The 72,089-nt window shown below is 39.8% G+C and overlaps 1 protein-coding gene across 1 annotated transcript; it reads right to left on the reverse strand.

Annotated features, from left to right (window-relative positions):
• Positions 1-15,136: 15,136 nt before the first annotated feature.
• On the reverse strand, positions 15,137-43,259 carry GEMIN8 (gem nuclear organelle associated protein 8). The gene is made up of 5 exons (XM_085323099.1): positions 43,174-43,259; positions 42,240-42,291; positions 37,568-37,606; positions 34,456-34,897; positions 15,137-17,207 (listed from the first exon to the last, which is right to left on the reverse strand). The coding sequence occupies exons 3-5, from the start codon at positions 37,568-37,570 to the stop codon at positions 16,951-16,953; spliced, it is 702 nt and encodes a 233-aa protein (XP_085179225.1). The 5' UTR covers positions 37,571-37,606; positions 42,240-42,291; positions 43,174-43,259; the 3' UTR covers positions 15,137-16,950.
• Between the last annotated feature and the right edge of the window lie 28,830 nt (positions 43,260-72,089).

Raw genomic sequence — 72,089 nt, forward strand, 5'->3', positions numbered from 1 at the left:
ATTGGGTACTTGGCATGTAGTTCCTTTGTCATAGTGACAGCATCTTCATTTTTTGTTATTTACGTATACTATAAAGATATATTTCATTTTTCTTCTATGATTAATAGTAAATTAGTTTATTAAATCATGTAACCAATTATTCCCTTCTAAATGAGACAGATTGCTTAGGAACATATATTAATATAACATGAAGGCAACGGGAAGGCAAAAATGTGAACACTTCTTTTCGGGGAATTTACTCATATTTTGTAACTTTAGCCTCCTGCTACTGGAGAAGTTTGTTTGTGCACACTTAGAAAGTTGCAATGTTAAAGCTATTGTTTTTTTTCTATTAAAAAAAAAAAAAAGTCCTACCCTATGATCCTTTTGCATTCATTAGGAGGTGTATTTGTTTTACCAGCAAGAACAACAGGCCCAACACCATGTAAGTATTTCAGGATCAAGGAGTATATAGTTTTTCTCTAAGAGATAGTAAGTGGATTGATTGAGTATGCCATGTGGTAAAGATAGAAAAATTTACACCAACTCTGATCACTAGCAAGCTGCTGCCAGTCCCCACTGGGAATTAAAGTAGCTGAGCACTACATCTTTGAAAAATAAGATTAATTATGGAAATAGCACATGAACCTTAACTAGAGTKGCACTAAATAGCATTTAATATGGAGGAAGCTGAAGGCAAATGGTAAAAGCATCCTGGTGTGTTTTTACTATATATTGGTGAGAGTATGTTCACTTTAGATTTTATTTTAAAAATAAATTCTTTAGTTAATTTTTCATTCTGTGGARCATTTGCAACATACTATTTGATTAATGTTAGGAAAAGCAGAAGAATAAGGCTCAGATTCTGACCATGCTTATGTCTCTGTACAACTTTGTTTTGTTAAAAACAGTGGAACTAGTGGTGCAAGAAAGTTTAAGCAGCACAGTCAGCATTGCCTGGATTGGGTTCACATACTTGCATCACGCTATGGGGTAGACCTTCCTATGACAGGGCACGGGGAATTGTGCATATGCAATAAGATGACTCTTTTGCATTAGCTTTTTGTCGTCCTCAGAAATGCTGGACTCTTTTTTTTCTCTTCAAAGAGTAAAGTGAAGAACAGCTGTCCAAATATTGGTTATGGCTCAGCAGTCAATGAGGATTTCCAGTCACAGACATACTGAGTGTCCAACAAGTAAAGAGAGGAGTTAACGATGCTGATGTTAATTTTCGATTGCTTGAGCAAAAATAAATTACATTACTCAAATAAGGTCAAGAAGGCAGGAATTTGGCTGGAATTTCTATGAGGAATAAAAACTTACGGATCTTACTTCAGAACTAAAGTATTTGTAGGAACAGGTACTTTCCTTGTTGTGCTGACAGATGAAGACTTAGCACTGGATTCTGGCCGCCTGTGCTCTTTCTCTTTTACCTTGTGCATTATGGAGAGGAAAGAAGGTCTGGTATATGCAGCATTTCGAAAGWTTCAGAGGTCAAATAACACCCTGGATGCTATAGCTGGTAGCAATAAAGTGCTAAAGTAAATAAAATAAAATAAAGTCATAAAGTAAATAAAGTGCTAAAGGCTGCTATAAATTACACTAGAGGCCAGATTGGTCCRGACAATCTTGACATTAAGGGATTATAAAAATGACCTGGTGTGACTGCAGATTTGATCTATAAAAGAGAAAGCGAAGATCAGGAATCTGTATCGATTGATGTAATTTGTTATCTGCTCTGGGTTCTTAAACTCTTTTTCCATAGCTTGACTAACAACCTCTAAACAATTCTGTGTAAGTAGTGTTACTAGTGGGGTGATACCAGGCATYTAAAGAAACACTTCCACTCCTGTAGAAAAATGTTTAGTGTATCTCCTGACCTAGTCTGCAGCAGCATGTTCTTCCTTTGAGATGTTTTGAAGAGGCCATTTGATTTCCAGAAGAAAATTGAAGCTCAAGTTCAGTATCAAGCTCAGTCTGGAAGAGGTAAGATGGAAAGGGAGTATCTCAGCAGTTGTAACTGAGGGCAGAGTATCAGTCTGAAGCTCCAAATTTCTCCATATTTGACTGTATCCAGCAGTCAGTAGTAAAACAGGTTTTCAGAGCAAATGTAAATAACTCTTCTTTTTTTTTTTGTTTTTGTTTTAAGATACCAAGCTCCACCTGTGTCTGCACTTCACAGGAGACTATCCTAGCTCTAAAATTAATCTCTGTTTTCTTTTGTGGTGTCATTTGTTCAGAGCTAGAAGGAACTGTGTGGTATCTGCAGCTACCTGTTTTCTTGTCTCCATTTTCCACTCCTACTTTCTTTCTCAGGCTGTGTAACTACACAAATTGTCCTGGATACAGAAACTTTTCCAGTTAAGAACAGAATCAGTCAGTATGTTTCCACGGAATATTTTAGCTTTGACTAAGCATTTTGTTACAATAAAGACAGTGATTTCACATGAAAGTATGCTAGTGGGGTGTCTGCGTTTGAGTTCACGATGTCCTACTGTTGATTGCATATGAGCCCTGTTCCCATGGCTCCCTGTGCTAATAGTGAAGTTATGGTTAATGCTGAGTATTAYTTCTTCTAAGTAATATACAAGCAGTGCCAATGGGTAGCAGTCATTTTCAATTTCTAGAGGATTAGAGTGAGTGTGTAGGTTTCCAGTCCTGCACTGGATTTTACAAAAATCCTGTGAATCTCCAAAACCTAATAAATCAAGGCCTCATAAAACAGCCTCCCTTTCAGTGTTAAACACAAGCGTATTTTAGATTTAAGGCAATCAGAAGCGATAAAATCTGGTTTTAGTTGTAGCGAGTGTTCTTTGCGACCTTTCTCGACAGGGTATCTCAGTCCTCTCYGTCTTGAACTTCTAGGATTCTGCATACAGTCAAGGACGTGCTGGGGTTTTTCTCTCCCATGTGATCTTCTGTTCAAAGTGGCGTTACAGAGACCACGGATGTTGAAAGGAAGTAAGGCGACAGTCGGATCGCTTTGTACTGTCATCCGTGTGCGAAGCAGCAGTGACCTTTCTCGTGTTTTGAACTCAGCGTCTCGGTGTGGATTAAGAAGAGTGACTCACGCTCTCCTATGTCATTTGTACCTTTTGTGTGGAGCTGCTCTGCTTTAGACTCCAACTGCTACTACCGAAAAACCCATCTTTGTGCTCGGTGCATAGAGCTGTTTGGAAAGGTTGTCTAGCAAAATGCTGAACTAAATTGTTAATATCATCACAATTTCGTAGTCCATAGAAAAACGGAGAAAAGGATCAGGCAAAAAATGAAAAGTAATTTAATAATTTAACCAGCATGTAGACTCTGGTATCTAACATTCAGGTACAATAGCATATAGAATAAATACTCTTTTGAGTATTTGAAAATAGAAACTGTGTCTTATTACCAAGTAGGTCGTATTTCCAGCAACCATTTCTCAATATGTAAATATGAGCAGTGATTGCTTTAGAATAGATATAATTATATATTCAGCAGAATGCATAATTCTACCCAATGAACCGTAGTTAATTTTATCTGAAAATTGGTGATTATCATTTTGGTGTTAATTACGGAGTACTAAATACATCTTCAGTGTTAAAAGACAGACTCATCTCTCTTTCATATACCCAAGTCACTTGTGGAATAACCAATATCACTTTGTGATTTTTAAATACATACAAAAAATACCTCYGAAGATAGTACTGAAAATAAAGGATTCGTGTTCGGATGAGGACCTCTAGCACCTGAAGAATAACCTTTTACTCAGCTCCGCATGATGTATCTCGCCCACCCAATGTTTTGCCCTATGTACATGGCTATTCTGTGAGCATCTGTGAGAAACATGGGTCTGGAGGGAGACCAGAGGGAAGAAAACAGTAATATTAACCACATTTCTTTCCATTCTGGATTCCTATTTTTGATCCTGTGCCTTTAAACTCTCTGCAGGGCATGTAGAAAACCTAAGAGGTGATGTGAGGTCTGAAAGAGGACTGATGGTTTCAGTAAAACGTTGTACAAAGAGTAGAAAGCTTGTAAGTGAAAAAGAGTCAGCTCACATCTCTGAAGGCTGGTGTCTGTTATATAGAAAAAATATTTTTTGTTATGAACTTTCCCTCAGTATCAAGCCCACATAGTTTTGCCCTCCCCTGAYGTACCTGGGAAATGTCAAAGGGAAGCTCCCTGACAACCCTTCCTCTAGGTGAGGGAGAGAAAAATCTTACTTCCTGCTAGGATTGTAACAAAATGATCCTGGGGAAGGCATTTTTCTGCACATGTCATTCTAACACATTTGGGCTCAAAAACGCACTTCAGTCTGATCAAAGATGATAGGATCAGTCTAGCAGGCTTGGCTATGTAAACAATTACCAAAGTGCTTTGCTAAATTACTGTTATGTTGCAGGGTAGGATGATGTGGGCTGGAGAGCAGCTGACTTAAATACGTGAATTATCTAACATTTTCCTTAGTACCAGTGGGAGGATTTGAATGTGGAATAGTTTACAAGTGAAGAAACCAGATGGGGGCAACATACATACCCAAGGCACATTAGCATTCAACTTCAGAGCAATTTCTGTGTGACTATGTATCTATTCATTGGAATATCCTGAAAATAATTGCATACATATGTAGGTTAGCCCCACCCTCCAGTAATATCAATAGACTTAAGTTTTATGTTGAGTTGCAAATTAAGGAAATAGATTTTATTTTAAGAGTGTTGAACATATGGCTGCTGTCCAACGACTTCAGTATGGCATCCACCCAAGAAATTGCTCCAAGGCAGCCTAATCAAGACAAAATTTCTGGCAAAAATACATTCTGAGACAAGGCTCTCACTCTTTTTCCAAAGTAGAAAACTCCTTTGATGGCAGTCACAGAGAGCATTTAAGAACATTCATTCTCAGGTGCTTTTTTTTTGCAAACTGAAAACCAAACTCAAAGAGCTGGGGAAGAAAATCACAGGACTCATTTTAACACTTTTCCCTAATCCAGTTGGACAATGGTGATTGAATAACAGCCAGCTGATTTCATTTTAATTCTCATGTTTTTTCACTTCTGAGGGAGAAAAAGCTCTTAATCTACTACAGAAGGTTTTAATTCTGCTCTGTAAACATGAATGGTGTCTAAGATTTAAACTGTAGCATAAAGTTGAGTTAAATTGTCTCATAATGGCCTACTCAGCTTTAGTTTTTTTGCTGACATACTTTTCAAATGCTGTTTTGGATTCTTTTTCTTCCTGTTTCCCTATTACGTATTATTGCTCCTGTAGAGCTTTTCATGCTTTGCGCAGTCCAGTTCTAGTAAACGGCTGTAGTCAGAGCTGTGGTTTGTGGCAAAAATGTAATGCGTTGGAGAAAAGATAGGAATGRCTCAGTACCTCAGCAGCAATGTAACCCGCTCTGCGTGCCCAGCAGTGCGGCAGGATAGTTAACACAGGCTGCACAGGACAGATGTTTTGGGCTGACGTGTGAGATACGATGGCTGTTACCATCTAGCAGGTTCTTCACAGGTAAGTAATTGAAATGGAAATAAAATGTGAAGTTCTCCGCCAACTCTGTGAAGCGTGGCTTTGAGAAAGGAGGTGTGGGTGCCTTCAGGTTGGCTAATACAACGGAATCGCTTCGCCTCCATCTGACTTCACGGAAAGCCAAACACCAGACCTGCCAGGAATGTGCCATTCTGAAAACAAGAAAGGCACAAGCCTTTCTGGTCAGATGAGGCCCTGACAGGCCTCCAGGAAAGCCAAATCAATATGAGAATGCAACAGAAGTACTCGAAAAATAACAGTGAGATCAAATATGATATTAAATCTTGGTTTTGGAAAATTCATTTACTATCTCATCCCTTAGACTAATAAACTTGTTTGCATATTTAAAAATGAACCCAAATACCTATTTTAAACCTTAGCATTTATCTCTTATTGTTGGTCCAGGCACTGAATGACTTTTGCAAATGCATGAGAATATGATTAAAGTAGTAGAACAGACTAGTCACCTACATATATGTCCATTCTCCAACTTAAGTAAGTGGAAGTGACAAATATTTTACACTAGTAAGTATTTTCTTTCCTTTACGGCATACATAATAAAGATTGGAGAGCCTGTACTAAAGATCTCTGCTTTTTAGGACTCTTATCTGATTCTTATCTTAGATATCATATTCAGTAAGTACAAAACCAATACCATTCCAAGAGAGGAACATAACAAAACTTTTTGTTAATGCYATTTTAAACATGGGCTACTATAATAGGCAGATTTGGATTCTTACTTTTTGTGAATATTTTAAAATTAAGTTCAGATCACTCTGAAGTGTTTCTTAGCTGTCAGAGAGCCCAGAACATTAACTCTGACTTCCCACCTTTGAAGGAAATTACTTTTTCATGTTTGAAAGATGAAAGGGCCAAAGGCAAACCAAACATCACACGAACCTAGCAGATAGAATGACCCAGTACTGTTAAACAAGGTACTCAAACTGTAGCTTAGGAAATTATTCCTAGATGGCAACAGCACTTCTAACAGCCCTTGGGCCTTTGTTTTTGGAGTCCWCATTGAAAGGACATTGAAGCACGTGCCCTGACCTTGAAATARTATGCAATGGATTGCGGGAATGTGAAAGTGGCAATATGAGATGACTGTGTGATGAGCTGAGAGCTGCCCATCTAGAGTCCTGGTGGTAGAAAAAGRTTCTGCATTACCTTTATTAAAAATCACTGATGTTCAGGAGGAAAAACGGGAATCATCCTGGGACATAACACTTTGCACTGGTTTTTAGAGCTGCTGATTTTTTCCAGTAGAGTGGCTGAAGCATAGGTAAATGAGCCAGAGCCAGGCAAGGTGGCAATTACAACAACAAAACAAGTGAGAGACCAGGAAAACAGGTAGAGAGGTAAGCAAGGCTTTGGAGGCAGGCACATTAGGAAAAATATGGAGAGAAAGTGATCAAAACAAGAAAAAATGGTCATTTTTCAGAAAGAAAAAAAATCTTATTCTAGCAGTTTCTTCAGGCACYAGCCGCTGCTTCACTTGCAGCTACATGTAGCCACATCTTTGTAGTGACTGGGTATACGTCCTGGGCTTGAGTCCTACTTCCTCTCCTGTGATTCCCACAGTTTTTGGGCACTACCTTCACAGATTCTCAAGCTTCAGAATTCCAGCAGTTAGAAAGTTAGAAACCCGTAGCCATCAGAATAACGGGAGCTCCCTAGGGAGCGCAAACATGCTYTGCAGAGAATTTATTATCAACAGGAATAGAAGCCTGTATCAGCACTTTACTGGGGGATAAATCAGTGAGTTTGCTAATGATGTTTCAGTTCTCTTGATTGAATTGGATTCGTAAGACAGAAATGCAGCTGCAAACTGAATTGCGTATATGACAAGAGAATAATGACAAGCCAGTCCTGACCACCCAGTTTCTGCATAGATGGGATAATTTAGCTCCCGTTACTGTTGTTGTTATTTTGTATGCAAATGAATTATCAATGCCTTTATATAATCACTTCCTGGACCACTTGCAAAAGAAATATCTTCCCCTTATTCTAGCCACAGTTTAACTCTAAATCCCAGTCCTGCCAGAGTCTATGGGAGTTTTATTATAATATAGATATGATCCTTTCAGAGGACCCTAGAAGCGAGTACAAAATACTGTAATTGCCTGTAGTTATGAGACTGTTAYTATTTTGAGTTAGTTAGCCTATTACTTCATACTATTATCTGCATGTTACATGCACTGGGCTTTATATATTTGATATTTCTTTAACATGTGTAGCTGGTTCTTTCAATAGTAGTGCTTTGGAGATGATCTGGCTAAGTGCCACCATCAGCCTCTTGCTAAGTTGTTCTCTGGGGTTCCAGCCATTAAATCTGTAAATGTTTTAAATTCTAAATAGGCTGCTGCTCTCCCCCATAGGGATCAAGCTGAGCTGAAGCAATGCCTACTGGAAGAGTAGAAAAARGAATGCCAGCTGGCAAAGGGGTCTGAAGAAAGAGAAACAGATATAAAATGATTATGAAATGGAGAAACTGCCCTAGCAACATCCTCATCTGCCGGACAGGAATAGATCCTGATTGCCTGGTCTTCAAATGACTGAACTCCTAAATTACAAACTTATGCTTTTCCATTGGAGAACTAGAATTGATAGGGGTGTGCTTTTGAGACACAGTAGGACTTTTAAACATACRGATTTTGAAGTTCAGACTCTGTATCCAATAACTGTTCCTCCTGCTAAGGGGAAGGTCTTACAAAAGCTTCCCTTGGTGCTTAGCCTTGGTGGTTTAATTCCACTCTGACTTTAGAGGTTTTAACCAGTAGTTTAGACACGTAGAGATATTTACTCTTGGGGACTGAGTTGAGCTTGCCTGGAGTGGTTTCACAGGARTGAGGAAGTCTAGGAAAAGAGGAGAGAGTGCTCCCTCTCAACCACCTACAGATCAGGGATGGAGCTAGCAAGCAAGTACTGAAGACACTGCTATGATAAGGGTCTCAGCACCTTCTGCTTTCAGCATCTCTGGTGCCAGAGGCACTGAATTTTTTTCTGGTCCATCTAGATTAGTCCCTTTAATTTGCTCTGTTGGCTACTGAGTGTCTGAGCAGCATTTCATACCCTACTTGGGGGGAGAGAAACAGGAGTGYTGGAGCACAGAGCAATAAGAGAGCAGAATCAGATCCCTGAAAAAGACTGTTGGGGGGCAGGGATACGAACTACGTAGGAGCTGGGAAAGAAACTTCTGTGAAAAAGAAGATGACAGGGCCGGACCATAGGTGAACTAAAAACGACTGAAGTCAGAGAAATGCGGGGAAGTGTTTAGCTAGATCCTCAGAGATCCAAAGTATGAGTGACACTGAGAAAAATGCATTGCTATGCATATCCATTTAATTCCATGCAGCTTTAAGCTGATGGTAACAGTGGGAGAGGCAATGTAGGCGTTTTTCCTATGTTAAGTATACATTCAGATGTTATTTCAAGCCCGTAAAGTGTGACTAATAAGGCATTTGATATTTTAAAGGTTTCTCAGCTAAGAAGTGTAATTTTTTCCCTCCAATTTTATTTCTGAAAACAAATAAAAATAAGTCTGAAAAATCAACAAACGCAAGACTTTTTTCTTCACTCTGATTACTAAAATTTTGGGCACATTGTCAGAAAAAAAATCCACAATTGTGCTCCAGACTCTCTTGTACATTTTTTAGCAATAAAAAGTGAAGCTTTATGTCATTCCTATTATTATGTCATTTGTGCCAAGCCTAGCAGGAAGTAAGTTAAACTAGCAAAATAAAACTTTTCAACTGGTACCTTAAAGTTTCAGCAATCTAAATTATTATGTTTTATTCCAGTAGGATGTGGTATCATCTTGTACTGAAGTGAATATTCTGTGAAACTGAAAGGCTTTTCACAGACTATCATCTATGCCAGGAATGACAGTTTCTGCAACATAACACAATATATTAGTGTGGTTAATTACTATCAGTGTATTTACCATGAAAGARCTTTAGCTGTGGCCATGCTGTAGAAAAAGATTTCATTTTGCTAACTTGAATAACACAAGTAATAAAAGCAATACAGATAGACTAAAAGAGCTATTGRATGGAAGAGACTACAGTATGGTGGCTCTTTTTCTTCTTTTAACAAGATTTAACTGCTGTTGACAGGGGAAGTATAGGACMTCTTTCTAGAGCAGGTCAGCGTGGTAAAACACACTTGTGAAGGGCAAATAACTAATCTCTATAAAGTGCTCTATAAAGGCACTTCTACACTCCAGAGATTCATGTTTATGCTGTAATACTGGAGCTGYAGATGACCTGAAGAAGGATATTCTCAGTGGAACAAGGGAACACCGATGTATTTATTTTGTCAGTGATTTTCTGTATTTTCTTTGCTGGAAGTAGAGAGCAATCCCTGAATAAGAGCCTTCTCTATTACAATGCAGCTGTTCTTCTGGTGGGTTCCTGCAATGAATCCATAATCTGCTGTTTATGGTATCACAGCCTGTGACCCAGTCACGTCACATGCTCTACRATACGGCTTTCGGAGCAAGAGCAAGCCTCAAAATGAGTGGTATGGTTTCCGTGTTCATGTTCAACAGTTGGTGAAAAAGCTGAAGTAATGAAGACCAAGGTACTGACGTATAATGACAAAACCCAACAGCCACGGCAGCTGTGCAGATGTGAGGGTTCTCAGTGGAGGTGCCAAGGAAGAACTCCATTTTTACCCCGGAATGTCTAGACGGGCCACTGGAATCAAAACAGGACCAAAAGCTGGCTGTGGCATTGCTGCGACTTAGCTTTGAGGAACAGCAGTGCAAAYGGAAATGTGGTGTGATGCTCAGGACGATAGGGTGTAACAAAAATTTCTGTCTTGTTCCTAGGGCAGGGTGATCTGACATCACTGAAAATCCYAAATTCCTTAACAGATGTATAGAAATTTGAGAGTAAATCACAAATAGTAATATTTTCCCTCTGGTAGTAATTGGGTAACGTCCATTACTTATTTTTGTTTCTGTTTTGCAGTCCATTTCAGATTTATACTATACAGTCTTGTAGGAAGGACTATTCTGTTTAGAGCAACTCATTAAACTTCTGTGTTAGGAGCTCATCTCAGCCATTGCAGCCTACCTCACTGAGGCTTTAGTTCAGCCTCACCATTTTGCATGAAAGAAGCAYAGTGAGATGGGAGCCTTCAGTCATTACTTGCCAGTTCGTTTAATGTGCTGCGGTCCAGAAGTGTAGCCTCTGGTGTGTTATTAAGTAAAAATATTCTTTAACTATTTACTTCTGTCACAACAGAAACTCATTTCCTGCTGCTCAGAGGAAGGATATTACAGTATCATAAACAATAAAAAAACCCCAAATACRTTAATCTATATTTGTGCTCGCATTTAGACTTTTGGAGCTGTCTCACAAAGGATGACTTAGAATAAAATCATGGCACGCTTGGTATTTTATCAAGTATTGTAAGAAAGCAGCAGGCCATACAGCCTCAACTAGTGTGAGCAGGGCTGGCAGCAAACAGAATTTGTTTTAAAATGGAGCCTAATTAATTTCTGAAATGGATTAGACAACGTGACTGCCTGAGGTAGCAAAAACTAGATGTGATGACCCATGAGACCTTTTCCTCTCCAGTACAAAGAAGGGGAATAAGACTTAGCCATGTGAGAGTCAAAATTAATGAAACCCAGGGTATRGACATTCTCTTGCTGGATGTTTGTACATGTCTAGACTAACAGGAGTGATTGATTTTTGGTCCTTCAACTCCTGCTATAGTTCACACCACAGCAAACGGCATGAACCAGAATCTTTTAAGTATATTCCTTCAGCACAATGTCTGCAAACTCAGGACAGTAATTTTTACAGAGAAAATAGTAATAAATAAAATCATTAGAAACCCTGGAATAAACCCTTCTGTGGATTTGTCTAAAAAGAACCTTTCCTTTTACATTCGACATGGAAAACAAGCACACGTATTTTTAGGTGTTTTGTAATAGAGCAAGCTAGCTAAAAAGCCTGAGGAAATAAATGCAAAAGCTTATTTTTATACAAAAGCAGGGGAAAAATCTTGAAGGCTCCGAGTACTACAAAATAACGTTCATGCATTCTCTTCTGGTTGTGGCAACATGGCCTTACGAATGTTTAGGCCTGTGGAGTTTACCACCTCCATAGATCTGCTCATCTGATTGCACAAGCGAATGCTTCCCTTAATCCTTTTCACTACAAATAAGCTGGGTTCCTTTAAACAGCTTAGTATTAAGGCTCTACCAAATCAACTCATTTTGACTTAACAGCTAGGGAGCAACCACACAATTAAGAGCTGCTGGCAGACTGAGAGGGCAATATACTTTGGCAGAGTTGAGCCATTGGGGTGACTTGTCGCTAAGAAAAAGGACGTGTGGGGCAGTTGAAAAGGGAACCTTGGGCCAGTATTTCACTCTTGATTTCAGTATAAGCACGTGGACAGCTTCTAAAAACTGCTATAAACAGACAAAAAGTCTGTTTAGCTTCCTATGCCGTCACCCAATGACAGCTGTATAGAGAAAAGTGTAAGAACAGTCCACAAATAAAGCACTATTTTGTTCTCTGTTCCCAGCTTCTAGTAAGGTGCAGCTTATGCACTTCCTGAGACAGGAGTTGTAGCTTCATGTTTAATAACCTTTGATAGAGTTGCCTCACTGCTTTATTGAACCCATGTTTTTGTACACTGTTGCTTTATTTAGAACAGTTAAAAAAAGTAGGAGGACCACTCTGATCTCTGCTTGGAGTTTACCTTTCCTTTCCTACCTGTCCTTTCCACTGTTCTCTTCCCTTCCTCCCCACAAATGTTTTTTTTTTGTTTGTTTGTTTGTTTTGGGGGGTGGGTGTAAGCAACAGTCACAGAACAGCAGTTTTGTGTATTTTGGCCTTTCAGAAGGCTTTGGAGGAAAAAAATTCCTCTCRGTGTAGTTTAGGAAACAGTGGGACTGGCATCATTAAGTTGAGAAGTATTTTCTTTTCAAGGACCAGGTGCGTTCTTACTCCTTCTGTTCACTTACTTTCTTAGAATAAAATGATTCATGATTAAATGGAAAATAAAATCCTTCTTTGACTTCATAATTAATAGAGTCTATTTACAGAGAATCCTGACTATAAACTCAAAGCTCAGGATGAGCAAGTTTTTCTGCACCTTTGGTCAAGCAAGACTTCTGAGCTGGTCCTGCTCTGTCTGAATTAGTATTTGATGTGCGTGCACTCAGCTGCTTCAAGGAATGGATCGAGTCCAGACAACTCGTGCTGTAATAGCCCAAGTCTCAAAAGAATACCTGAATAGGAATGAATGTCGTGCTCTGTCACCTACCTAGAACTCCATTACATATGCCACTGCGCAGCAGCTCAGCAGTTGCAGCTATGTAAGAGTATATGAACGGAAGCAAGGTCTTGCACTTTGTACTTGAGGTATAGTCTCCCTTCAACAGTGGTTGAAACTGCCTTACAGGCTGCTACTGTATGCAGGAGGAAGACCACAAGAATTTTCCTTTAGACTATCCAGGCATGATCACAGATGACAACAGAGTAGGTTTGACAGGGTAGATGGCTGATATATTAGGACACAAACACGAAGACAAACTTTATGGCATGAACATATGATGTAGCAGACAGTATTTTATCTAGTAACTTATGCTTTTAAGAAACTATAAGGAAAACAAAGTGTTTTCCTGTCTAGATGTTTCCTTTTGAGAGACTGTATTTCACACTTGCCCCTCTTTTTTCCACAAAAATATTCAGACTACGGTGCCAAAAATTATACTTATCTAAACTTAAGCAGCTGAATCAAGGTGTCTGCCTTTTGTAATCCCTATTCAAAGAACTGGACTCTGATTAACACAAACATGCTGAAGATGATGATGATATTTTAAATATACCACTTTTTAAGACTAAGTCAGAAATTTYTGCAAGTAGAAAAAGACATGTAAGAGTGAACAGCATTTGTGTTACTTATGTATTTATCCTTCACAAAGGCTGTTACAGACATTTAAGCTGCTTTGTAATATTTAGCTTCTTATGAGTATGTGATATTTGTAGCCAGTCATTATACAAGACCAGCATCAAAGARGAAGAATACTTATCAATAAGGATGCAGAAAGGGTAAAATAAAAGTTATGCTAGTCAAAATTTAATTTCCTCAGTTGGCCTGTATATACAGACATATCTAACTGTCAGCTGCTTTACAGGRAWATAATTCTACAAGGACAAAGATTCTTGCCAATGTCACCAACGTGTAAGTGTAAGCAGTTTTTCTTTTGGTATGAAATGTAGAGGACATTGCTTCATTTGTATGTTAAACATACACTTGCCTGTTCTGAAAGGCTTTTTTTCCCCAAGATACTTACAGTARGAAAGACCTATTATCATTTTTCTCCCATCTTCAAAAGTGTCTTTCAACCAGTCATAAACTCCTCTTCCAAATATGAGGCTGGTCTGCATATTTCCAYGTAGCAGATAGGGAAACTGAGTTTCTGAAATTAAGACTAGTTGTTTGTATGACAATGTATGTTTGTGACTTTAAAGTGCACCTTCTGCTGGAGCTGTGAAAAACTTGTGAGAAATATCACCATTAGCAAGTAAAGACTTCCAATGGGGCAGCACTGCAGAAGCAGCTGACATAACTGAAAACAAGGGCATAACGTTCTGGACAAGGAAGAATCAAGTCCACAACACTGCATTTGTCTTCTATTCAAGAGGCTTACCTAACATCRTATTTGGATGAAAAAAATGTATTCCCATGATTGAGGATTGCAGCATAATACATATGTGCAAGACAGGAGAATGTTCTGGCATCATAACTGAATGAGCATTTTTTGAGTTGTAATTGTATTGCTTCCATGATCAGATATTTTCGTATATATCTTAGAATTGTAAAATGACAGGGGACATGRAATAAGAACAACTGTATCAGAAAATCTCCATGCTCCGTTAAACTACCAGCAAAATGGGATTCCTGGCCAACCACCACCAGCAGCCTGTCCCCTGAGATATGGGAGCAGTAAAGAGATTCTTTGAAAGTAACTTAAATCTGCAACAGTGTATTCTTTTCTGTCAGGCSTTAGGATGTACTTGATTCATTAGGAACATTACATCCAGGTCTCTCTACTTTCAGTCTCATGAAGTAGATTAAAACCTCTTACAAATAATTACACTAAGGGCAAGGACATTTTTTGTGTATTCTATCTGAAGTGGGAAAGGAATGCAAAGTTTGCCTTGTATGGAGTCTCTACAAATACTCTGGGATATCAGAATTTTCGCTTCTGCTAGCAGAACAAGTTGTAGAAACATCCAAGGCAAGAACTGAAAACTGGGCAGAAGGTAAGATAGCCCAGTCCTCATTGCTTCTTTCCTCTGTACTGAACTGCACTGGGGAAAAATGACCACCACAGTGGAAGCACATTTCAAAGAGAAACTCAGAGATCTATGCACATAATTTGGGACAGCGCTTTCCCCCAGCAAAAGCTTTCATACACTTTGTGCCATACCACATATGCATGGCATTGATCAGCATTCCTGTGAAAGTCCTGTCAACACTCTTTGTGCTTCTCACTGTGTTAAAACTGTGTTTGCTCACACTGCAACCTTCCTTAAACACAACAGTGAAGAGAAAGCTTCAGCGTTTGAYAACTGGCATGTTAGAGAAGTATGGAAGTTTGCTAAAAAAAAATTACAAGATGTTACAAAAAGAATTTATTTGGTCAACAACGAGAAATCCAAACAAAACACTGAATTTCTGACAAACCCATCCAAAAACAAGAGTGAAGACAAACACAGGACTATCACCCACAACTCTATTCCCTCCCTTCCCACACATGAGTTTTACAGATTAGTCACATCAGTAACAAGTCTTGAAGGCTGGGGACTTTTAATGTCAGTATTCTATTTAAYTCCATCTCATCACACTAAAATGAAGGAGGTGGAACTGAAATAAAAGTGGTGCTTCTAAAAACACAGTAATCCTAATAAGAACAAGGAGATTGCAAACTAGACTTCAGATTTGCTTTGGTGCAACYGGCTGCTGCAGAAGGCACAACAACTACAGTTGTGTGTTACAAACTACATGTGCTACAGAGACACAGAAGACCCCATGGGCATGAATTACAGTAAGAATTTCAGTTGCGGCTTTCTCTGTTCCCAAAAGGATACATGAATGTTCACGAGAATTAAAACAGCATATTTTTCCTTTTGTGGAAAAGCTGCATAACACAAATTACAGATCTTCAGCACACAATTTTACGTAGTAGCAGTGCTTTGCAGAACGTTTTGAAAAGGAGTGTCCAGGGTACCATTTTCTAAGGAGTCACCAATACTAAGGGGCTAATTCTRCTTCTCTTTAACAGAACAGTTGTGGTTCACTCCACCACACCAACTATTAGTGGGGCAAGCACAAATGACCAGAAGTAAAGGATGAGAGAACTGGAGCCAAACAGCCTGTGCAGATGGATGAGCTCTCACAGAGGCACATCTAATCTGCCTATGTTTAAGTTGTGTGCATACAACACAAAGATTGCTCCTGAAGCTGCACCTGAAATGAACGTAGCTCTCACAGCTACATAGCTTCCAACTTGCACATACAGTGTATGGATGCAACTTTAGGCTATCAGGCTAGTTCTTCTTTTTCCTTAAAGCATCACAGCAATCAGACGCTTTTTATTAAAATGGCAAAAATCACTGTTGGCATTGGCCCCAGTAGTGCTTTTTCTTCTCAGAGGTCTCTTCTGCTAAACAGACCTCTAACAGAGGGTGCCATGTCAGGCATTTTTTGTTGTTCTCTTTCATTAGAACATTTTTTCTATATAATTTTGCTTTAGGGTTGAATTTCTGCCAGCTAAGTATCAGTCTGGAAGAAAAACTTCCTGACTTACTATAAACCTTTTAAAAATAATTCAAATGGCTGGGCTATAGTAATTTGATATGTTGTATCTAGGCCAGTGGGCTCCTGGTTTCCAAAAATCAAAGATTAGCAGACACAACATTTCAAGCTGTGCTGTGTTAGACCGGATCCAAAAGCTACTATTTTAAATAATAATAAAAAATTGGGACTACTCACTTTTCTAAATGGAAAGGGTAGACAATTTGTATTGTCTTTTTATGGCATTGCTCTAACTTTTCCCAGTGAAAATTTTACTGAATGTAAATGAATAGTGCTACATTTCTTGCAAGCACAGTCAAGGCAGACTGGCATCAAATGAGAGAAACTATGGCTTTAGACAGGTAAAATGTTACYGTCTCTCCTTTTACAACCTGACAAGTATAGACACGTAGAATGGACTGTGACCATTGCTGACAGACAGTATAAAGAAAAACAGGGCAGAGAATCACTCCTCCTCCTTCCCTTTCCTACCCTCACCACAGGAAAAAAAGAACAACCAAAAAACCCCAATTACCCAAGCAAAAGCAAACATTGCAATTTACTCTTTTAGCTTCACAGACTGACTGAGGCACACATCACCACAGCTCTGTGCCAAGTCAGAGCACAGTTCAGGTACTCACAATTTGAGAGGAATAACAGGCCAGTATTTGGGCTGTTTTTTGTCACAGTTCCTATCAAAGGTAAGCTGCATGGCAGTCTCCATTGCTTGGATTTTGGCAGCTCCAGTGCCATAGAGTTTCTTCATTTCTGCCATTCGCCTCTCCCCRGGTCTTTCTGCAGGTGGCTGCACAGAACGCCCTGTCTTCATGTGAAGGTCATGATCAGCCTCCACATATACTTCTTGGTGCTCAGCTTCCAGCTGCTGCTGTTTCCCTAGATAAATAAACCACAGGAGACATAAATTAATCATCTATCAACCAGTAATAATTTGGTTGAACTTTTTAAATATTACAGGTTCAAATTTGTGCTGGGTCTAGAGAGTGCAGAGCCACGTGTTCCAGAATGCAGCTTACTTCCCCAATTTACAAAACACATCACGTTATTTTTTATGCTGTGTTCATCATTAGGCATAATGACAAATTCCTACTAAACAGTGTAACAAAATTAGATTGGAAGCAGTGAGGAGAAAGAAAGACGATCCTGGAATTGACTCCTGAAATTGCAAAAAACCTCTGAATTAATAATAAGAAATAAAAATCAGCATTGTTTCATTTCTCCCGCTCATACATGTTTCTTGGGGAAAAAAATGCGAGAGAATTCATTTCCAAAGTAATTATTTAGCAGCTGAGACAATGAAACAATGCACAGGAAAAGGTAACTTTAGCAGAGCCATGGCCAACAGAAATTGTAATCAGCTACTACCCCATGAAAATGAACAAAACACTGTCATACAAGTGCCAGCCATCAAGTATATCCAAYGAAATACAACTGTAAACATTGTGTTTAGACACAGTAGCCAACCTCAATCATTCCTCAAGACTTCCAAAGTCCTCCTCAACACAGCATTATTGCTATTGCTTTAAGACAAAACAAAACAAAGCCCAACATAAATCCCTGCAGCACATCTTTTAAAGAGGATTTGAAGAGTTCAAAGGGGTGAAAGACTTGGACCAATCTGCCCCCCAAAATCCTCTTTCGCAAGCCCAGTCTGGAAGCAAGAACTCAACGATTTTGCATGCCCAAAGTTAGCTCCACTTGGTGGGAGCTAATTTGTTCAATCAGGTGCTGCACTGAACAAATAATGCTACAGCAAGGTGAGCTATGCTGTTAAAAYGGTGAAGTGCTACAAAAGAACCCATCTTACAGAGACATTCCTAGAAGACAAACGAGATCACCTGCCAGGTGTTTAACTCCTTCACCAACCAATAACAGATGATAGTTCTCAACATTTCCACCACAGAAACAGTTCGTTACCAATATTCTTTAATAATGAACAAATGGGCTTGAGAACAAGTTCTTCCTAAACAACAAAAGGGACAGAGCATCCACAGAACAGGATATATCAGTCACATACAGCACATGTTTCTCTGTGTTCGGTGCCATGTGCCTCTTCCCTCCTTCCCCCAAGACAGAGATTTAACTCCCRTAAAACACATGACATCTGCAAACCCTAAACAAAAGTTAAGTATCCTGACATATCTGTGTCAAACATCTGCTGTTTATTTTTACTCTGGAAAGGACCGTAGAGAGCAGCCAACTGACAGCATCAGCCTCACTAAATAAAATATCTCCCATACCTCAGTCAGGGAAAATAAATATTTTTAAATAGTATAATCTGAAACTTCAATTCTGGCATCTGTTTGTCTGAGAGGGACAGAGAAAGCTTTAGTCCTGCCCTTTCGAATACCATCCACAGTTGTGTGTTGGAAGCAGAAGGGCAAGAGTACTTTAGTGTTTATTAGTAATACATTCCATAGAGATCTTCCACTCTCAGCAATTTTGTTTTAAGGGCACACCTCCGAAGTGTCCTGCTTTGCCAGAATTCAAGAGGAAATATACCTTTGGGTCCATATGCGTTTTTGGAAGGGTTGGATTTATTTGGTGTCAGGCCATTTTAACCACRAGGTCTGAATTAGAAGTAGTAATGCTGTCCATGGAGAGCCCACCACTATGGGCTCTCAGACTGTGGCTACGCAGGTCACTTGTACGCCGGTACAACAGGCTTACTAGGATGTCAGGCTGCCCACAGGTATGTAGCAAGCTTTTCAGCATAAATTTGATTCAAACAATGCAAATTACACTGAATATTATTAGAAAAAAGAGAAAAATCTATGTTGGAAAAACAGTATCTCCCACTATAGGTTACACAGCAAAACTTTGCAGGTAGGGCTCTGAACTGAACTTGTATTTGCTGGCTCTCCTGGGCCACAAAGATGATTCCTTATGCTTCTGTATTGCCCATGGATGTTTTTTATCCATTAGTTCCATAGCTGCATGTTAGAGACAACTGCTTCCTCATTCGCTCGCCTCAGAATGCCCTGTGATAGCTCACTGCACACAACAATACTTAAGATATTTCTCTAGAGATCTATAATGTATGCTTGCGTTTGGAAATTTAATRAGTTTTTAGGAGAAGTTTTATGACAGACAAGTGGATTACAGTTTAGTGTACGTGAACCTCCATTTGGGGCACAAACCGAACAGTTTATAAACCTGCAGATTCTAGCGTTAACAACCAAAACAGTCACCCTTYTGAACCCACTCTCCAAACTACCTAACGAACTTCCAGAGTACACATCTTATTTTACACTTACCAGATGTACTGCCTTTGACTTTCTAACCTAACTGGTATTATTTCACAGCTTCTGGTTAAAAATTTCCCAGAGCAACTCTATTACATAGCCTCAGACATTTAAAACCAGTGCTGTACAGAATCCAGGGAGAGGCCAGGGACAGAAGTCTGTGAAAAGGACATACGGCTTTTTGTACTAGAGGCTGAATTTGAACGTAGAATAGGGTAGCTGTTGCTASTAATACCACTTGGCAATTGTGTGGAAGGTACTGTAGCTTTAGATCAGTTATTTGTGGGAGATATAACCATGACAAAATCTACCATCAGTGAGAGCACCATTTGCCATCATAGATAATCATGGAAAGAGAAGCCATGGAAGTAAAACAGTATGTAAACTAGTGCTTTTACAAAAGTAGGATTTCTAGTCAAACACAGAGATAAGTAAGAGATGAAGGGAGAGAAAGCTTTGTCCTGCTAAAATGCACACTCAGCTTTCTTTGGTGGGGCAGTAGCTGGGAAGTAGAACTGCTCTTAGTTGCAGCAAGCCTGTGTTCTTTCCATTATATCAAGATTTACTTTAAAAACAAAACATAGCAATGCCACTTGTGCTAAGTGTACGATTATCTCTTCAGCAGAAAGATAAGAATCTGTCAATGGACAAATAAAATAAGCTGCTTATAACAATAATCACCTATGGAAGTATGCAGAACTTCCTATATTATTTTGTAATATATATTATTATCATAAATTATTTTATTTGAAAATAAAATAATTTCATATTATTTTATGAATTAGGTAGCAAGGCTTATTATAAAACCAGTTCTCAGCCTGTAGTGATGAAATCCCTAGCTCATTCTAAAATCAGAGTTCCATGCTCCAAATTCCTAAGTCATTGTGCTGCCATATAATAAATGTGAAACAGTTTTACAGTTTTGAGTAGTTCCTCCTTCCACTTCACATAGACTAAAATAAATGTGCTTTCCTCTGCATCATTCAAATTCAACTACTGGCAAGCTTCCCCTAATTGCAGAACAATGTTTTACAAATGTTAAAAAGCTGGGCAGCCAGCTGTGGTGTTGTTTGGTTACTGTACAAAGAATAAGCATTGCTGATGTTTTTATAATTGCTGAGCTTTGTTTCTCTCCAAAGACTCTTTTCTCTTGAAGCTCTTTTCAGAATGAATTTACTCTTACTAAATACAGTTCTGCTGGGAGGTCATTGTTTTCTGGCCCAAACCTGTTGGGACACCTTTTTTTCAAACACAGTAAACAGCTCATTTGCTTTCTTCTTTCAGGAGTAGCAAGATTTCTATGCAACTCACTTCACTGCATCTTTGGACACCATCAGTGATTCTGGGCTTTCTGAAAGAAAGTCTTTTCAGTTTTTCTACTGGCTGTGAATAATTACTTTTAATTTGGGGTATACCAAGTGAAAAGAATTGTGTACCAGTACAGACAACTATGTCTGTCCTCATGGACTGCCAAAGGCAGGATGAGCAGTAACTAACATGCTAGCTGTTCCACGCATTTGGAGCTTCGTATGGAGACAAATGCCCTCTTAGCTACCTTCTGCAGACTATGACCATTCTTAAGATGAAAGCAGTTTTTCCTAAGGGACCTCAGAAGCTCAGGTCCCTTATTTCTCACTTTATAAAAAGAACATTTAGTAAGTCTGTACGTTTGATCCACTTCACTCTTCTCTCTTTGTAATACCATTTGAAAAGCTTAATAATAATAATAATAATAATAATAAAACCTCTCTGAAATTTACCTCTGAATAAAAAAAACCAAAACCCAAATTCAAAACCCAAGTAATTTCTCTTACTTGGACGACATCTCCATGAAGAGACTTTTTAACATTAAATAGCAATAAAAGCAGAGAGGGTAATTATCTATGTTAGATTTTTAATGAAGGTACAGAAAGATTCATACCCATCACGGTGTGGTTCCTTGTACCATTTTTAGCTCTTAGTATGTATATAYCCAGCCTTTAGCAAACTGTAACCAGTGATAATATGCAATTTGGCATCATTTCTCATAAAGGCAGCCCTCTCCACAGTTATTCAGGTGTTCGCGCGCTCTGCCACACACAATCATATTTATGGCAAGAGACAAAGTGGCAAATGACTTCTCCTTAATTGACTTTCAGCTTCTTGCTTAGTTAGCACATTACTCTTCAGGGAAATATTTCATTTTCCCCAACCTTGATCTGTTTTTTTTTTTTCCTCATTTTCTGTGTTTTCCTATCGACCTATACCCCTGTTCATGTATTTGTCTGCTTATTTCAAATAATGAATGATTTTTCTGTTATTGCAGCATGTGCATTTCTGAGCTTTCTCATCTTCTCTTAAATGCTTCCTGAGCTGATTTGAGCAGCACACACTAACAGTCACATACTACTCATTTCTACTGATTAAAAACCTAGTTCTTAGTCTTTGAATGTCACTTCCCACAAGCCTACTGTTGTGTTAAATATTCTTCCCACACAGGCTTCTTCATGAAGCTCCCTAGCAAAGCTAAGTAGCTTTACTATAAACTCACATATGAAATTTTCTGAAGTGATAGCATCAGACCATCTTATTATGCCAGTATTTGCATGAATCAGGTATACCATGAGGCAGCTCACTATCTTTACCTTGAGGAATTCCAACAAAATACAGATTTCAAATTTAAGATTTTGTAAACAGGATTTCCAGGGAGTTTAATTTCACTTCTTTAAAAATCTACAGAATTATGTATTTCCAGAGGCTTGGGMTCTCAAGCATTACTCTTGATCAAGTGTAAATCTTTGGAGGACAAAAGCCTTCATGAGTGGGAACCTGTGGGACACAAAACAACAGACTTAACTCTTCATTTGTAAAGATAAAATATTCACAGTTATAGGAAGGAACATTGCCTTGTTTGCTGAAGAGTTACTTTAAAACACTAAGCAACTTAACAGAAATTGTAGAAACGTACTCAAAGACAAAAGTGAGATTCTTTAGCAGCAGAACAGCACCATTCTGGCTGTGAGTTGGCTTAGGGAAGACAGACTCACGTTTAAGTGTTTCATTAAAGTGTTCTATGTGAAAAAAAATGTATTAAAAGGATTACAGCTGATATAAGTTTTCCCTTCCCATTTCTAACAGGTAAAGTCTGATAATCAAAGAAGTGTAGACAAGCCACTATATCAGCAGTATAATCTATGATGAAAATCAATGAYTGTAGGTGGTTTGAAAACACTATTCTGGATTAACAGTGACCTTGCTTGGGAGTAGTTTTCTCTACAGATTAGCTCTCAGCCACCACTGTGACAACCAAATATGAAACAGAACTACCACAAATGCTAAAGATATTAATGACATGAGTGTCTCTACGTTGATAGATTTTCCATGTGCTAGTTGAGGAGGGAATGAGTTAAAAGAAATTGAATATTTCACCACAAATATCTATAAGTAATGCAATACTCTCAAGAAAAAAAGAACGTGTTCTGTTACAGACTGAAATAAGAGCAGATGTGATTCCTTGGCAGGCCTGTAGCAGTCTGAAACTGTRGTTCCATGGACATTTTTCTCAGCTACAGAACTGGCTTATGCAGTTCCTGTTCCCCTCCTTCTCCCTTAGCTGTATGCTCCAGGTCCCAAACACCTCAAGGATGCCAGTACAACTGCCTATGAGGCCACACGAGGATTTCTACAAAAAACTGTTATATTTAATCCTGGAACAGTACAGTGTCTTGGCACCACACATGCTGAACTAAAGAAGTAGCATGGGAGCAGGAGTGAATAGCYAGGAAGAGGAACTGCTTAACCTGGCTTTGGCACTGACAAAAGTTAATTGAACCATAGCCTGACCGAAAAGCTATTAGCAAGAGCAGGAAATAGTCTAAGGAAAGAAAGTATACTCCTTAAGAAAGAGACAACTGCAACAGGCTACCAGAGCAGACAGAAAATAGCTTTTTTCCAGTCCAGAGTATTGAGTTAGATATCCTCTCCTTCACTGCAATAGACGTTTTCTATTAATTTTAAAGAGTAAAGCTCTGTAGAAACAAGGTTGAACATAGCAATTTCAAAAAGTTAACACTTAGCCATTTGAAGTGGTTAGAAAGCCAGAAAATGGAGTTAGAATCGAAGTGTTCCACCTCCAGATTTGCTGCTGAGTGGTCCATATCATTCTTAAGTTACTTAACTACATCATACCTCACGCTAATGAATCCGTAAAAAGAGTCTAATACCTTCCTACCTGACAGACGGTTTTGAAGGATTAATTATCACATATTATTTTGAAAATCATGGGTTAAATAACTTGTAGAAAGGTACACAGTTAAGAGGAGATAAAAGCAACTAACTTCTGTTTTACAAATAAGATTAGGAACTCAAAAGGGTTGTCTTGCTGTCTCCAAAACAAACTGCCAAGGATCCTAGATGTAAACATGAACTTGACGGTTTGTGTTGTTTCAACTAGCAATAGGCTATACTGATTACTGTCCAGCTAAATAACCTTTCTTTCAAATTTTCTTCTATTTTCTACCATAACGAAACCCTTAAGAAGGGATCTTCTTGTCCCTGACAACAAAATCAGTTGAACAGTCAAAACTAATAAATATTAAGAAGCCACCTTGCTTGGTGTAATTTCAAGCAAAAGCCTGCTGTAGAAATTACAATGCTATAAACATAATCCATATTCAGATAGATAGCTATCTCTGGCAGCTCTGTAGAGGATACAAAATACCTAGATGAGCCCAATGTAACCAAGGTTCTGCATCACTTACACSACACAGACACCAACATTCACATGACAAAACACAGACACTGCTGGAAAATTTATCCAGACTACACACTCGTGCCATCTGACAGAATTAAAAAGCCAGCAAGTTGCAGACCACTACTGAGAAATTAGCGCAGGATCAGGCATTGGCAGCTGCCTCTAGTAAGGATCAAGCCTATAGCAATAAGATTAGACACAGACCAGCTGACTCTGTGCTCCCATCCCCCCGAACAACTCCAATCTGTCACTGATGGCAACAATGCTGAYGCCAGACAAAGACACCGGTGCTAGAGTAAACAGAAGGATTACTTAAATCTTTCTATAACTGTATCTGTATACACACATACATATATRCATCTCACAGGCAGAGGAGAGTGAACACATTTCAGCTTCTCAAAGGAATGTTCAAATGTAGAAGTGCTTCTTTAACAAAAATAAATAAATGAAAACAATGAAGAACATGAGTTTCGCTACCAAGACAGCTTTTACATGTGCTCTGAATAGAAATTAAGTACATGCACTTAGAAGAAAGTGCTCCATGATGTATAGAGTGCTAGGGAGGGAAGGCGGAAAGGGAGAGGGGAAAAAAAAAGAAAAAAAAAGAAAAAAGATTTAGTTTGCATCAGCTTTCTAGAACAAAATTCTCACATTAGAACTTTACATTGAAATTCCTTTCCTGACTCCAGCCACAGACCACACTGCTGAATTCAGTGTGGTATTTTTTTTTTTTTTTATTTTAAGATATGGCAAAGCAACTCAATAATATATACTAGGAAATCTATTACTTTATTTTCAAAAAAAATTTTGTTTTTTAAATATTTTTGATAAATTGCAATTATGTTGTTGGGTTTCCTTTTTTTTTTCTTTTAAAGAAATCAGAACATATTCAGGCTATGAACCAACATTTCAGTTTACCAGCAGCTCCTTTAGCCAATATTACTGCAGACGAGCAGAATTAAATAAAAACACTGATCCAGACAAAATTAATCTCATCAAGTAAACGCATATGTTTGTCATGCTGCCCGTAAACTACAGTGGGCATCCTGACCAATCATTTTGTAAGGGGCATCTAGACAGAAGGTCAAACTAAAGAAATCAGCAATGTATAGCATAACTTGCAAAAGAAAGGGCTAAGACAGTTTACTTCTGACCTTTGCTTGCTGCTTGCTCACTGCTACTGTGCTAAATAATATTACTTACAGGCATCAATACTGATTGACAAATTGGTACTTTCAAGCCATCATAAGAGTTTAAAAGCAATACTAGGAAGCATACAAACCTAATACATATTAAACCCTTGGGTTCTGTTTTTGATACTGCTTTTCACTTAGCATCACTTAAGCAGTCTAGTAAATTAAATGGAGTTACTTAAATGTCCAAGGTTAATCGCTACACTTAGGACTAAAAACCACAATAGAAAAACAGAAAATATGCCAGAGGAAAATTCCAGATGTGGCTCTATCGTACTTTTGACATAAGAAATAATTTAAGAGTCYGTTGTGGAAGCATAAGTCTAAGCTAAGCTAAGCATTGCCTCTTTTCAAAAAGGCAGTTGGCATTCTGCCTTTTAGAAAATTAATACCAACACTTCTTAGCAAGTGTGAATTTCATGTCTCCCTCAGTGATTTCAATGGGGCAATTCATACAGGAAGAAAGTGTAAGTGACTTGATGAAGAGAAGACTTCACATAAGAAGAGAGCCATCGAGGCTCACAGCCTGTTCAAAACAGAGGTCAATAGATGATGCCAAGCAAAAAAACACAAAATCAGGGCATACAAATCACCAGCTTTAACCACCGAGAAGTGGGAAGATTGGGAAGAGGTAGATACTACTTCTTGCATTCCACCAAGAGCCAGATGCTCTTCTAGCCACCACCTCAACACCTCCTCCACCAATTTGCTCTGATACTGGATGCAGTTTCATAGTTCGGATTCATCCAAAGTTTCTCAGCCTTGCCACCGGTCGAAAATCCCAAAGTAACAACAACTAAGGAATTTTAAAGCAAATCTTCCAATGCATTTGCTTTACTACTGCTCAGCAATTGCTTCAGAATTTGCTCCTAGAAATGAATGTGATATTCAAGGCCTGTCCAAAGTGGGTGAACAGCAGTGTGGCTTGTTAGCATTTGTGGACAACCATATTAAAATCATGGCCCAAAATATTCTTCAGAGACCTACATGCCTTGGTAAAATCTCCCCACTTTCCATGTGAATACACAGCTGACTTTCAGAGTAACAACCACCATTTCAGCAATTGCAAATGAAATTAAACCCAGGAGGTTCTCATCCAGCTAAATATGAATAACAATCAAAAGTGTATTTTATTTTAAATTGCTGCCATGATTTCAGCGCACTGCAGAATGGTGTTTCGACAACTTAAGATTTATTTCCTTGAAAATATCAGGGGAAAGCTCTGACACTGGCTAAACAGGCTGCAGTACTTGGGGAGCAAACAACAATTGTAACATTGATGAACAACTGGATCGAACTATATTTAGCAGTTCACATGGTGTGTTCCTCAGAGGCAGAGGAGGGCTATTATCCCCATATTACAGGTCTAAATCCACAAAGCATCTCCGGACACAAACTCCTAGAGTAGAAGGTGATTTAGACTTCTTGAAATGGGATTCACAGAAGACTGCATCACAAGGTGGCTCAGGTACTCAACCCAGCCAGTGGCAAAGACAGACTGACAACATTCCCTTGCACACTTAGGTTTAAGATATGTCTTCCTTTGAGTATGAACGACATGCCCCCCTTTACTTTGAAGGTATGGTTAGAAGAGAAGAGTTATTCTTTTGCATATCTGTTTCTAAATTCTACCCATGTTGAAAGCTTTTGTGGCTCCAGTCCTACATGACATGTGCAAGGTCATGATGGAAGTCTGGAAAGGTCACCCAAATCTGAGATGGGTAGCTTAACACCCTCTGTCTCTCTCACTTGATTTGGTGCATGTGAGGAAGCGAGTTTTGAAAAGACCCAGGCAGAAGTCTCTGAACTCTCACCTTCTACCTCCAGAGCTCCAGCAATTCCATTATGGTAACGGACTGGTATTCCATCTGGATGTTTCTGACAAGACTACAAACAGCGAAAGACTTTGAAAAGGAAATGGCGTCTCTGAAGTTTTGGCATTAATAACACCCTATTAAAATTAGCAGGAATAACTTACGTGTCTTCAAGCAAATCTGTACCAGAGGTTTATAAAAAAAAGAAAGACTTCAAATGTTAAATATTTGAGATACTTTGCTCCTATATTCTGTCCCTTGGACTGCCATTGTTTACTTACAAGGCTGAAAGTACCATGTTAAAAGAGGTCTGAATTCAGAGTCATTAGCACAGAACTGTGTCAGAGCTCCCTCCAAAAGTAAAATCATTCAGGGATCCAGAAATGCTGCATGTAGCACCTACCTGGAACCAGTAATCAACAAAGTTTAGAGGCGATGGAAAAGTGCATTAACTGTGAAGACAGACTGCCTGAGACCAGCAGCTAGCACAGAGCAGCTTTTATATCACTTTTCTCTAGAGCTGTGTCTGACAGCATGGTCTCACCTGCTCTTTTCCACAGCAGCTGCAGCTGCTTTCACAGGCTCCCCTGCAGGGACGAAGAATGAAGAGAAAACTAGGGGAGCCACTCAGAGCAGCTGCAGATGCTAATGGAATAAGCAAGCAGGCAGATTTGCCTTCGGAAAGTTACCAGCACTAGTTCTCAGTAAAAGTAGAGTTTGTGCCCCCAGCACTACCAAACTGTTCCCATATGAGGGAGCCTTCTGTAACAGCCCTCTCAAAGCTATTTCTGCTCTTACAACAAGGCTGGGAAGGGATTCCCTTTCCACATATGGCCTCTCAGCCCTGGGATCTGCTTGGGAGTTCCTTGACAAAGCTCTGCAGAGCCCAGGTACATCACAGCAATGTGTTTGGGCCTTGGAGACTGCATGGACACAAAGCAGACACTGGCACTCTGCTTGTCTAACTTAAAATTGACTTACTTCATGTATTTTCTTTGTAAAGAGCAAGTCCCAATCCTTCAGAGCTGTAAAAGTGACAATGCACAAAACAGCAAGCCACTGACACGTTTCCACAGGATCCTTCCAAGACCATCAACTATCAAGGAAGAGCACTAGAAAACAGGTATGGCACATGGATGGTAAAAGACAGGTGCAGCTGAGAGAAGCAATTATCTGTCCCATCCTATGCGTCTTATAACCTCAAGAAGCAATTCCAGTCAGAAGGAATTTTACCACAGCACTGATTTACTATATTACCTAACTGTTCTCGCTGACTCATGACTAATGGACTCATGAATAACCTGTGGATAAAAGCTCTCTACGAGAATGGATAGTTAAAACTCTGTACTTGCCCAGTAAAGATAACATCAATAGCATGTCTTCTGGTCACGGAGACGACATGTAACTTAACAGTTAAGCAAAAGGCTGGGATTAGCAACTCTTCTCAGACCATCCTCTTTGTTCTTCTACCACTCAAGCCTTTTGCTTACTTCCAAACGAGGCACTCAAAATCCCTTATAAATATGAAGAGTCTGAGCCTCTCAACAAACCACTTGAGGTATACACTATCTCCACTGTGTTACTGTGAAAACACTGGGGCAGACAAAAAAAGGTGACATATTCAAGCACAGGTTCTAAAGTTTCATGTTCTCCTAATAAGGCAGCCACTGAGACAATCTTCATTTCCATAAAATGCAGGAGGAAATGGAGGTGCTTGCCACCGTGGCATTCATCTTCAGGCAGTATCTACACTACAGGTATGCTGAAGCACATGAACTTCTTTGCCTGTGCAGCCAGCTATAAATCTGCTGCAACTCAAGCACCAGTCACCCACAGCGTGCTCGGAAGAGCTGAGCCCTGTGCAGCTGCTGGCACACAGGGCAGCAGCATTCCAGGGCTCAGCTCCACTGTACTGGCCAGGCTGTGTGTTTGGGAGTGCAGTCCACAGCACCTTTAACATGCCCCCTACAAGCTCCAACTTGGGCCACCCCTTAGCACCTAACAGTAAAATGAGAGAACGCCTAGTCTTGCACTTAYATACTTTCAGGGCATGTCCATACTGCCAAAGAGACTCAGTCTGAGGCAAAGAACAAACAAGATTTTATATACCCCAATTTCCAGTTCTATTCATTAACTCTCACATGACTCTCTGGAGCACGCAGCAAAGGATACTTCAAAACTGTACCCAGTTCAGTAAAACAGAAAGCTCAGTTTCCTCAGCAGCTCCTCAAGCTATCTACTGTCTCTCTTCCATTAACTTGCAGAGCAGCATGTACACCTGTATAACATAATGCACACTGCGCACTGGATTGCTAGGCAAGTTATAGGCCCAGGGCCTCAGTGCATAGCGAAGCTATGTATTTTTCCAAGTTCAAGCTCTGTTTCAAGCATGAGATCCAAGGACATTTTCTTGACTATAAAATAGTCCAGGAAAATCTGTGTTCCCAAACTGATACTCTAAGTACAAAGAAATCTTTGTAGTTTATGAAAGTGAAATAAAACTATGGCCAACTGTTGCTTTCCAAACACAATTCAGAATCTTTATTTTTGCAAATATATGTATTTTTTTAATAYAAACATGGTGAAGATTGTGCCACTTTTTCTTGTTTCCCTCTCAGGGAGGCATTTTTCTTCTCTTAGCTTTGAGTACTAAATAACACAAAAATTTGTTCATGTGAAACAGGGCTGGCAAAGCCATAAAATTCAATTGGACATTTATAAGGCCAGCATCTACACTGCTTTGACAGACTAAGGTACAGCAGAAGTGAAGGAGACSCTGGAGACCAAAAATAAGAATCTGAACTCTGAGGTCTAGTGGAAAAGAGGYAGAGGAAAAACAGGGAGAAGCATTTACCAAAACTGAAGGAAAATGGAAACAACCCAYGGTTGCAAACAACCTGCATAGCAGTCAGCATTTTCCAAAGCACCACAAAGGCTTTAAAGAAGAATAAAATCAAAAGCTTCATCCATTTGGTTCTATTCAAGTAAGTTAAAAACATGGAAAATTCCATCACACACACTTCACGGAACAGGCAGAGGCAACAGTCATCTTTCAGAGAAAAAGAAGCCCGAGGGGGAAAAAATTATAAATTGCAGATTTGAGACAAATATCTTCGTTCCCTTCATTCCCTTTCAGAAAACTTTAGGCAATATTATTTTGGGAAAAGCTGGAGGGTATGTGTTGGCAATACAAACAGAGGCTTTCATGGAAAAAACTAGTCACGACATTAACAATTGACAGACTATTATCTGTTMATAACGAACTAACATGACTGCAGTTTCCTTTGCTTCTCTTTGTTTTAACTAAAGGACACCATCTCGTTGCCTGTTGACTACTACAGAATAGTTCTCTATGTACTTGTAATGCTGTATCGACTCAATTATATTAGTCATTTTCTCTTTAATACCATTTATGTAAAAAAGGGGAAAGAAGAAAAACAGCATAAAGACAAACTATGTATTTCAAAGGTTAAATTTAAAAGTGTAATAAATAAAATACATGCAACTAGATAATTTACCAATTTGTTAGACTTGGAAATTTTCTTTTCTTGGTTTTTGGTCCTTTTAATTCTTAAAGCTACTTACTGTATTCTGTCTTTTACAGCTAGGCTGTACAAGTCAGTGAATCACTGCAAATGCTCACTGCAAAACTAAAATTTAGTGCATCATTTAGAAATCCACATGTTCTTGAAGTTTGTGGTAGCTGCTGAAAAATGAAATAAACCTGAAGTTTTCTTCTTCTGTTAGTCTGACCTGGCAGCTTTTTTCACTTTCAAACTCCTCTTTGCAATTTATGTTAATACAGGTATATACAACCAACCTGCCTTTCCTGCTTCCACCTTCACCCTATTTAAGTCTTCCACCCTTACAGTTTGTAAGATCTTCTCTGCTGATGTCAGTGATCACTGTTACCTCCAGCAGATCCTACATCAAGCATTAGAAGTGAGAGTTTGACAKGAACTAGGATTCATTTTAGTCTATCTCATTACCTTTTTATATATGGAGGAGACACAGATTGTATGAGGGAATCAACTATATCTAAATATGTAAATCAAGACTCCCATCACACACATGGCCAAAATATGCCACATTAAGGCTCTGAAGTATTTCCCAACTTTGCAGGGCTTCAAAAATACCAGACTAATGGCAGTCATCCTTCAAAGATATCAGTCCTCTACCTTCTGTACCAGTACTCTCATCCTTACACACGACATTCCTCTTTCTTTCTGTCCCATTGCTATTTGTTTCCTACATACTTTCAGATATTTCAGTAAGTTGCCAATTAACATAGGCCAAATTCTTGCATAGCTTTCAATTTAAAACAAGAGCAAACCAGGTGTTTGCTCCCAAATGAACAGCAAGGTGCAGAGGTGAAAGGCTGTGAACTCCACCTGCAGCCCTTTATCTATGTCAGAGGAAGCAAACTTCACACACAGCCCTCCCCTTAACATGCCCTAACAGCTGGCTTGTACTTCGTGTGCTTATCAAGGTGGCTATTACGCATTCTCCTCTGCCATGTCCAAATCTTTCCACTCACTTTAGAGAAAACTTAAACTCTGATCTCAACATCACAAATGTCTCTTTCAGAAATAGATACCTGAATTTCAGGCACTGCTGAGCTTTATAGCACCCAAGTTCCTTTACAGATCTGCTCATACAGTGGACAATTACGGCCCAAGACTTACAGTTTGGGATTGGAAGTAAAATGTGTCTGAGAGAAAATATTAAGTAACTGTGTTTTTTGTGTGTATCTGCATTATCTCCATTTTCCTTGAGGATTGATAAAAAAGCTAAAATGATTCCTCAACACATTATGAAAGATATAACCTGATAACGTCATTGAAATTTAGGGGTTCATTAAGCTAGGATTGCTTTGCTCAGAAACAGACCCAGGATACTGAATAACACTGTCCCATAAAAGTAGAGTAGTAGTGTCTTCAGCAGGGTCTCCATACAGCTCATCAAATGAGTATTTTCCTTCTGCTGCTGCTTGTATTATTTCTTCTGATAAATTTCAACAGAATTAAAACTGTATTTTATTTTCCTTCCTCCCCACTGAAAGAAAATTACTTCTGCACAAGCTCATACTATATTTTTAATTACTTGCAAAATTAGCATTTAGATAGCACCATTTACTGAAGAGTACTGTAGCACTTTTAAGTTTCAATTAAATCAAGCACTGCACTTGTTCACTTTTGCTTGCTTTGAAGAATTACAGCCAATTATTACCCTCACTTTATCAGGAAAACTACAAAGAAACTGAAGAACACAGAAACTAAAGGCCAGAGTCTGCTTTCATTTACACCAAGATCTGCAATACTGTCACTCAAGTGAAAGGAATTACACTTACCCAGAACTAAGCTAAAAAACGGCACAGAGTCGAGACCTAATTATTCCAAAAGCTTCGAAGTACCTATGTGGTAGAAGGATCAAGGGTCAAATCTCTCCATTCTCAGTCACCAGCCTCTTCCTGATCCACTTGCTCATCGTAAAGAATCAAATCATATTTTTAGCAAGAACAGAAAGTGAGAGGTCAGGAAGACATAAAATAGTTATATCAATGTTATATAGGATATTTGTGAAAAAGAATCTCCAAGCCAAGATTTCCTAATTTCCAGGATACTGCTTTAATCACTAACATGCCCTTAAACAGCATAAATCCAAAGAAAGCAAACTGCATTTCTAGACTTAGCCATGCATCTCAAAGCATCCTGTACCTCTTCAAAGGAAGATTTCAGAGAACAGCAAATTCACTCTGCAGAAGCAGAGCTATGCTGATGAGAAAGGGCTGCATGTCAGGCACTACCACTGAGTTCCTTAACTCACATTCCTCCACTAACCAGAGAAGCTGCACACCACACCGAAGGAAATGTGAAGTTAATCTGGGGTGTCTCAGTTTACTAGATACACTCCAATCAAAGAATTTAACATAGTTTTAATTCTTTCTCCCAATCATTGTCTTTATTCTGCATTTTTAGAGCATTTCTTTATTTCAATATGCGTAACAAGTTCTATCAAACATTCATTCTGGGTATTTCCTTTCTGGAAAGGAATCTATTCAGTTACCATTCTGGTATGTGACTTACATGAGGAGAGTTATTTTCATCATGCTGTTTCTTAAAAACAGATCATAAATTTGCCTGCAACATTTGTACTGACAATTTACTGTATATAAAGTACAATATGATACTCAGAGTTATTGGGCTTTTTCATTTCTGTGAAATCTTAAAGGAAAAAGAGGGTTGAGACCTAAAAATGGTCAAGTCTTTGTCTTATGTCCCCTACTTAAGGGTTTGGGTCCAGATCAAGATGCAAAACAAAGAAAAATTTCTGGTACAGTACAGAATGCAGAGGACCCAAGGGATGTAGGGAGAGAAGAGAAGCCCTTGGAATTCTGCTGTTGGGTTAGCCAAAGAACAAGAAGTAAAATGGTTGATCCATATTATAAAGTACATTAAGGTTTACCCTAGGGTTGTAGTAAAGTTCTTCCTCTGGGTTCCCCTTTCAGAGATATATCATGTAATTAGATTTAACCTTAAAAATTCTGGAGTTTTCACAATATTTTGTACTGAATGGCACTAAAAAGTCCTTCAGCTAATTTAAATCTTTAACTCCAATTTTAAAATCTAGCATGAATTAATTTTGGATTTTGAAATGTAAGTATATCTAAATACTTTTAACAGAAAAGCTGACTGATTAAATGTTKTTTTAAAATTTAAGCAAATTTTGTGAGATAAACCAAAGGGTAGTTAGAAATGGAAGGCAAAAAAAATGCGAAAGACTGAGTGAGTGACTCTTAAAAGAATGAATTCTGAAATAAAATACCAGTGCAATCTGTGCAATTAAGAGCACTGATCATTCTACCCACGGACAGATTTTCTTCAGAATTGAAGATGAATATTGTCTTCTCTTCCTTACAGTCATCATCTTTTCTCTCTCATAGAAAGACCTTCTAACGTTTTCCGAGCCTTATTTCTAATGAATGGTCCTGACCTGAGTGCACCCACAGGTTTTGCCTGGTTCGTTGCAGCGCCCCCTACTCCTGTAAATTGTTACAAACACTCTAAAACACTGAAGTTATCCATCATCCAACGCGATGGCCACCAAGCACCAGAAAATATACAACAAACACAGACTTACGCAGTTCTTCCCGGTGCCTCTCTGTCTGGGCAAAAAACTGGCGAAGTTCTTCTGTGATCTCCATGTTACTCAAGTCATATTCTATCTCCTCTTCGGACTCAGAGCCTTCCTGCATTTCAGAGTCCCTATCAGCATCCTCCCTTCCTGGGTGGGCAACCCTGTACTGCTGAGCTCCACCATGGTACTTAGCTCTGCCACACCGCCTGTAGCTAGAAAAACAGCTAGGAGTATGTGGTAGGTCATTCCCATCCCAATCTGAGTAACGGCTACTTGGAGAGGTTGCAGAAGGATGCCATGGTAAGTGATAGAAGGACTCCATGGCTTTCCTGTAGGCTTTCTGGTGTTTATGCATCCAGCGCATGGCTAGATCATAGTGCTTCCAGTATCTTGCATACACTTGCTGAAAATACCATGGYTCAGTGTCTTCCTGTGACAATTTCTCCTGGGGAGCAGGGGGAGGGAAAAAAAGGAAGAAAGAGAACACAAACAGTAATTGAGGGGAGAAACACTGTGAAGGAAAGCCCTAAGTTTGCCTTTTAATCATCAGTCATTCTTTTCCTATGATAAACAATACATACCTGAATGAGAATGGTAAGTATTTATACGGTGCAAATGTATTACACTTCATTACTCTTACAAGAGACTTTTTCCTCATCAACTATCAATAAAGAATTCCTAATAAAGCAATAGTATACAGAAGAGATTTTCTCAAGTGTTCCTGCTACTGTGGTGAAAGTGGATATATTTCACATTTCGCTACTTGCTCATCATGAACTGCAAGAACTGGATCATTCCAAGGTGTATGCATTACAACCTGTAACTGCTTTCTAAATTCAGAAAATACAAGAGATTAAAATTCCTCCATATTAAACAAAGGCATTAATTTTATCCAGTACCACATTTCCTCCATCTGCCTGAAAAGATAACTTTCACAGAAAAGGTCAAATGGCAACTCAGTCAAGTTCATATATCCATTATGGTTTCAGYTGAAAACAAGACTGTATTCAGCCAAGTACTGAGCTGCCAGTAAATCTTCCTTTTCTACTCATCAATAACCAACATATGAAAAGGAGCAATAAAGTCCCAATGACAAAGTACATGGAAAGACAGGTCTTCAGGGATAAAATGAAACATACCATCTYCTGCCCTCCAGGTAATCTTACTTTACCTGAAACAGCAGTTTCACCCTGTTAGTATTTCACCAGCAACCAAAATCCTGGTCCTTCCAGCCWTAATCCCTCTTCCTACAGACCATTTTCTCTCCTGCCTCATCCTATTCTCAAAAAGGAGGAACACCGAAGCTCTTTTAASAAAGCCATATGGTAAACCAGGGCCTAGAACACAGTTAAAACACACATGGCAACTGAGGCTTCTTTCACCTCTTAATTTCCAGAGGAAAAGCTTCCTTCAGGGCCAAAATGGAACGCCTGTACTTTTAAATCRGAAGAATTTTAATTAAATCATGCTTTGGCATATGGGAAGATTAGCTGAGGTTCTCAAAGGTGAATGTGACATTTATGGTCCTTTATTAGTTTTTTTTTTTTAAAAAAAAAAGGAAAAACTTTTTTGAAATGTGTTTTCCTGATCTGTTTCAAGGCTACAGAGTGGTGCCAGTTCAATGATCTCTTGGAGGATGAGGTATTGAACAAACTTAAGAAATACTTTCCATTCAATGCTGGCAATACCACATGAGGTTAATTTCATTTACTTAATCTTAATTTGTTTTTACTTCCTGGTTCTCAGACAATAATGCAAATGCTAGAGTTTGTGATAATAATCGTCCCTTCTTTCTGCAAAATTGAGCTCACTACCCCAGAAGAAGTCTATAAGGTAGTAACCTTGAAAAGCTAAGTGATTTTAGGTACAAAATATCTCCAGCCAATATATTCCTTGCAGAAAAAACAATACAAAACTACATTGCTCAAGAAACTCTGATCAAAAATTGCATCCTATCTGTGAAGAGTATAGGGTTCAGCCATGCGATTAAAACACCCAAATTATCTTTCCTGAAAGATAACAGTTCATGGAAGTGAGACTTTATAAGGCAGGTTCTCCTCTCAGAGTAGCACTGCCCTGCTACAAGACCACTCATTTCTGAAATTTATTCCCAAGATGAATGGGTGCAAGAAAATCACCTACCTTCCACATAGAATTTACCCATTCTTAATCATCCAATCACCTAAAAACTAGCATGTGCAATGTTCTCCTTATTTATTGGTCATRCTTTGCTTAAGAATGTCAGACTGACTCCTTATCTTTCAGCACTCAGATGAGAAGGTCCTGTTGTCAAATCTGATACATTCGCAGGTTAGTTTTAGAACATTTTGTGTATTTTTTCTACTACTTAAAAATCCAGTTTGGGAACATAATAGAGCAGTTCATGCAGCTTGACAAAAGCAGAAATCTCATACATTCTACATATTTCCAAAGAGGACAACTTTTGAGCTCTAGAAGAATGTGTTATCTTCAGTTCTTTTTAAATGTTTCTAAAAAGGGCCTTGACAACTTTACTGAAAGCTCTGGAATCCAGCTGGCTGGTTTGCCTAGCTGACTAGCTCCAGTTGTTAATTTCAGGGAGAGGAAGACAAAAAGCCAGTTCATGTAGGCAGAACTGTGATGCTGGTGCCCGTCCAAATACTTTTTGTGGCTTTTTTGTTCAAAGTGACCCTTGAAAACCTCTTTTATATTTGAATTTTAAAAATCCATCTGTTCAAAAAGAAAAGTTACGGAAATGTTTTACAGTTGGGTGGAGAAAGGAAAGGAATACCTTAAAGTCTAACTTAGTTCTATGTCTGTGCTTTTTCAGCTGTGAAATAAATGGAAATAAGAGATTTCCTCAAGTGAACAAAAGCTATAAATCTAAGACAAATGATCAGGGTCCACAGTTATTTTTCCTGTTATGTCTCCTGAGTCTTCCCAAGGGTAGACAAATCAGAGCGTTTAATCTGAATTCTATTTTGAATGCAGTTTAGCTTCTGAATTCTATTTTGAATGCAGTTTAGCTTCTTTCATATATAATTTGTACATGTCTGTATTGACAGTAAAAGTGTTTATATGCATTTCCCATACATAGGACTAGCTTATCACAAAGACACCCATAAAGACTGCTTACCATCTCTTGTGGAGTTTCTTGTGGAGTGATCAAGGTAAACTAGAAAAAAAAAATTGTATATATGTTTATGAATTAAACAAATACTAAGATGGCCACAAGTAATTAATATATTTTAACAAACTTCAATACTATGGCCTATAGCTATTAAATAATCCTCCTGGTTGTGGCTAGTGAAAGTCTCTTATTTATGGCTTTTGATTAGCTTCAGAAATAATCTCAATTCTTAAAATTCCTCACTACAATTTGAAAGTTAAAAAGGAGCCATTTTTACTATTTTTACCACAGTGTAGTCTAAAATGCCRAAACTGAAGAACACACTTTGTTTCATTACCCTTATCTTTTCCACTTTCTCCCACAACTTACACTTCTACAACCTGTATTTTCTAAATTAATGGCATAAAATCATACACTTAAATGCAGCACACCATTTTCTCTTTTTAGCAGCATCTACAYAGAGACATCCATAACAGGAGCAATTTCAGGAAAATGCCTAAATCCATCTTGACAGCACACAAGTGSTAAGGTTTCTGATTTAAACATGTGATGCACTTCTACTTGCATACAATTCCTCATTTTGCTTTATTTCTTTTTYTCTTCAGACATCTCATCCCAATCTTGCCAACAGTAAAGGAAACAAACCAATCTGGATTGTAATCATATCCTCAGATGTGAAGAAAAACAGAGAGGAAGAGGGGCAACTGGAAAACAACCAAACAAAAAATCCCCAGGGAGTACAAGATAYCTATAATCACCAGGCAGGGTTTAAAATTTTCAATGTGATTTGCCAGCACAAACTATTTAGAAATATTACAAGTAATTCCCTCCCTACCTGGCAATATTTAATYACATTAAGATCACATATTTTTCCTCATGTTATCACTCACAGCTTGAACTTGATGCTATGCAAAGCTGGTGAAAGATAACAGGAACTCAATGCACTAAACYACCCGAAAGTACTAATGTGCTAAATTACTACTAGGACACGGTAAAATGCTATTTTCAGCTTTACTGGAATATAGCCAGCAGCATTTTCTTTTTCAGAACTACTACAGATTTATACTAGTGTAACATGAGAATTCTTCCCAGTGTGTATGAACACAGGACATACACCACAGTTGTACTGTCTCATACATACTAATTAAATAGCAACTTTTTGCCTCTTGAAACAAGCAGTACTGAGTGAAAGGAAAATAGGAACTGGTAATATTCAAAGAAAATGCTACCACTAAGACAAACTATCACCCTTTGCATAGCACAGAGCAAGCTCAAATGCATAAACCTGTGATCACATCAACCTATCTACAAGAAGTCCTACATACATGAGAAGTCTCATTGCAACTAAAGGAAACATTCATGCAAGTAAAGGCTTGCAGAATTGGGCATTAGGCAGCCAAATGTGCGACTTCATCGTATTCTCTCCTGTCTGCCTAGAGGAAGAAGAATAAAACATAGAGCTAAGTCCACTCATAAAACACTGCAGTGACTTGTACCACTAGTAAGCCACATATACATTAAAGACTCACGGGAATTAAGATGTTTGAAGCGAACGAAAATGAATAGTTCATGCTACCTGTTCAAAACTTGTGTTTCCATTCTCGTGGCTTACATATGTACTTATTGTCTCTTCTACATCTGGACAGCGTCAAGATCACTGTAAGACTCTTTTTCTCATACTTTAAAACCTAAGCTCATGGTAATGAATTCTTTCATTTTCCACTTCAGAAAAATGATGTATATTAGAAGTTCACGATCACTGTAGTTCTTACGTGGCARAAGTCTTCGAAAATAGCTTCAACTTAAAGAGCAATCAGGTTCACAACCTAATGTAAACACACTATTCCCACAGTTTTTAAAGCAGTAGATGGTGAAGTCTTATGCTACATCAGTATACAGCATATACATATGCTCTCTGAAGGGAAAAGAGAGGAAAGAGAAAAAAAATCTTGGAAAAATCTATCCAACTATAYTAGTTTACTCAATATGAAAAATCTGTTTTGCCAAGTAGAATAACTTATTTTCATAAATAATTATGAAACATGMCTAAAAATATAAGGCATAGCATAACATATCTACAAGCTGGGACACTAAATTAAAGAATGAATTCATTTTTATTTTATGTTGAATTATTCTTCCAAAAATAATGCAAATATGCAAAATAGGAAATACAGTAAGCAAAAAATGTGATAATTCTATATTTTTAAAAATAAAACATGAAAGCAACTGAACATATGAAATTAACCAGAAAATCTAAAATTTTAAATATCTGCTTTTCTATATTCATCAATAATGATAAAAAAAWTTTAAAAGTTACTTTTAATAAATTTTACTTCCTTTTTTCACTTTCAAATATTTCTCCATTGAGATTAAATACGGTTGCACTGCCTTTCATCAAAATATACCTGTCTCTATGAAATAAGCATTAATGAAAATAAGTAGATCTAACTAAAGCAATGTCAATTCCGCTGGAGTCAAAAGAAGTTGAGCCAGTATCTGTCATATTCTGAGAAACAGCTATAAAATACTGTTTTTTTTTTTTTTTGGTAACTTGGTAATGTAATTCATACTACAGGAGCAAAGCCCTCTAGTGGAGTCTTGCACACAATGCTTCCAACCGCCGTATTTGAAATTACTGGTAGAGATCAAAAAGACCCACTGATGTGGTGAGAAGGAGGCTTTGACCTTATTCAGAATACTGAAGAGCATAGGATTAATTAACCTGTTGTACAGTTTAAGATGAAAAGACAAGATGTAATTAAAGAAGGTGAAATTGCAACAAATTTGGYCAAGAACTTTATTAAATAATATATAAAGCTTTTCGGAAGAAGGAAACTATATTTAAATCAGAAACGCCAAAACTACTAACTACCTAAGATGATCACATCTTTCGCTTACTGCTGCTGCTGCTTTTGTATCTGCTCATTTAGCCTGTGTGACCTGTACTTTTCGGTCAGGTCAGAGATGTTCCTAAGTTTCTGGAAATGGCCAGTAACAGATACTTACTAAAATGCAACACTAGAGTAAACATACAGAAAATATTATTTCTGATATATTTCCTCTGATTCCTGCAAGTGGCTGTTTAGATACTTTTTCAGGTCCAAACTGCCTTTGGCATTTAAAAGCTAACATCCGACTTATATTCCATAAATGTGACATTTCTCTGAATCCATGAATACTTGGGGCTTTCAGAACCTCCCATGGTAATGGGTTTCACAACGCAGTATGTTAAACACCGGTTTTACTATGTACTTCAAACTCACCCCTCTAATCAGTGATAATATACTGACAGATTCTTTATACCTGTAAGATTTTTATGAATAGGGCAGATTTAAAACGTAAACATATCAGGAACTACAAGCATATTTAAAAAAAAATGGCTTGTCATAGAATGGGAACAGAGGAATGTGCCCAGGGTCATCAGGATTTTTTAARAAAGACAAGCATATCACTAGTACGCAATCATCGAGGGTAACAGCACATAAGGTGTCAAGAGGAACAGAATACCCATTTTAATGGGTACCAAAAATTCTTCTACCCAAATCAGTACCTCAGGCAGAAGGAAATCGGTGCAATATGTGAAAGGGGCGGGGGGGGGGGAGGGGAGAAAAGGGAGAGGGTGGAAAGAAAAGGATTCTTATCACAGTATCTTAAAAACAGGATCTCCAGAAATATATTTCTAGAAATCTATGTGAAAAATAAAACAAATAGGTACTGCACATCCAGTATTCCTGCAGGACACTATTTTTCATTCCACTTGTTCAAATCAGTGAGTGGAATTTCTGGCCAGCAGATCACTCAACATATAAAACTGGCTGAACCTTAAAAATAGATGTAGAAATCAAAAAATTCATATTAGAGTTTTTTCAAAAATAAGGTGAATATTTAGTACAGCAATTCATATTTCAGAAGATTAAATTAATCAGAAAGGAAAGCTTCCACCCTCAGGACCTGTGAATAGAGAAATCATGTGTTTAACAAAATTCTGATTAAAAACATCACAAATTAAGGGAAAAGGCTATCCATACTGCTACTGATGACAGCAAGGTGCAAATGAACACCCTCCACCATTCTTGTTAATTCAGCATCCTCCTCCTAAGGCTTTAGTAGATTTGACTATACTACCTGATTAGTTAAAAAAAAAAAAAAAAAAAAAAAAGCCTTTTGTTAGGCATCTCCAATTAGCCAACCTTCTCCAGTTGTGTCAAATATATAAAATGTTGAAGTCCTACTACACATTCTCAAAAATACACCAAGAGTTCAGTAAGAAAAGCATGCCATATAACAGTATCAATAGTAGGTATCTTCCCCAAAACACCTATTTCATTTTATACTTCTAATGCTTACTTTAGTGCAAGATTACCACCAGGAGAGGAGAARGTGTGAAGAATATTTGGGCGCTATACTTCAGATTAATGCTGTGTACTGCTGGTGTATTACATTAACTTTAATACCAAAGTGCCCCAGTTWCARTTAYGCAGAAATTTAAGTCTGATTTAAGTCTGTGAATGCCAAGGAAGTTGGCAGCACAAATATTTCCCTATTTAAAAAAAAAAAAAGTAGAAATCCACAACTTGTTTGTGCATGGCTGCAAAYATAGGATTTGGCAGGCACTTAGGATTCAGTTATAGTTGACTATTATCCAACTARGAGAATCAGTTGAGCTATGAAAACCTACCGATCACTATGATGTCTTCACATCAATGTCCTCACCACAGCACTGGCAATTCCTGCAAACAGAAGGTGAACAAATTACATATATGAGAAAATGATGTCGAGGGCTTGGGTAGTTCTCTTAACTATTAAACCTGTCCTCCCCCCCCCCAAAAAAAAAAAAAAAGTCAATCAAGCTTTAGTATTTGTTAAGGCATATTTTTACCAAAGCAGAGCCTGATACAGTGTAATCCTACAGTGCTCTCAAGCAGAGGGTCTTCTCTGGGACTGAGGAGAGAAATCCAAAAGCTATTTGGACAAGAACCAGAGGCTACAGGTGAAGTGCTGTACCGTTATTAGCAGTCCCAGTTAGCTTTTTGTTCCACAGGCTTTTGGCACTTTAGTCATAAATAACAGCAACATGGATGGGAAGGGGAAGAAACTTCCAGGCTATAGCTGTTTTTAACGGCAAAAATAACCTCCTAGCCCAAGACCTGCAGTGCTCAAGCTCTGATCAGGGTCCTCAAGCATCAACATATCTCACACACGCACACACACAMAAAAAAGGATAAACAGCTCTTGATTCTGCCAAGTGCTGCAAACAGATGACACGAAGATGGGGCAGGAAAGCAGGCTGCTATGCTAAGGTTTACCCACGCACCCCCACCTCCACCACATGCGCACAAGCCTTCTCAGCCCGGAGGCCTGCATCTCCCGCAGGAAAGACATGGAAAAGCCCCGACACTCTAAGCCGATTTGTGTGCAGTAACCGCCCCCGGCGCCCCGCCGCAGGCTCAGAAAGCAAAACTAATTCCCTCCCASACCGTTTGCTTTCCCGCCAGAGCCGCCGCCGCCGCCCTTCCCCCTCCGCCTCCCCCCGTCCCACAGCAGCCCTGTCAGGGCAGCGGCCACGGCGGCAGCTCCGCGGGGAAGCGGGGGCGCCGCCACCCCGCACCCACCCGGCGGAGCGGGGCTGCTGCCAGCGCGCGGAGCCGAGCGCGGCCGCCCCCAGCGCTTCCCCCTTCCCTTCCCTTCCCTTCGTTTCCCTTCCGGCGCGGCGCGGCGCGGCGCGGCGCGGCGAGCAGCACCTCCCCAGCGCCTTCCGCCCGGCCCCTTCCCTTCCCTTCCCTTCCCTTCCCGCCCGGTGTCGCGGCGCCATCTTGTGGCATCGCGGAGAGGCGCTGTTGCGCGCCCGGCTGCCTCCGGCCGGCCGGAATGTTTTAATTCCTAAAATTTCTGTTTGGTTTTTGGACAGTTGTTGAGCTGATACCTTCACAGGACTATRTGTGAGCAGTCAGTTCAGGGCCGCCTGTCACTACCGGTGTAGCTGTGATTGCTTTCTCCCCTGTACAGTATTTTACCTCTGCCTACCTTAAATTTTCCATGCAGTTTCATTACCTGCTGTTATGTGGTGCCGTTCTTCTTCGTGGTCAATGAAACCCTTATCTTTACCATAACTAGGCAACAGTACYATTACCAAGCTTTCACTGTCTGCTCCGTGCTGTTCTCCACATCATTTTTGGGCGCGTTGAACAGTGCAARCCCGGGTCCTGGCAGGATTTCTTCTGGTTGTCATCTTCTAGTTCTGGACAACTAACATTTGCCTCTCCTCTCTAATTTTCCTATTTTTAATCAATGTTTCTATACAAGAGCTTCCTATTCTATTCTCATTTTTTAGCTCTTTTCAGYGTTGACATAACTGCCTGCCTGCTGAAAATCCAAGCAAACTATAAAAAGACAATTTGCCACGTTTACCAACTCCAATTAAAAAACTCTCATGTGAAGCATGACTTCACTTTACAAAGAACTATATCAGCTCTCCTTCAATGTATCAAGTCTCTCTATATATCTCCCATGTATCTACTGAAGTTATTCTTTGAAATAAATTCCACTAATTTGCCTGGTATGGGAATCAGATTTAATAGTTTGTAAGCTCCCCAGATGTTTTTAGGAAGCCATTTTATAAGTGGCATCAATTCAGCTACCTTGTGCTTTTGCACTGAAAAAGTTTTAAGTGATGCAACTTGTTGATACTTGAGTTCAAGGTTTAATTCGATTTTTAGTTCCTTTCAGAATGGTTAGGTAAATCTTACCTGGCCCCRCAGATTTTTCACTATTTGCTAAGCTTCTACTTTTAGAAGCTAGTTTTTTGTCACCTGCACTCAGATGTCAGCTGAGAAAGATGGACCTTTCAAGACACTAGCATAGGAACCTCTCAAAGTTCCTCTGTGATGAATACAGATGTTAAAAAACTAACTGCTTTTCCTGCCCYGCTCTGGTCTGTGTATTGCCACAGGTAGATCTGGCTTGCCTTCTCTACCTCACACATTGGTGCATGCTTTTAGGTATAGTAAACTGATGGCTGAAAGYTGCAGGCAGCAGAGCATCTAGTTTAACCCAGAGAGTCACCGAGTTAAGAAAAAAGATGTTATGCACAAAAGGTATTATGCAAATTCATATAAGGTACATCTATCTGAGGGTAGGAAAAGAAGGTAATCAGGAATAGCCAGCATGGATTCACCAAGGGGAAATCCTGCTTAACCAATCTGATAACCTTCTATGATGGAATGACTGGCTGGGTAGATGCAGGAAGAGCAGTGGACATTGTGTACCTTGACTTCAGCAAGGCTTTTGACACTGTCTCCCATAACATCCTCCTACATAAGCTCTGGAAGTGTGGGTTAGACGAGTGGACAGTGAGGTGGATTGAGAACTGGCTGAAAGGCAGAGCTCACAGGGTCGTCATCAGTGGCGTGGAGTCTAGTTGGAGGCCTGTGGCTAGTGGCATCCCCCAGGGCTCAGTCTTGGGTCCCATCCTGTTCAACTTCTTCATCAATGACCTGGAGGAGGGGACAGAGTGCCTCCTCAGCAAGTTTGCTGATGATCCCAAGTTGGGAGGAGTAGCTGATACACCTGAGGGCTGTGCTGCCATTCAGAGAGACCTGGACAGGCTGGAGAGCTGGGTGGAGAGGAACCCTATGAGGTTCAATAAGGGCAAGTGCAGAGTCCTGCACCTAGCGAGAAATAACCCTAGGCACCAGTACAGGATGGGGGCTGACCTTCTGGAGAGCAGCTCTGCAGAGAAGGACCTGAGAGTGCTGGTGGGTGACAGATTGACCGTGAGCCAGCAATGTGCCCTTGTGGCCAAGAAAGCCAACGGTTTCCTTGGGTGCATTGGGAAGAGTGTTGCCGGGAGGTCGAGGGAGGTGATCCTGCCCCTCTTCTCAGCCCTGGTGAGGCCTCATCTCAATTACTSTGTCCACTTCTGGACTCCCCAGTCCAAGAGAGACATGGAGCTACTGGAGAGAGTCCAACGCAGGGCTACAAAGATGATCAGAGAGCTGGAGCATCTGCCCTGTGAGGAACAGCTGCGAGAGCTGGGCCTGTTTAGCCTGGGGAAGAGAAGACTGAGGGGAGATCTTATCAATGTGTACAAGTACCTGAAGGGAGGGTGTCAAGGAGACGGGGCTAAACTCTTTTCAGTTGTCCCATGCGAGAGGACAAGAAGAAATGGGCAAAAAATGAACCACAGGCAGTTCCTCCTGACCGTGCGGGGGAATTTCTTCCCTGTGAGAGTGACAGAGCACTGGCACAGGTTGCCCAGAGAGGCTGTGGAGTCTCCTTCTCTGGAGATCTTCAAGGCCCGCCTGGATGCAACCCTGTCTAACATGCTCTAGGTGACCCTGCTTGAGCAGGGGGATTGGACTAGATGATCTCCAGAGGTCCCTTCCAACCTTACTGATTCTATGATTCTATGATTAGTCATAAAGATACAGTTCTGCCTTAGGAAGTCCCTGAGCAAATTACCAGATGCTCAGAGAGTGTGCTAAGAGAGAATTGCTGTTTGCTTGCCCTGTTCGTTTCCTAGGAATCTGCCATTGGCTACTCTCAGAGAGAATATAATGGCCTGGACAGACCTGTGATCTGAACTGAAGGAATTACTTACTGAAGTAATTCCTATGTTGCATATATATTAAAACAAAGGCATGTGGTACTGCTGAATTGCTGTGCTTTGTATGGAAGAAAGGCATTATCAAGACAAACTATACAAAGGTATGGCGTGTGTGCTGTTTTTATTAAGGCTATCAATATCAAACAAAGACTTAAAGTAACACATTACTGATGCTGCCTTGTAGTTTTTTAAAATGTGATTGTACAGCCCTTAGTTTTGTAGTATTTTAGTTTAAAAGTACAACTTTTCTGGATAATATTTCTTCTTATCAAACATACAATGTTCTTTTCATTCGTTAGTTCCTATTTTATTTCTTTCTATCTGTCTTTCTTTTGTGTATTTGCTATTGCAGTTATTCTCTGCATTGAAACACTGAAGTTAACTATCTTCTGGGACCTCAGTGAATATCACATTAAATAAACTTTTGATTATGTGCATTTTGTGAGCAGTGAGRTCAGCACCTTTTCCCTTCTAATGACTGATTTCTTTCTAATTGTTTCACCTGATTACTGCCACTGGATCCCTTCTGAATCATTCATGTTACAAAATATCTACTGCTGTAAGAGCTGTTTTTACCTTGGAAGCCTGTGTGGATACTTTTTACATCCTCATTTGGTCTCTTGCACAATCCAACTGTAGTGAATATCTCACATGTTAATTCTTAATTCTTAAATCCTTTGATCTATACCTATGAAACATGAAATATGTAAACTGAGTCTAAATGAAGTAAGTGTCCCTCCATTTCTTTCCCAAAGCTCACACAGCTGAGGAAAGGGTGGCTGGTACAGACTCCAGTGTGAGGTCTTCCCTTATGGAACTGGGACCAGAAGCATTACAGGGGAAGTTAAGCCATATTGATCAGTATTATCAGTGGTGTCCTGTGATGCAATTGAACCCTCTTGGTCTACTTTGTTCCATAGCTAGTTCCTTGCAATTTTCAGCGTTGCTCTGGTGGTTGAACATTAGTCTAGAACTAGGCTGAAAATCAGGATGATGCTTCCTGGCAACAGAGTGAAGAGCTAGAYGAGGACAACTATTAGAGTAGGGAAATGTCCTCATGAGAAATGGTGTCTGCACTTGTCAGGTCTAGACATCATTACAGAGCATTTGTCTGCTACTCAGATTCATTAATTAATCATTTAATTAATTAACATAATAATTTAAGATGCAAAGAGTAGAAGGAATGGGGATTTTTTTTTTAAATAGGAAGTTTAAATTTACAGCACATGTTACCACTTATGTAAAATTGACATCAAATCTGAAAGGATGGTAGTTTCCAGCACAGGGTAATAGTGATAGGAAGTCAGAAATTAGGCAATGATCTGTTTTTTTGGTACAACTGTTTAAGCAGTGAGCATCTGTTAACCAAATGTGTGGGTAAGTTAAATTGGTGCAAATTTCTGTATAGACCCATATTTTGAAAAAAATGTGTTGTTTTACTACTGCTTAACTGAGTTAAATATAATCCAAAATAGGTCATTCTTAAAACTGTAGACTAACTGTTGACCAGCTAAAGCACTTAAATACCTGACTTTACTTATCATTTGCTAAGACAAAGCCATATTTAACATTGTATTATTTGTAGCAGATTTTCTGTCAGGATGCAAATTCTAGTTTATATACAAGCAAATAGCTACTGTGAATCTTGCTTAGGTTCTAGCTCTTGCATAGTCTGAACCTGCAGTTCATAAAATTTCTAGGAAAAGATTGATGCCTCTTTCTGGTGTATATGTGCAGGAAATATCATGTGAGACTTCTGCTATCTAACACAACCTTTCTGAGGTTCCACTGTAATGAATTGCTTTCTTGGAAGTGTCTTTCTCTCACCACTGACTGTAGAAGGAGCTCACGTAACTACTTTAAGGTGTGAATAAAACTGGTTTGAGATGTTTGTGATCCTTCCAAAGCATCGTATAGGTCCTTACAACATAAACACATTTAAAGGGAGAGGAATTGCAGTGAAGGGAAAGGAGCAGGCCACTTAGGACAAACAGTGGGGAGAGAGGTAGAAACATCTTAAAGCCAATTTTACTGCCAAAGAGAATGTACACTGGAACTTGACTCCTGCACTAATTGCCGTCACTCTTAGCCGAAGTTAGATGTCTCTCGATCCCTCTCTGCTGTAGTGCCTGTTGCCCTATGATCTAGATACAAGTTATTTCATTAAAATAAGTACCACCTCTGAAGATTTTCCTGACTGGAAGAGGGTGGAAAATTCCTTTTACTGGCTTTACGTGCTTACAATATGACAAYGATACCTACATCTGAGCTAGTCACTCTTCAGATCCCATTGTAGTCACTGGCAAAGCACATGTATGATTTTCAGGTGTTGTTTGTCTGATGTATGCTGGTTACCTACTTGGGGATGAAATGAATCACACCCTAGAAGTGCTTAATTCTCTCCACTGACTTTCAAGGAAGCCTGAGACAATGTACATGAGGTGCTTTTATKGCAGATGTGTAAATTTAGCCAGATGAATCCTGTCAAGAAGAACTGTACAAGTGCAGAAGGTTAATAAAGGAGAATGTGGCAGCACTCTTGATTATAAAAGATAAAAYTTCACCTAAGCCAATAGATGGGAATATTGTAAATGGTAATACATAATCCTCTCCTTGAAACAGCAGTGCTGAGGAATCAAAACTGGTTGCTTTGGAGGAATAGAAGATGTGACGGATAGCCCTAACATGTTGCTGTTGCTTGCTGAAGTATGATGTCTTCTCTTAACTTTCTGATGGCACTGGGTCACTTTTCATGAAAGCTGAAAAAGGGACTTTGTGCTATTTGAATTTTCAGAGTCTGAAAAGCAAAAGAGGGCTGAGAACTCATTTTCCATTTCCATTTCTGGAGGTGTAACACTGGGACAACTAACATAGCAGCTTATGATGAATTAGAACCAAGTTTTATGTGATAATTTTACACAATATATACACTTGGTAAAACATTATAATGATACATTTTCATCTTGTCTTCTAAATTCATCTTGTTGTTGTTTAGTCATTGTATCTGTTTTTGTTCATTTTTGCCTTGATTATAGAGCAATAGCTCTCAAAGTTTGTAATTAGGAAACAGAGATGGCATTGCACTGTTTCTCTTATATTGAAAAAATGGCACTTTCAGATTTGTCATCAGCTAACTTTCATTCAGAAAACTCACTAATAAAGTTAGATGTACTTCAAATGCACGCAGTCAGCAGGTGACACATGAAGAAGCAAGTAAGAATGAAGATTGTAAAGACATTAGATGTGAGCCAGGGTTTGATTCTCTTACCAGAGGACAGACTCAATGTCTTATTCAAGCATGGGAGGGTTGTGTAGCTGAGTGGCTGTGACCACAATAGTGAGGGAGGGCACTGAGTTTCCTGGTAAATCCTGTGCTCATTCTTTCTATGCTGGATAGTTTCTACCCCATGAGCAATCCTCCTGGCATAAATGCCACTGAATACAAAGGAAGCATCTGTTTGAGTGTTCCTCATGTTATAATCAGGGCCCAGGAAAGTGTATTAACTCAAAATGTATACGGATTACACTAGCTGTGTATCATTATATGAAACTCTGGAAGTCTTTCTCATTTGGACTTAAACTTCTCTCTATGTTTTTTGTAATATTACTAAGTCCCCAAAGATACCCAAAGACATACAGGATGCACATATAGATATACTGAAATACCCTGTTCATTATTAGAATTTAGTCCRCAGAAGTCGTGGAATCCAAGTTAGTATCCCAAACTAGTATGTAATCCACTCAGATGTACTGCAAATGATAAAAAAGTGGGAGGAGTGGCTGATACTCCAGGTGATTGCACTGCCATTCACAGGGACCTTGACAGGCTGGAGAAATGGGCAGATGGGAGCTTCATGAAGTTCAACAAAGGGAAGTGCCAAGTCACAGACTGGGTAGGGGGGCAACCTGTTGGAGAGCAACTTTGCAGGGAAGGTGCTGAGGGTCCTGGCAGACACCAAGCTGGACATCAACCAGCAATGCGTCCTTGTGGCAAAGAAGGCCAATGGCATCCCGGGCTGCATTAGGTAGAGCATTGCCAGTAGAACAAGGGAGGGGATCCTGCCCCTCTGTTCAGCCCTGGTGAGACACACCTGGAGTGCTCTGTCCAGCTCTTGGCTTCCTAGTACAAAAGAGACATGGACATACTGGAGCAAGTCCAGCAAAGGGCTACAAAGGTGGTTAAGGCCCTGGAGCATCTGTCACAGGAGGAGAGGCTGAGAGAGCTGGGACTCTTCAACCTGGAGAAGAGAAGGCTCAGGGGGAAATCTAATAAATGCATATAAATACCTGATGAAGGTATCAAGAATATCTGGCCAGACTCTTAGTGATGCCCATGACATGAGGCAAAAGGCACAAATTGAAACAGGAAATTCCACCTGAACATATAAAATCATGTGTTTACTGTGAGGGTGGTTGATCACTGGAACAGGTTGCTCAGAGAGGTTTTGGTGTCTCCAGTCTTGAAGGTATTCAAAACCTAACTAGACACRGTCTAGGCATCCTGCTCTAGCTGATCCTGACCCTGCTTGAGCAGGGAGTTGGACCAGGTCATCTGGAGAGCTCCCTACCAACCTCACTGTTTGGTGTGTGATTCTGTGTGTATATTAGTGCTGTAAGTTACGTTAAATGATTTCTGACCAATAATAAATAACATTCAGCAACTTAAAAAAAATTTCTACTTGGGAAAATGTGGYATATTAGAGATACAACTGGCTTTCCTAAATGTCTCTTCAGGTTTTTGTTTTTTTCATTTGTACGATAGATTTCATTGGTCTCTGAAATGTCATGAACTGCCTAAGAGATAAGGGTACATATGTCCCACCAAAATTAATAGGCATCTATATCTGAAAAGAGTTTATGCAAATTCCATCTCTAGGGATCAGGTTTGTTCATCATTGTGCAAGTGTTGACTTCTGCATAGCCTTAAAATCAGCCTTTAGCCAAACAGAAGTTAGTCACAGAAGTTTTAAATAACACTTTGAATTCAGTTAAAACCACTCAGTTACGTACTTTGTTAGGTCTTGTAGCTGTCCAATTTACTAGCATTGCCCTCCATCATTTTTCCCCCTTTCTTGTTCTATTATTTCTTGCACATACTTGTGAGTCCAGACTTGCTATTGCTGGCTATTTATGAGCCATAATCCTCTTATACTGTGGACTGTTACTGTGGACTGCCTCACTGATGACCTCTTGAATTTTCACAGTTATAAACAGATGTACCCAGTACAGTAGGTGATGATAATTGTACACAGTTGCACCCACATCCTGAAGCAGATGACAGCATGTTGACCAGTCTTCATGTTGAAAGAGGACTTTAAGAAAGTAAAAGGCTTTCTATGTGTTATCTATTCCTTCTACTGTAAAAGGCTTTAGTCACAGATAMTTTGAACTGAAACTAGAAGTGCAATTGAGAAACAGTGCAGAAAGTAGATTATGTGTGTTGACCTGTCCCAAATGAGGARGGGCTCTCCCAATCCTGTAAATGTATCACTCAGTCTCCGTGTGATTGAGAACAACAAGATCTCTATTACTCAGCTCAAAGAGCTGCAGAAAAGAATTCTGAGGGCAAAGACAGGAGGTGGCAAGGGCTCTGCACTGGGACAGGGCTGAGCTGAGTGTACAGGTAGATTGACCTGACAACCCAGCAAAGCAAGCCTTGGCAGCTTCTTCTAGCAGCCAAGGATTTGAATGACCTACCTGCTGTGRAGCCAGCACAACCCTACTATTAGAGAGGTATGACTTTGACAGTAGAGCCACATCTGAACTGCTCACAGGTCTCGTATTCCAGGAATTACAGCTGCCCTTTGGTAATGGAAATTCTTGTGATTTTCCAGGGCAGTTCCTTATGGATCAAATTAAGTCTATGAAAATTGAAACTGATTTGGTTATCAGGGAGAAGGGGAAGAAAGGACAGCTATACTGTTGGATATACATGCATAAATTTGAGGTGCTTAATCCACAATGCAGAATCCAAAGTTGAGAGCCTTGTACAGCCAAGGAGAGAGCTGGTTACCTAGAGGAGTTATCTGAAAAAGCTCTGTACTGATCTCTTTGTTCATTCTACCAACAGGCTTCTAGCTGAAGAGCCCATATTCCCTTTATAGTCAGTGAAGACAAGCATCTTCTGCAAATAAAGATTCTACCTAACATCTGAGCTAAGCTTTTTGAAAATGAATGTCTCCATTAATCTTAGAACCTGGATACAAGTTGGGGCAGTTCAGCTATGTGTATAAAGGTAGAGAAGAGGAATGCAGGACATGGAGAAGCCAGAATATGGAGACATCYGTGCCTACAACTGTTTTCTCAGGAAATGAAGCACGTCTCTTTCTTTTTTTTACATGGCAATAAGAGGTCATGATAAAGGTACTCCCTCTGATAAACTGCTGAGTAAAGAACTTCCTCAGAAAATGAGAGACCTGGGTTTAATTCCTTTCTAAACCTTAGAAGCTTAATACTTACCTAACAACTTTCCTTAGTAATGTTTCTATGAAGATTGAGGGAGATGGGTCATGCAGGCCTCATCTTCAATATGTTCTCAGCTGTCACCCGTGGAATCTGGCTGCTGGTGATGCAGAGGAAGCAGATTTCTTCTCYTAGGAAGGAGTGGTAAGCTCTGAGTCTTGGAAATATCAGGCAAAAGTATATATTTATGCACTGTACAGTACATATGCAGCAAGTCTTCTGCTATTGAGGAAGGTCATATCTGCTATTTATGAGGGTAATGTTGATTTGCTAATGTATAGGAAAGCCAAGGCAACTTTGATGTACAGATTTGTTCTATAACCCATAGGCTACTTCTCCAGTAGTTTAGACAACATTGCAGTAGTTTAGAGAAACATTCAGTTTTAGAGTTTGCTGAGATGGTACTGTTGAKTTGGGTTATGCTTATTCAATAAAACCTCTGGAATCTCCTCACATTGGGCATTCCAGAAAACCCAGACGAATGGACATATTTCTCAGTTTTCATGCAGATAAGATTTCCAGATTGAAAAAAAGAGCACATTCAGGGAAACCAAGCTGTGTACAAGCCCTAAGAAATGGCCTACATGCAACAGGCAGATGCCACTGGTTTGGAAGACCAGATCCCCATAGAGCAGAGATTCTGAAGGCTTCACTTCATTTTCTCTCCTCTGTCCAGGACACAAACTGAACAAGAGTTGAATGAGAACTTCAGAAAACTGGAAATAAATAGTTTGTCAAACAGAAAGCATCTAGTAGATGTTAAACCTTATTGATGTRTTGTTATTTTAAATGTAATTAATACAGACTAGTGTCTGTATATCAAAACATTTCTGGTAAATAAAAGTAAAAGATGGAAGTGAATTTAAATGAATCCATCTTTGTATATAAACTCTGTTTCTTTAATGAACTAGGGTTCATTAATTGCTGTTTTGGGGTCTTGTTTTTAATAAGTCTCATTTGACCGAGACATTCTGTCTTTAAGTCCCAGGTAAAGTGTGAAAATTCTGAAAGATGTGAAAATGTGAATTTTGAACCAGGCTTTCTAAACGAGCTGGGTACATGCTATATTGCCGTGTTGGTTTTGTTGGTTCTGTGTACTTTTAAGCTTTCTGTCATCTGAATAATCTTTTTAATGTTTCCTTGGTCTCTTTGATAATTTTCTTATGTGGAGGCTCTCTGTCTGGGCCTCTTTCTAAGAAACAGAATTTTAATGCCTGGAAACCTGAAGTATCCAGGAGCAGTGGTGATCCCTTGGCTTCCCTTGCACCTCAGTTAGTCTTTCTCAGAACTCYGATTATGTGGGAATGGTGGCTTTATAGAAGGTACTTGAAAACTGAAGCAAGCAGGTRTAGTTTTGTGAGCTTTCCAGGAAATAATTACTCTTTGTTACCCAGTACAAGAAATCAGAACCACAGTGTCTTCACATATACTTATACTGCAATTTTCGTGTTGTGCAGGAACTGTCCTTGGGTTTGAGGTGCCCAGAATCCTTCTCCAACAGCCMTGATTTCTCCTCTGCTTATGAGATTTCTATCCTTGCTTGTACCTACCCCTGCTTGCTCTGATRGTTTCATCTCTCTGTTTCTCTCCATAACCGAGGTGCTATCTCTCAATCAAACCTTTTATCAGCCTTGTCAGATGATCCACATCTCCACTAGGTGATCCTCTGTCAAGTTACTCGTCTTCTCTAGTTTAGATTTGAAAAAGCAGTTGGCTAGTGTGATAATAGACTCTTTGTTCTATGTAAAGAGGATGACAAAAATTTTAAGACTAGAGGAGTTTAATCTGTGGACTGCTTCCTGACCCCTTCTTTTCTGGGAGGAGCTTAGGAATGGAGAGACAGTATGAAGTGAGTTGGATGAGATGCTGTGGGAGCCCATGTCCTCTTTGCTGCCATTTTCTTTCCTGAATACTCATCAGGCTTTTCTATCACAAGAATGGGGGCAAAATGCAGTTGTCATGGTTGATATGCTCAGGACCTGCCTGTTATGATATGAATTGTGCATGTGAAGTCACTTAGGAGATGTGATCCCATGTACACTCCCATCACATGACCAGAAGTGATATATATGAGTGTACACATAGTGACCATGAGGTAGGGAGTCCATCATTGTGCTCATGAAATGCTGCGTGTGTGATTTTATGAATGAGAAYGATAGCAGTGAAGAACTGAATGTCTCTGTAACAGGTTGCCTGACATGCTGGCAGAAAGATGGCATCACTGCTCAGTTATTAGCCCTGCATTATCATCCTTGGGAATTTCAGTCCAGCATCAAGAAGAGGAAATAAAACAAACAATATAGAGGGCAGACAAATTTTATGCATGAAAWGAAGTTGCAGTCTTCACAAATTAAAAAAATACAAAGAATTTCTGAAAGGAAACAGTTTTCAAGTTGTGTGTATGGAGATCCTTCAAATCACTGCATAACCATTTACAGCTAAATTGAATTAATAATCRTGAATTTTGAAAGTCTTTTCATTTATCCCTGGAGAAGAAGCATCTAGTTTATTACTGACTTCCTTCTTGGTACAATTCTAGTGGAGAAGTCAGTRCTAGACTAGCTGCACTCACTGACTATTGCTTATATTGGGATGAACTAGGCCAACAATCTGTAAAGACCCTGTAAAGAAAGCAAAAGGCATGGTGCATGTACTTCCTCTGCAAGTGTTGAAAGAGAAATTGAGGTGGCATTAATTTCCAATGCATTAATTATGAATTATTCATCCATTTTCTATTAATTTAAACGTTCTTTGCAAATTTTATCTTCCTGTTGTGTATCCTATGGTTTAAAACTGAGGCATCTACCTGTTAAAAAAAGGCTTGCTATTTCTGAAGAGACTCATACAGAATGGATAATGAAGTCYTTTTTATTAAATGACTGTGAAAGTCAAAATCCCACTACCAATATTTCCTGGAGGCTTTATCTTACAAGGAAATGCACATGGGTTGAGCTAGTATCACAAGAAATTTTCAGGAGGAGAGATGATAATCTGCCTCTACAAAATGAGAGAAATTCTGTTGTGATAAAAAATACTTGCTTTCAAAAGCAAATGCAATATTTACCTGTTGAATTTCCCAGGCATGTGTATGCACACAATATTATCAGACAAACCAGCTTTAGTTCTGTTATTTTTACTGCAGTCACCATGTGTAGTACTGTAGTACTCAGAGACACTGAGCAAGATGTGATATACACCATAGAGGTACCAGATGCACCGAACAAGTAATTTGCTAACATAGAAATGAATATTAATGCAATCCTATTGTGAGAAAGGAGACAGAGATTGTTATTTGTATTTTAAGTAGTTGGAAAGTGATCAAATGTTRGTCTAATGGATACAATATAACATTAAGTGGTTAGATCCAGAGGTGGTTCTGGARATTTATTTCTGAGAATGTAATCCCATTCTTACACATCAGTGCTCTGTGATACACTTGACAAAAAAATGCATGTACATTTGCATTGTTATTTTAGAGGTTTATGAAGGCACCATAAAACTCTTAGTTTGAGATTTGTTTTGTTATATGTAGAATACCGTTCCTAGGAAGTAACAATTAATTTATGGGAATATACACATTGAAAATCCTTTTCAGAATCTTTCTGGCTGACTTAGCTTGTACTGATTTCTTAGGGCTTATTATATTACTTCTGATTTAATGATGTTATGATTTTAGAAAAGAACTRATACAACCATCTTACTAGTTTTTATCCTTTTTCAGAATGGTTACTATCTTTCATTATTCTGAACAATAACAAAGCCAAGCTGTTCTCAGCTAAGGTGATAATTTCCATAAGGTCTTTGTGGAGCTAAATTAGTCTTCWGATAGTCTCCCTTGCATGTCACAGTTGTCCTGAACTTGTACCATTTACCTCAGTGAAAACATTCTCACTGACTTCAAAGGGTGTAGGAGTAAGTCAGCACTAAGGATACACCAAGAGAAGAGGCATGCTTGCTTACCRAGAGTAAGACTATGTGCAAAAGCCTGAGTTGCTGGGTGAGTATGGGGTATAGTCCTCAGAACAGTTTATTTTACCACATGCAGTTGCTTGTTTCGGCATGAATAATTTTTGGTGCATCATTCTAGTGGCAGTCCTGTGGGCTGAAATCAGAATAAGGTTTGCTCAACATACTTTCATTAATTTTGTGTCCAAGTGTTTCAGGGGTTATGTATACTAAAGGTACCACTAATCATTTTGCTGGCTAGCAGAAAGACTGCTGCTTTGATGCACTTAGATGCTATTATCAAGGCGCTGCAGCAGCAGTGAAGATGGAGATGGTAGCTGTCATACGACATGCAACAYATACTGTGCTGAGCATTCCTAATGCATGGGGAACTAGCTCTCCCAGGCATAACCTCCCTGGTAGTAAATCTAGCCTGGAGATGGGCAGACTTACTGCTTTCAAAGCAGGTGTTGCTTCTTTCAAAGGGACCCTCACTATCTTCTCTGAAAGTGGTGGAATGTGAAGGGGGCAAAGGGAGGAGCCAACAAGAAGAGGTGTGCTGCTGGACTTTGTACTAACCAGTCTCAAGAGCAGTGTATCCCTATGAGTAAGAAGTCCAGCGAAGAGGGTGCTGCATCCAGTTCTGGACTCCTCAGTACAAGAGAGACATGGAGCTACTGGAGGGAGTCCAGCAGAGGGCTACGAAGATGATCCAAGGGCTGGAGCACCTGCCCTGTGAGGAACGGCTGCGAGAGCTGGGCCTGTTTAGCCTGGGGAAGAGAAGACTGAGGGGAGATCTTATCAATGTGTACAAGTACCTGAAGGGAGGGTGTCAAGGAGACGGGGCTAAACTCTTTTCAGTTGTCCCATGCGAGAGGACAAGAAGAAATGGGCARAAAWTGAACCACAGGAAGTTCTGCCTGAMYGTGAGGGGRAATTTCTTCMSTGTGAGAGTGACAGAGCACTGGMMCAGGTTGCCCAGAGAGGYTGTGGAGTCTCCTTCTCCGGAGATAWTCAAAGCCCACCTGGATGCAACCCTGTCTGACATGCTGTAGGTGAYCCTGCTTGAGCAGGGAGGCTGGACTAGATGACCTCCAGAGRTCCCTTCCRACCTCAACCAATCTGTAATTGTGTGATTTTCAAAATGAGGAGGTGGGATAATGTGCAGAATGTATATTCAATGTGTAGAAAACTTTGTAGAAACATGGTCTTTGCCTCTCTTTTCCCACACTTCCTCTGTTTCTCTCTTCCTCTGGTTCCCACCAACCCAAATGTMTCTCTTTGGTAGCTATATAAAGAGTTTAATTTTTACTTTGGGCCAGTGCACTGTAGGGGTTGGGAAGGGAAGTGAAATGGGAATTGCACAGAGTCAGAAGCTGTGGAGGTGTTGCAGTGACCCACTGATTGTTGTTTTGGCTTTTGTAATACCTTGATCTACATACAGCTGTGAGGCTTAAATCACAGTACTAACTCGTGCTCTGACTCCTAGCTTTGTTGTGTGAAGCGCTGAAAATTTCAGGTGAGATGAGAGCATACAATCCTAACTGCAAGGCAAGGCAGCTGTAGGTGGAAWTGTAAGGAGCAGTGCAGGTGTAGGGTGATGGTGGTGGAGGTGTACACTTCTGTTGAGAGTTATTGGTGTTTCTTGGGTATGTAGGAAACAGAAGCAGGGAGGGAAATCCCCAGTAATACCTGAAGAAGAGTGATTTTCAGGGTGACCTGTTTAGATGTGCAGGGAGCTGGCTTACAAGTGAGAATATATTGAGATTTGGCTAGGCAAAGCACAAGGAACCCTTGCAGGAAGCTACGATGATGACTGAGATGGAGGACAGGGCTAGATCTAGTTTGGGATACAAGGATTTATTTGGAGAAAAAGAGCTAGAGATTGCTCCATTCAGGAGTGGTGGGAGGGAGCCTGAAATTCTGGAGGGCAGGGGCTTAGGGCTGAGAGTAAAGGTACCTATATTTATAAAAGAGGTGATAGCAAGAGGGTGGACAAGCTATCATAAGGAAACAGAATGAGATCTTGATTTAAAATGTTAGATAACTTTGGAAGTATAATTGTAAGCTACTTACAGAATTCCTATAGCTATATAAATAATATACTGATTTTCAACAACTCTTGCACATTTTGACAACAACTGAATGTATGCTGTGGTTTCATTTCTTCAAACTACTCTTCTTGCCATTGACATTTTGTACTTTTCAAATTGTGACAAAGATATCCAGTTCTTTCTGCAATTCTAACATATGTAGGTTGTTATAGGTCAAAGACAAAACATCTGACAATTCACAGTGACAAGAGAAAATTTTCAGCTGTAATAGTAACTTACACAAGTGTAACCTTCCCATAACTGATCATAGAATATACCAGCTGTTCACAGCTGTTTCTTTGACCATGAACAACACATTTTTTTTTGTATCATGTTCCGTAACTTATCAAATAAGCTGATCTGGAACTGCAAAAAATGATAATATCAGAAAAGAACAGCTGTAGAAAATCCTTTCTTTTTGATAGCCTAATTACATTTAATCCTCAGTTCAGGTGCTTGAAAACTGTATCTAACTACATTCAAATACCCTTGACCTGAGCCTTTTCTAAGTGCATCTCTGTGACTTCCTATGACAATTTCAGTGACTCTCACAAATATACAGAAAGAACAAGGTGATTCTGCATCTGACTAGATGGTAGAAAAGTCTCACACAATGTGGGAACAACTTCCAGTCTGGGTAAAGAGAAACAGGCATTTATGCAATCATCATTTGATTCTCTTTGTATTATGCCTTCTGGTTGCTAAAGAGTTTGCTTGCAGCAGAGATATTACTGAGGCAGAACTGGTAGTGTGCTTCAAAGAAAACAAACACTGGGAATTTATCTCATAGAAGCTTTTTTTAGTGATGTAACTCAAAATGGCTTTTTTTTTTGGGGGGGGGGATTAAAAGCTGTAGCAATTTGTAGATGGTTATGGTTCCTGGTGAGGGAATAGCCTTTTTTATATATATTTCAGACAGGTATAATCAAGCACTGCAGCAAAGAGTTGCAAGATCATCTGTTCTAGAGCAGTAAGATGAAGCGGAAATTCCCCCGTCAGACTACTGTGCAACACAACCTGCTTTACTGGCACTATCTGTAGCAGTGGCTATGGCTCATTTAGAGCTGAAAGCTGAGCAAGTTTAGGAATCAAATGTTGGAAAACTTGGATTATTTCCAAATGTTGCAGTGTAGGATATTTCCTCTGACTATGCTGTGTCAAGATTTACTTTTTACTTTTGTTTATAATAGATGATTATTAAAAAAATCTCTATTTGCAATAGGTAAGCACATGAAAACCACAGTTTCTCACCAAAAAGGGGATTTCTATCATAAATATTTGATTTATCTTTGCAAACATTAACATTTAAATGGCAGTCCTTCTGCATCTACAATATCTATAAAAAGTGCAACACTTAAGGCTTCTTTCTCTCCATTGTCCTCTCTTGGACATGTTCCACTTTTTCCTCTGTTCTTGCCTTTCAGAAGTAACTTCTGCCTCCTCAGAAAATCAGGCTTATTCCGCAGATGTCTCTCTGTGTAGTTCGAGGAAAGAGGAGAGGGTAGAGTCAAGCATAATACAGCATCCTCCTGAGCAAACAGTCTTGACTGCAAGCTGTCCCCTGCAGCATAATGAACTTGAGAACGGAGATACAGATCAAAAGAGCACAGCTGAGTGCTTACTTGGAAGTGGGAGCATTTAAGAGAGGTAAGATAAGGACCTGGAAAGGAATAAGGTTAGTGCTAGAAAATGTTTTTACTGACTTTTATTACTATAAGTTGTAGTGCTCACCTAACAGTATGCTTACTGGTGTTAAATTAAAAAAAAAGTTAAACCTCTTTCAATAGGAATAGATATTAATAGGTGTCAATATAAATATCAGTCCCTGTTGTTAGGTATGGAAATTGACAGACGTCAATGCCTCTTGATATGGAGAGTTATCAGTGTTGACAGGTGTCAATGATTACCAATACCAAAATCAAATCGAGACTGAAAGCTCTAAGTGCCTCTTGAGATCAAGAGGTATCTGTGCCTATCGATAGGGATTGATATTGATAGGTAAGTGTTGATACCTGTCGATACTGATCCCTAYCGATAGGTGAGGAATTGCCAGACATTGATACTCAATATCTCTCAATATCAAGAGGCATCAGTGCTGATAGGCATCAATGACTACTGAAAGCATAATTGTCCCAAAACTGGAAGGTATAGATGCCTGTTAAATAAGAGACGTTTCCMTGCCTATTGATGGAGACTGATATCAATAGGTATTGAAAGTTATTGATGCCTATCAATATTGATCCTATTGATAGGTGAGGAAAAAGCCAGGTATTGATGCCTCTTGATATTGAGAGTTATCGATGCCTGTTAAGAGGGATTGACACTTGTAGATATCCTTCCCTAGTGATAGGTGAGAAATCGATATTCATTGAGGCCTCTTAGTTTAGGGGACAGTTCTGGGTGTCTACTAAGAGCAAAAGAGATCCAAGAGCGAAAGCTAGAGATGCCTGTCAAGATTGAGAGGTTTTGATGGCTATCAATAGGGATCAATATCAATAGTTATTGGTACCCATACTTATGAGTATTGATCCATATCAAAAGGTATGGAAAACAATTGACATTGATGCTTGCTGAGATTGAGAGGAATCAATACCTCAACACTTGTAGATGTTATTCCCTTTGAAGACGTRTAAGAATTACTACTCATCAAGGCCTCTTGATCTTGAGAAGGACCAATGTTGATAACTGTCAGTGCCTACTGAGAGCAACATCAGTCAGAGAACAAAAGCTATAGATGCATGTTGAAATTGAAATTGGGAGGCAATGATGCCTATCAATAGTTATCATCTGGGCAAGAAATGGGGGTCTTGGCCTGAAAAAAATCTTTGGTTTAGGGTTGAGGTGCCAGGTTAGGGTTGAGAGAACAAGAAAGCATAGAGGTACTGTTGTYGTGGGTGTGGGAAGGGGCTGTGAAAGGAAGGATTGTGGTGCTCAGAGAGGTGCCCTGTGAGGAGTTTGTTATGTAGGAGCAAAATGGGGGTCTATGTCCACACTTTGGCCTGAGAAAAGATTWTAGGGTTAGGGTTAAGGCTGAGAGAATGAAAAAGCATAGATGCACCGTTGGCATGGGTGTGGGCAGGGGCTGGGAAAGGAGGGCTTGTGATACCAAGAGAATTGTCCTGTGAGTTTCTTATCTGGGCACTAAATAGATGTCTCTGTCCAAGTTTTGGTTGGAGAAAAGCTTTTAGTGTTAGAATCGAGATTAGAATTAAGGTTGAGAGAATGAGGAAGTGTAGATGTGCCATTGGCATGGGTGTGGGCAGGGTCTGTTAAAGAAACGCTTGTAGTGCCCAGACAGATGTCTTCTGAGGAGTTAGTTGTGTGAGTGCAAAATGGGGGTCTATGTTSCTGCCTTCATCTGAGAAAATCTTTTAGTTTTAGAGTTAGTGACTGGGTTTGAGTTAGGGTTATGGGTGAGAGAACAGGAAAGTGTAGATGAGCTGTTGGCAAGGGTGTGGGAAGGGGCTGGGAAAGGAAGTCTTGTTCTGCCAAGAGGTGCGTCCTGTGTAGAGTATGTTGTGTGGGTGCAAAATGGAGGTCTACTTCCTAGTCTTAGCCTGATAAAAGCTTTTCAGATCAGGGTTCAGAGAATGTGAGAAAGCATAGGTGCTGTGAGCACAGATGTGGGAAGAAGCTGGGAAAGAAAGGCTTGGGATGCCCAGAAAGATGTCCTATGAGGAGTTTGTTTTGTTGATGTGAAATGTTATGTGGGTGCTTTTCTATGTCTGAGTCTTGACTGGAGAAAAACTTTTAGCTTTAGGGTTGGGGCTAGGGTTAGGGTTGAGAGAATGAGAAAGAGTAGAGGACCCATTGCTATGGGTGTGGGCAGAGTCTGCCAAAGGAAAGCTTGTGGTGCCAAGATAGATGTTCTGTGAGGAGTTTGTTGTGTGGGCGCAAGATTCACTTGACATATGGGTGTGTTTCTATGCCTGAGACTCACGTGAAAATAACATTTAGAGTTGAGGTTAAAGTCTCATTGTAGGGTTGATAGGAAGCCAAGACACCCCTTTGACATGGGTATGGTTAGGGACTGGAAAAGGAAATTGTGTGCTATGAAGAGAGGTTGCCTGTGAGGAGTTTGTCATCTGGGCCTAAAACTGGGGGCAATATCCCAGCTGTAGCTGGAAGAAAACTTGCAAGATTAGGATTAGGTGTTACATTTGGTGTTTTGGTGAGAGAGTGAGAAAGCCTAGAGGAGCCCTTGCCATGGGTGTAGAAAGGGGCTGCCTTGTATATAAAGGAAAAATATTGGCATGGCTACTTCTTGATCTGGAGGTATGTTTATAGCTTCCAGTCAGTGGATCTTGTGGCTCTTGGTAGGCACTGATGACTCCCAGTGCTGACCATTACCTGTATGGAGGGGGCTTGATGAATCTAGATATCTGAACATATCGCTATTAATTCTAACAGATAGCGATGCCCATCGGTTTCCTTACCTCTTGATAGGGATTGATCTTGCTCAGGAWCCGTAGTTATCGATAGTGATTGATACCGATCGCTGCCAATAGCCATTGATACCTCTTGATCTTGACCAGGCTCTCAAGGTTTTGATCTYGGACTGCTTTTGCTCTCGGGAGGTCTCGAAGACTATCTGCAGTGACCATTTCCAGTATCGAGAGGCCTTGAGGACTCTTGACTTCTGTGCCTCTTACTATGGAAGGCTCTCTGTGGCTAGCAGTCCCTGCTGATAGGCATCAACACCTCTCTGTCTCAACAGGAACCCATGGCTTGTGCTCTCACAGCCATTTTRCTCTTGAGAGGCATCGGCAACTGTTGATATCTATGCCTCTCTCTGTGGCGAGGCATGGATGCCTGTCGTTTTCCATCCCTGTCTACAGGGACTGATATTGTTACGTCTCAATATCTAGGGATACCTATTGCTCTTGCTGCCCGTCGATAGGCATTGATATGTCCCAATGTAGAGCAGCATATATAGCTTTCGGTATGGGGTCAATTTTGCTCTTGGCAGGAGGCATCGAACAAGTGTTGAGACTGAACACTCTCGAATTGGGAGGGCCTCCATGCCTCTCTGCTTCCATACTTATCAATAGGGATTGACAAATGTTGCTTTTCTTATGAAGCCAACTGGCCCCATCRCTTTACTTGCCCCCTGGACTTTCAGGGTGCATGGAAACTCTCAGCCCCTGATGGGCCTCAGGGGCCACAGTAGTAGAAAAAGAGTCACAATGCAAAAGTTGTAGCACTCTCCATGAAAAAGAGCAAAGGAGAACTCTAAAAGTGCTGCTGTGGGAAAGATGAGGCCCAAGTGCTTCAAGCACACAGGGCCCGGAATGCCTGTGGGGCAGGTGGGAGGCTGCTTGCAGGATGTGCACTCACCACCGCTCCCTTGACTTCAGCCACTCATAGCACTGCATCTAGAGCAAAATGGGGCTGCCCACTGCCACCCAAAATGCAGATGTGAACCAGCAGCATAGCAGTGTCTGGACTCCCGGCACCAAACTTTAGCGCAACTAGCACAGGGACCCACGCGCGTGGGGTGCTCACTCCTTTCCCTCCTACAGCAGACACATGTCACAGGACACCAGCCTGGGGGAGGACTTTACAGAGACTGCAAGTGGAAGGAGGAGAGACATGGGCTGAGCATTCCTTGCARGCCATAGCTGCATTGACTTTCCTCCTGAAAGGCACTACCTGCGTAGGGAGATTGTTCACACGGATTGTGCAAGTCCTCTCCCAACTAGAGACCTGCTTGTCTCCAAACAGCACCCTTCTAGAAGGCCTCTGCTCATCCAAAGAGCTTCCAACAAGCAAAGGCCTAGCCTGCTGTTGGAAGGCATTGGCAACTATCAATAGTGATGCCTCTCTCTGTGTAGAGGCTTGGATTCCTGTTGATTTCTATCCCTGTCAACAGGGTCCGATATCTTACAGTATAGCTCTCTTGTCATCCCCTATTCTGCTTTAACAGCCCTTTCCACAGCCACTGCAACATGCCCTGTATGCTTTAGAATCATAGAATCAGTAAGGTTGGAAGGGACCTCTGGAAATCATCTAGTCCAACCCCCCTGCTCAACAGGGTCCCCTAGAGCATGTTAGACAGGGTTGCATCCAGGCGGGCCTTGAAGATCTCCAGAGAAGGAGACTCCACAACCTCTCTGGGCAACCTGTGCCAGTGCTCTGTCACTCTCACACTGAAGAAATTCCCCCTCACGTTCAGGCAGAACTTCCTGTGGTTCATTTTCTGCCCATTTCTTCTTGTCCTCTCGCATGGGACAACTGAAAAGAGTTTAGCCCTGTCTCCTTGACACCCTCCCTTCAGGTACTTGTACACATTGATAAGACCCCCCCCCTCAGTCTTCTCTTCCCCAGGCTAAACAGGCCCAGCTCTCGCAGCCGTTCCTCATAAGGCAGATGCTCCAGCCGTCTGATCATCTTTGTAGCCCTGCGTTGGACTCTCTCCAGTAGCTCCATGTCTCTCTTGGACTGGGNACAGGGTCCCCTAGAGCATGTTAGACAGGGTTGCATCCAGGCGGGCCTTGAAGATCTCCAGAGAAGGAGACTCCACAACCTCTCTGGGCAACCTGATCCAGCGATCTGTCACTCTCACACTGAAGAAATTCCCCCTCACGTTCAGGCAGAACTTCCTGTGGTTCATTTTTGGCCCATTTCTTCTTGTCCTCTCACATGGGACAACTGAAAAGAGTTTAGCCCCGTCTCCTTGACACCCTCCCTTCAGGTACTTGTACACATTGATAAGACTCCCCCTCAGTCTTCTCTTCCCCAGGCTAAACAGGCCCAGCTCTCGCAGCTGTTCCTCATAAGGCAGATGCTCCAGCTGTCTGATCATCTTTGTAGCCCTGCGTTGGACTCTCTCCAGTAGCTCCATGTCTCTCTTGGACTGGGGAGTCCAGAAGTGGACACAGTAATTGAGATGAGGCCTCACCAGGGCTGAGAAGAGGGGCAGGATCACCTCCCTCGACCTGCTGACAACACTCTTCCCAATGCACCCAAGGAAACCGTTGGCTTTCTTGGCCACAAGGGCACATTGCTGGCTCATGGTCAATCTGTCATCCACCAGCACTCTCAGGTCCTTCTCTGCAGAGCTGCTCTCCAGAAGGTCAGCCCCCATCCTGTACTGGAGCCTAGGGTTATTTCTCCCTAGGTGCAGGACTCTGCACTTGCCCTTATTGAACCTCAGGAGGTTCCTCTCCACCCAGCTCTCCAGCCTGTCCAGGTCTCTCTGAATGGCAGCACAGCCCTCAGGTGTGTCAGCTACTCCTCCCAGCTTGGTATCATCAGCAAACTTGCTGAGGAGGCACTCTGTCCCCTCATCCAGGTCATTGGTGAAGAAGTTGAACAGAATGGGACCCAAGACTGAGCCCTTGGGGATGCCACTAGCCACAGGCCTCCAACTAGACTCCACGCCACTGATGATGACCCTGTGAGCTCTGCCTTTCAGCCAGTTCTCAATCCACCTCACTGTCCACTCGTCTAACCCACACTTCCAGAGCTTATGTAGGAGGATGTTATGGGAGACAGTGTCAAAAGCCTTGCTGAAGTCAAGGCACACARCATCCACTGCTCTTCCYGCATCTACCCWGCCAGTCATTCCATCATAGAAGGTTATCAGATTGGTTAAGCAGGATTTCACCTTGGTGAATCCATGCTGACTACACCTGATCACTTTCTTTTCCTCCATATGTCTGGAGATGACATCCAGAATGAGCTGCTCCATCACCTTTCCAGGGATAAAGGTGAGGCTGACTGRYYTGTAATTTCCTGTGTTCTCCTTTTTGACCTCTTTGAAGACTAGAGTGACTTTAGCTTTCTTCCAGTCCTCAGGCACGTCTCCAGTTCTCCATGAGCTTTCAAAGATGATGGAGAGTGGCCTGGCAACAACATCTGCCAGCTCCCTCAGTACCCGTGGGTACATCCCATCCGGTCCCATGGATTTGTGAACGTCAAGCTTGCCCAGAAGATATCTAATCCTATCCTCCTCAACAAAAGGAAAGTCTTCCTTTCTCCAGACTTTCTCCCTTGCCTCCAGGCTCTGGGATTCTTGAGGGCTGCCCTTAGCAGTGAAGACTGAAGCAAAGAAGGCATTCAGTAATTTTGTCTTCTCTGTATCCTTTGTCACCAAGGCCCCTGCCCCATTCAGCAATGGGCCCACATTTTCCCTAGTCCTCCTCTTGCTGCTGATGTATTTGAAGAAGTCCTTCCTGTTGTCCTTAATGTCCCTTGACAGACTCAATTCCAAATGGGCCTTAGCCTTCCTTGCCACATCTCTTCATACTCTGGCAGCATTAAAGGGGGGCTGGACTAGATCCGGAAGTCCCTTCCAACCTTCCAGATTCAATGATAAAGCTATAGATGCCTGTTAAGATCAATATGCCTATCGAGAGGGCTGTATCCTATTGATAGGGATCTATCCTTGTATATATTGATCTTTATAGATATTAATATAACTTTTATTGACTTCAAAAACTGGTGGAAACTTAAGTTTTGAGCAGAACTCCTTAAATGAAGTTACTTCCCACATTTTGACTCTGAATAAAAGTATTTTTTCAGGACTTTTGGCTGTCTATTAACATCAATTCCCAAGCTTCCAAGATTTAAATACTATCTGTGTTTTATTTTATTTGTTGTTTGTGGAAAACAGGTAAGCATCATGGGAGARAAGTATCTTGTGGCAAAAGAAAAAGAAAAAAGCTCTGAAACACTTCTGGTACTACCACAGATGATCTGCTGTTTTTGCTAATATTGAAAAAGAACTTCACCAGGGAAGGAACTGTTATTTCACTGGAAAACAGAAACAGGCAGACAAGTTCTGGAAAAGATTCAGTGGAAAGACTGTTTGAGTGAACATTTGAAAATTGGCTTGTATTAAAGGATATAAGGCACATTTTGCGTGCTATTGCTCCTGAAGGAAAGGGCTGTGGGTCTCATATGCTTCTTTCTCTGGTTGTAATCTGAAAATGTTGGCAACYTCTTCAAATGGGCAAAATATTGCTAGTTTTTTGAATAGTATTATGTGGTAATCCATGTTCTGTTCTTATTTATGATAATATAAGCTCAGAGTATCCATTGATTCCAAATGAATTATTCTGAATCTATATTTGTCTATACTAACAGAGTAGGTTATAGGAGGTAGATGATATAGGATATTACTTGGAAGACCAGCTTATCCTCCATGTGACTTGCTGTAAGTATGAATGGAATTTATTTGTAGATTTTATAAAATTTTTAATATACCACACTTGTATATTGTACTGGTTGATAGTTGCAGTACTGGTAAAAGTAAGTCAAAACATGAAACAATATGATTAGAAACCACTAAGGCAAGTTTGGAGATGCTGAAGAGTTATATTTATTCTACTTTTATACTACATTTATTCACACTGTTGTGACTACTGTATTATTTCTTCATCCTCTAGAAGTTCCTAGGCAGTAGGGGTGGCTGGCATTTTACTTAGTGCTTGAATCATCCTTCAGAGGCCTTCTTTTAGGCCTGCCTTTTTCTACAGGCTAAGTAGTCCTAAGCTGCATACTYTGAGTTACTTTATTATTGATGCCTGCTTTGGCCAGGCAGCTGATTTTGAGACGTTCAGCCCTTGAATTAGGCAACAGAAGTGGGCAGTCTGAAGAGATGCAATTTTGCCAGAGGACTGTAGGGAGAACAAATACCAAATTTAAAATTATATTCTACAAATAGAAAGCTTATTGCTGATATCTAGTTTAGCAAGCCAATCCCTTGAGCGAAAAGTAAAGCAGCTCAACTTTTTTTTTTTTTTTTTTTTTTTATTTCTGTGTCCAAGCAGAGAAGGTGAGTAATTTGTTTTGGACTTGGATTTGCAGATGGGAGAACCAAGGTACTGCATCTGGATTTTACCTTACCTTGCCTTAGCTTATATTTGTTATTTTAATATTTGTGAAAAGTCATGGAATCTGAGCAACCAGCTAGCAAGTTGCTTTAAATTTTGTGTGTGTTTTATCTGAGTWGCAAAGTATAGATTTCAGCAGGTTACTTTTTCTGTTTGCATTGCTTCATTTATTCTGCAAGAAGTTCTGTTTATCTGTCCTGTAAAATCATGCATTTGGAAGTGGATTTTGGATGCTTTCAGTATTAATTTTTTGTTTTGTTTCTTGTGTTTATGATTGACAGTGCATATTTTGAAAATAAAMTGAGTCCTTCCAAATGGATCTAATTTGTTTCCTGTCCACATGTGCTTGACTCTTTTGGGAAAGTGTGTGGAGTACACAGTAATAAACCTACTTGAATCTTCCTTCTCTTCCTCAGCAGGCTGTGTCTATGAATCAAACTTAGCTGGATATCAAAGAATTGCTTTCCTTTGAGACAGGCCACATATTTTTGAACAAAACTGGTGTTAGTTCGCCATCCTCAGCTTTCTTGGAGAGTTGTAAAGCATCTACTGTTAAATGCGGGGAATGATACAGTCTCAGCTCAGCACTGAATGCAATTCTGCACAGTAGCAACCACTATGAGGGTGGCAGCTCCAGATTTTCTTATGTTTTCCTCTCCTTTTCAGCAGGATTACTGCAATCCTTTCTCTCTTGCTCAGACCTGTTTTAGCCTTTGAGATCCCAAAGCCTTTGTTTTGCTTCCAGTGTACAAATAAACATCTTTACTCCTGTGCAAATAATATAGCTGGGATTATCTGGCCTTCCGCTTCACAGATCAGACAAATGAGTATAGTCTTTCTTTCTTTCTTTTTTTTTTTTTTTTTTTTTTTTTGTGGAGAGCAGCAGTCAGGGCTACAGTAGGATCTTCACATGGAAACACAACTATGTGCTTGCAAGGATAGGCTAGTGCGAAGAGGAACATGAGGAAACATTAGATGCTTTAAAGTGGATGGCGAGAGTACAGTCACTGTGACTTCTAGACAGCTGAATTTAACAACAACTACAACAATAAAATTGTTACTATTAATTATTGTACCGTGGGAGGCCATTTTTTACTAGTGCAGATAATTCTCTATTTGCATCAGCGTGGTGTTACTGGAATGTCCTATTAGAAAATGCACGCTATTCAGGAGCAACTTGACCAGCATGAACTTAGGGTTTTGTGAATGGGATTAAAAACTGAATCTAGATGCATGAATAGAGGGCTAGTGTAAGGCAGTAAAATTCTGAAGGGCAAATCAAATGACATAACCAATAATTTATTTTCAAATGAAAAAAAATCTAATGGTATTTTAAAGGGAACATTTTAAAAATCAAATCTTTAAAACTTTCCTGCTTAAATTTCTAGATATTCACAATCCTTTTAAAGTCAGTCTAGAAATTAACTACTGCAAAAGAATTTGGTGTGAAATATGATCCATCATGAAATCATCAGCAGGACATTTTATTGTTTTTAGTACTTTCTACACAATAATTTGAAACTCAAGGGGAGAGAAGGGGAGTTATATGGTTACTCTAGTGGTCTGCTGCCTTTCTAATTTGCTGTTGTGGGAGCACAAAATTACCTGTCCAGTGTGTCACTCAGTATATAGCAAGTAACTTTAAATGACTTGAACTGAAATACCAATTACCTCTCCTGTAGCAAGAACAGCATGTGAATGTCCTGGCTCCTTTTCAAGGAAAGCTGTGCAATGACACAGTCATGTACATAAAAAAAGTAATAAGTCTATTTTAAAGCCCTGTTGTATGCTGGACTTTTCACTTTTTAGAATTCTCACTCCAGAGAAGCTTTTTTGTATGTGTGGGAATATGTATGTGGGTGTGTGTGAGAACAAAAGGAACATGGTGTCCTTGGCTTTAATAGTTTATTTTTCTTTATTACTTTGTGTTTTGCAGTCCCTCTAGMTAATCTGCATTTATACACTGAAGAAAATAGGAACCAGGGGCCTAATATTATGGTAAATGAGGCAGTGAATTTCTACTTGAGTGATTTAGTTTTGAATTTAGCCTTTATTCTAACTAGTTGAAGTACTGAAATATCACATTAAGAGTTAGGAGACTTGTCTCTTTTCTCAACAACCAGAGACAGCAGTTAAAAAATGAAGAAGAATCCTTCCCTTTTAAACTRTGTTTGCTTTGGGCTTTTGGGATCTTTCTCAGGCCTTGATCCTGCCTGCCTAGGGCATTCAGTGGTCCAGTTGCTATAGCTACTGGGATTTTTAACTGTGTATAGAGTAGGAACAGAATGATCTCTGTCCACAGTGATGAAAATGTTAGTGTGATTTACAGATTCACCTGGAGTAAGAGACTGTCAGTGTAAGGAGTCTCAAAAAAGTTGTTATTCTTTAATAATTTTATTTTCAACCCTTGCCAAAAGTAAACTGTGTTAGCAAAAAGGAAATTCATAGAATTTGCCTTTTCCTGTTATATAATTTATGAGACACTTCGTGTTGGAAACATAGTCAGATTAGATTGCTTCTTCTATTCTCTTTTTATGTAATGTACTAACATGTTGATGGTCCTGAATTTATTCAGATTCCCCTGACTATAGCTTTTTCTAAGGAAAATTGTGCTCCAATACCACTGAGAGGGGTCAGACTAATCCTTTGAAGAATTATCTCTCTTTTTATTTTGTTAGGATACTTTAAATACTATAAAATCAGCTGTATCAAAAATTTGCTACTCTTGATTTTTTCAGTGATATGCATTCAGATTTCAAATTTTCACAATAAATAGTCAAGAACTTTTAATAAAAAATTGTCACAATTCTTTATTTCTTCACCAGTCATCTTCACTGCTGAGATCATGTCAACAGGACATTTATTTGCATATGATTTTCATCAGTTGCTGTAACTTGTTTCTGCTGGGATGATAAATAAAGTTGTTTAAAAAGACCTCAGTATAGTCCCCTGTAACCGACAGAGGCTTCCAGGTAGCACTCTAAGAAAAGCAGTCTCAAACTGAACACTCACTGCTTAGATGAGAGGAGCCCTCTAGCCTTACATGATTACAGTCTGCTCAGTTAGGAAATTCCCAGGAGATGTCTAGATATCTAAGAAATCATCCTGGWATCCCAAAGAAATTTTGAACGCCATGGATATTTTGGCATCTCCTCCTTACCAACTCAATTTACTTATCTTTGTAAAAAATGGCCCTGATCTGCTTATGTGATATTACATACTTGTGGTTTGTTTTTCCTCTGTTCTGAAGCCATGCTGTCTTGTACTCTCCTCAGTGAAAATGACTTCATATGCGAAAATGGCAGCCCAAAGTAGTTTCTTCATGACACCTCTACAAACACAGTTACTTTGATCAAACACAGAAGACAGTAACAAAATACAATGGCTAGGCAGCTGACATGTTGAAACTGCTTCTTTATATACTAAACATCAGTATCTCACTGTCACCTCATGTTTGCTTATCTACTGTGATTCCTGTGCGATATCTCCTGTTGCACAAATTTCTTCTTTTAGGGTAGAGATTACCTGATTAGGTATGTAAAGGATACTCAGCTCCTGTTAGGAAAACAAGTGTTTCTTAAGGG

Source organism: Rhea americana, unplaced genomic scaffold (genome assembly GCF_003343005.1).
Source record: "Rhea americana isolate MKP2758 unplaced genomic scaffold, rheAme1 scaffold_82, whole genome shotgun sequence".
NCBI classification, from domain to species: domain Eukaryota; kingdom Metazoa; phylum Chordata; class Aves; order Rheiformes; family Rheidae; genus Rhea; species Rhea americana.